This window comes from Carassius auratus, chromosome 45 (assembly GCF_003368295.1).
Source record: "Carassius auratus strain Wakin chromosome 45, ASM336829v1, whole genome shotgun sequence".
NCBI classification, from domain to species: domain Eukaryota; kingdom Metazoa; phylum Chordata; class Actinopteri; order Cypriniformes; family Cyprinidae; genus Carassius; species Carassius auratus.
In genome coordinates this window covers 19,436,153-19,491,775 of record NC_039287.1, presented here as the reverse complement: position 1 = coordinate 19,491,775, position 55,623 = coordinate 19,436,153, and the positions used below count along the sequence as shown (strand labels likewise).

Sequence of the window (55,623 nt, the reverse complement as noted above, 5' to 3'; positions counted from 1 at the left end):
CCCAGTGTTAGTTTACACTGACCACAATCCCCTGACCTTCTTATCTCGAATGTGTAACTCTAATCAACGCCTGATGCTCTGGTCCCTCATTGTACAAGAGTACAATTTGGATATTCGTCATAAAAAGGGTTCCGAAAATGTCATTTCAGATGCACTGTCCAGAACCAATAGTGCAGATAGTTGACTTGTGGATACTTTGCCCCTTTGTACGTGAGAACATGTTTTGTTGAATTATTACAAATTACAGTGGTAATCTGTAAATTTATGGGTGGGGGTGTTACATCCTAAGACGTATGTCATTGTTGCTGTTAATACTGTCTGTTAACTCCGTATGTAACTGTGTAGCTCCCAACAATTCTGTGTCTATGTTGGATGATATTTTTCAGTCTTCATGTGTTTGGGACACATTTGAACCTGTCTCATTACAATAACTTTCTGAAGTCATTAATGCCCTAAAACCTTCACTGTGTCCTTATGACGAGATACATCCTCGCTACCTCAAACTGATCACAGAGTCAGTTTGCCCTACATTACTCATTTTCATAAATAAGTCCTTAGCTACTGGTATGGTTCCTACCGCTCTGAAACGGGCAGTTTTCACCCCTCTCCTCAAAAACCTTCATTGGACACGTCGGTGTTAAATCATTTTCGGCCAATTTCTGTGCTCCCATTTGTTTCTAAGGTGTTAGAAAAGCTGTTCTTAACTCAACTTCAGTTATTTCTCAGCACTAACCACATTTCTGAACGCTTTCAGTCTGGCTTTAAACCTCTCCATAGCACTGAATCAGCTTTATTGAGAGTTTTTAATGATATTTTAGTTATCACTGATTCAAGGGACTCCTTCATTTTAGTTCTCCTAGACTTAACAGTAGACTGTCAGCTCACTCTAGACAAACACATCTCCTCAGTAGTTGCGTCTAATTTTTTCCAGCTCCGTCAGTTATCAAAAATCAAACATGCATTGTCTGTTAGCTCGCTCCAGACAATAGTCCACGCCTTTATTGTTTCACGGTTGGACTACTGTAATTCTTTATATAGCGGTATTTCAAAAATGCAACTAGATCGGCTTCAATTAGTCCAAAATGCTGCTGCTAAATTTCTAAAAAAAATTCTGTAAACCCAGCTAGAATTGTTTTGTTCTAAAAATTTTCTAAGAACATTCCCATTGTTCTAACAATGTTTTTAGCGGGTAGTTTTATTTTTGTTCCCAGAATTTTCTCTCAAAAGATAGGATAACGTTCTCTAAAAACATTCTAAAAATGTTTATTAATAACATTATTAGAACATTATCCCCTAACATTGTAATTAAGATTTAAGCAGAGGTTTAGATGTTGGTGTCTGTTTCAGAGTTTGATTTGATGTCACCATAATGGTGGTAAGTGTTGGCTTTAGTTGTGCAATTTGACACTTGACTTGTCAGTGTTGTTCTTTAGCAGCTGTAATCTTTATTATGGCAAAAAAAAAAAAAAAAAAAAACCAGCAAGAGGACATGTGCGTGATGCTGGTTGCTTGCTGATGAATAAAACTTCACCGCATATGTAGACTGGTTAGATGGTTTCACCAAACCTAATGTATGGTGTTGATTGCATATTATTGATTAAAGTGACGCAATGGGTCAACAGCCTGAGACCCAGCTGAATATAAATCATATAATTTCAAGAATTCGGAAAAAAAATTACTTTTCTTTGTCACACAAAGATCAAGATTCAGTATATGACTCTCCACAATGGTGACATGCTTCATGCAGCAATGTATATTTGGTACGTAATACAAAACTCATCCATGGCACCCAGAATGCATTGCGGCATGAAGCATGTCACCATTGTTGAGATTCATACACTAATACTTGAGCTCTTTGAGTAGCTAAGCATTCGGGGGTACAAATAGGTTCATAAAAAAATAATTTAAAAAGAATAGACAAAATATATATGATTATAAGCTGCAGGATTTGCATTTTTTTTTTCAAACAGAAATTATTTTGCGTTGCAACACATTAGACATACTGTCTACTGGAATGTAAATTTTCACACTTGGTATTTTTAAATATTATGTACCATCAAATGCTCAATGGAAGCTATACATTCTTTTACTTGGACTGGCATGTAACATGTTCTAGTGTTGTCAATTCTATCTGCTTTATTTTATCTCTATATGTCATGCATTTTATTTTGTACAGCACTTTGGTCAGTCGGGTGACTGTGTTAAGTGGTGCTTTATAAATAAACAAACTCGAACTTGAACTTGAACTGTGCTTCATTGATGTCTGACATCCTGTTGGGAGGTGAAGTTTTTGCTGGTTTTCCTCTGTTCCTCTCTGTCCCCTCACAGAAGACCTAATTGATGTCACCTGTTCCTCGTCAGAGCTGTGGAGAGGAGCTTGTATTTAAACAGAAGGAATGGACACTACACTAAAGAGAGTGTGGATTGTCTGTTTTCCCAGTTGGTGGTTTAAGCAGTGGTGCTGCTGCTTTAAGAAAGCCTGTTGTATTGTTGATTGCTATTGTGTGATCAGGGCCTGTAGTGTATCTTCAAGACAGCCTGTTGTACTGGCTGTAGAGATTAGAAATTTGTTTCTTTTTTTTTTTCTTCTGCCTGCAGATGCAGTAAAGAGGTGGGTGCCACTTTTAATTTTGTCAACCTATGCTTTTCTCCTGGTTTTGGTGGAACAGTGAGGAAGTCAGGGAAGAGACATGTTGTTGATTTTGATGTTTTGTTTGTTAGGTAAGTTAGATTACTTTGTTTTCAGTTACCATCCCCTTTTGTTTGTTATTTTGGCCTTAAAGCTGCAGTAGGTAACTGTTCCTCAGGGGGTCTATAGTCCACTGTCTGATGCGATACTTTAGCAGATGGCTGAATGGTTGCAATGTTATCTCTAATAGTATCGATTTTAGAAGTAAAGTAGTTCATAAAGTCATTACTGCTGTGATGTTGGGAAATGTCAACACTTTTTGAGGCTTTATTTTTAGTTAATTTAGCCACTGTATTGAATAAATACCTGGGGTTATGTTTGTTTTCTTCTAAAAGAGAAGAAAAGTAATCGGATCTAGCGGTTTTTAATACTTTCTGTAGGATAGGTTACTTTCCCGCCAAGCAATACAAAATACGTCTAGTTTTGTTTTCCTTAAGATGCGCTCCATTTTTCGGGCTGTTCTCTGCATGGTGCCATACTGGTTTCCTTAACCTTCCTTAAGCGTAAAGGAGCAACTGTATTTAAAGTGCTAGAAAAGAGAGAGTTCATCATATATTTGTTACTATAATCCTATGTTGTTGTTTTAATTTGCCAAAAATATTATTATTATTTTATTTAGAATGAACAAACATATGCTGAAAATGAGAACATCAATGAAGACCTTAGTCTTGATGTCAGCATGCTTTCCCTGCATCCTACAACAGAAAAGGACCTAAGTTTTGTTCCTCTAAGTTCGACCTCAACATCAACTCCAACTACAGGAGAAGAAGAAGCAAATTGTAGATTCAAAGATAAAAATGATGGAGCTGTTTACGAGATGTCATCATTGTGGAGCATCAGTCACTGAAACTAAAAAAACAACTTGTGGAAGCCTCATACGTGTTGCTGGGAATGTTCAAATGGTCATCAAGGAAAATGGAACTCGTGTGATGAAATTAGAGGCATGCCAGCTAACAACCTTCTTGTGGGCAGCATGTACACTTTTCACTGGGGCAACATGCGGACATTGATGACTGGGCTTCATTACTCAACCTCCAAATACCAGAGAAAACCACCTTTTACGCTTCCCAGTCCTCTTATTTAATCCCGGTTGTAGACGTTATGTACAAAGAACAACAGGAGAAATTGCTGGAAGGCTTGCGGACACAAAACATTCTGCAAAAAGGAGTTAATTTGTCAGGAGATGGGAGAAATGACAGGTAAGTTTCAATCTAAACTGCGTGTATAAGTAAAACAAGTTACAAACTATTTTATCCTCGTTAGCCATTTTTAAATTTAAATCATTATTGGTGTTGTTGTTTTTTTGCAGCCCTGGATTCTCAGCAAAGTACTGTACATACAGTATAATGGATGATTCAACTAATCAGGTTGTTCACTACGAGTTGGTGCAAGTCAGTGTACATGCAGATATTGTCACTAATTGATCAACATTTATATGTAATGTGTTTTGTGTTATTATTTTACTTAAATTGTGTATTATTATTAAAGGTGCTCTAAGCGGTCTCACACATTTTTTTGGCACATTTTTTTACATACAACAAACATCTCCTCAGTATCCACTAGCTTTCTGTTTCCTGAACACACTTTTTAAAAAAAAAAACATGTTCTCTGCAGACAGCCTAATCAACACAAACAGAGCGACCCGTAGCACAAAACATAACAAACTGTTCCAGCCAGTAACTGACTAGAATGATGTGGGGTGGGTTTGGGTGGTTAGTACACGGATGAGTTGGAGAGAGGCTCTAGCTAGCCTCTGTTTTGTTTGATAATAATACAAAAATCAACAATTGGTTACACCAACCGAGATTGATTAAAGCACCTTTTAATTTAATGAAGGAATGGCATTTGTTGATATAATTATATAATTTTTAAAATTCAAGGTTAAAGAAGCAGCAAGCTCTGTTGGCATGGAGCCCATAGGCTTTAAAAGAGGTCTAAACTCTCTTTTGAAAATGGGAATTGACATTGACGTGATGACTACGGACAGATCCCCATCTATAAGAATGATCATGAGGGTTGACTATCCACAAATTCATCATGAGTTTGACATTTGGCACGTAGTGAAGGGTATACATCTTTCCATACTAATTCATACATATTTTTTTTTATAACTTTTTTATTTTTTAACTACTGTTGTACATAAAAGCGGCTTTGCATAAACTACAGTTTGACAATAATATAAACACTGTTTGTATGTACTAGGTTTACCCCACAATCTCATAATGTATAATAAATAACTGTCATAATGTTTTGCAGGTTTCTTCAAGAAATTACTGTCAGTTTCTAAAAAGAAAGAAAATGTAGACCTTCAGCCATGGATTAAAAGCATATGTAACCATTTGTGTTGCATACCATTTGCATGTGCATCCTGCAATGGTGACCCAGAGGTTTGTTATCTAATATTTATTTTATACATCTGATGTAGATAAACCCTTATCAGAAATTTCATTGTAAAAATGTTTTAAACAGGTTTAGACAGAAAAGTGGAAATCTCTGCTCCATCACATTTGCTGTGAACACAATGACCTCACCCATGACCAGCAAAGGAGGAAACGATGGCTACGAAAAGAGTCCACAGCCTTCCGCACACTATCAAAACTGGTTTTACATCGCAATCTGTTGAAGGACATGAGGCAAATGGCCCTCTTCAAGCACACAGGCAAGTAAATGCTAAAACAAATGGTTTAAAATTCACATGGATAGGGAAAACCTTTTTTTTTTTTTTTCTCAGGCAGTCTTGAGGTTTACCATTCTGTTCTTCTGAAATACTGCAGAAAGAACCTGCATTTTCACTAATCCTCGATGACAGCTCGTTCTCAACTTGCTGTCATGGATCACAATGAAAATGTAAAACGTCAACAGGCCACAACCAGCTCAGGCAAGTAATCAACTTTCCAAAAGTGGGGTGCTGACAATGCAAAATGCACAATTGAATTATACATACCCACTGACAGAGAGCAAAATAGACAAGGTAGTTTAGTTAGGGCACAAAATAATGCATTACAACTGTATATATTTCACTTTAACAGATGTTCCGCGATACAACATTGTTTTCCCCAAGCAAAATAAAGATTGGTTGGCAAGTAAAATTTATGAACCAACAACACAAAACTTCAGGTATGAACTTCTACAAAGGGTACAGGAATGGCGCAGTGACCCTACTGTACTTTTCAAGGACCCTTCCTCTCAAACCCAAACCGGACAAGGAGGCTGCTATTGCAAAACATGTGTCAAGGTTTTCCCGGTAAAAGACTGTCAACAGAATACTGTAAAACATTTTTTGGTCTTTTCTTATTTTGTTAGATTTTTCTTTTGGTGAAATGCTATCTCATGATGCATATTTACACTTTTTATTTTTTGTTAGAAAAATTTTTTATATAATGTTTGAAACTTTTGATAATAAAAAAATTGTGCATATCTATTGCAGTGATGAAAGCTCTCTGACTAAAATTCTCTTTAACATCTAAAGTAAAACTGTTTGGTAAACCTTAAACCTAAATTACAAACAAAAGACAATATATTTTTATTAACATTTTTATTTAACAAGTATATGAGAAATACACAATGTTAAATGTAAATATAAAAATAAATAAATAAATTAGTATATTGACTTGCTTTTAATTTCTTTACATTAGCATAAAAGCTTCTTCGGCATCCTTGAAACCAACATATACTCCCGAGGATGAGGGATATCTTTCCCGTATGGCTCCCACTACACAAGATGGAAGAACTTTTCTGTTGTGTATTCCAAGTTTTTGAACTTTCAATATCTATTCGAGAACCACACGGTATGCCACCAGTTTGTGCTGACTGCAAACAGACAAAAAAAGAATTAGAAAGTGTTTACACACATAAGGATAGATGATAAAGAAAACACATTGTAAAAAGCTAGGCTGCACGTGTAATTATTCTACAGTCAAAACAAACCTACTTACTCCATAGATAAAGTGCCAGCCGGTCCTTCTTGCCTCAGACGTCTCTTCCAGTTCACTTTAGGCAAATTAAAAAACACTTCTAAAATACTTTGACTTAGCAGGGGTGGAAAACCAGGATCCTCGATTATACAGCTAAATACACTTGTCCCATTGTCTGCGTTATCCAAACTTTTAAGCTGTGGCATGACAATGTCCCAATCGATGCAGCACATGCTCACCTGTGCAGTTGGCATCGCCTGGCACTGATTACATTTACACCACCAGCTCTCCAATGCTCTCTGTCTTTCGGAAGCTTGAGACTGTGGTTGTGTTGCAGTGGTAGCCTCGTCCATCTCTTGCATTTCAATGTCTGTGTATTCAGGTTTGAATAAGTAAGGTTGGTTAAAAAAGTCAAGTCTTCATCTACGTCAAAATCTGCCAAAAAATAATGGTTTTAAATACCGCTCGCGCGTTCACCTGCTTGTAAACAAAGTTTAGCGCTTCCGGCTATGCCAGCACTTCATCTTGAATACTAGGTGGCGGTAATACTCCTAAGGAGTGAGCAGCCAGTAACAAGTAGTAGTAGAAGAAGACCGTCATCAGTTTAGTTCTCGCTCATGCGTCATGGCGTCAGAGGCCTACAGGAGAGAAAATTAATAGTTGAATAAAGTCGTTCTTTTGTTATTTTTTTTCGCATGAAAAGTATTATCGTCGCTTGAGAAATGTACGGTTGAGCCATTGTAGTGGCATGGACTATTTAAAAATTTTCTTCACTGACTTTCTGGACGGACAAGTTTGGGCCCCCTTAAAGCCAATGGAGGAGTATTCCAGCGCTCATATTTAATCATAAAAATATTAATTTGTGATCCGAAGATGAACGAAAGACTTGCATGGTTGGATCAACATGAGGGTGAGTAATTACTGACAGAATTTACATTTTTGGGTGAACTATCCGTTTAAAACTTTATCTGCAGCCAGAACTAACTGGGTTGTAAAATCATCAAACTCTTTTTTATAAAGTCTTTATGGTGCCCTGGTGGCCTGTATACAGTAGCCAATAAAAAACATAACAGCGGATTTATCATTAACAATTGTTTCTCTGGATAATGTTATGTGAAGCACCATTACTTCAAACGAGTTATACTTAAAGCCTGTCCTCTGAGAAATCCTGAAATCATCTTGATATAAATTGAAGCAACACCTCCCCTTTGCCATTTAGACGTGGCTCATGTTTATAACAGTAATCTTCGGGGGTGGACTCATTTAAAATAATGTAATCATCAGGTTTTAGCCAGGTTTCTGTCAAACAGAGCACATCTAGAATATGATTAGTGATCATATTATTTACAAAAAGTGTTTTCGTAGAAAGGGATCTGATATTCAATAAGCCAAGCTTTATAATTTGTTTATCCGTATTGCATCTGTTTATAATTTGTTGAACCTCAATTAAATTGTTAATCTTAACTTGGTTTGGACATTTTTTGTATTTTCTAGTTCGGGGAACAGACACAGTCTCTATAGTATGATATCTAGGTGAAAGGGTCTCTATGTGCTGAGAATTAGCTGACCTCTGTGACGTGAGACAACTAGCAGACGGTCGGTTTAGCCAGTCTGTCTGCTTCCTGACCTGGGCCCCTCGTTAGTCAAGTATAAACACTAAGACTATTTGCCATATTTCTAGAGAGAAAAGTGGCACACCCCAAGAGGGATGAAGACCATCTCTTTTCAACAGGTCAGGTCTGCCCCAAAAGCTCGTCCAATTGTCTATGAAACCTATGTTATTCTATGGGCACCACTTAGGCATCCAGCCATTGAGTGATGACAATCTGCTATGTATCTCTTTACCACGGTAAGCAGGGAGGGGACCAGAGCATATTACAGTGTCTGACATCATGCTTGCAAGTTCACACACCTCTTTAATGTTATTTTTAATGATCTCCGGCTGGCGAAGTCGAACATCATTAGCGCCGGCATGAATAACAATCTTACTGTATTTACGTTTAGCATTAGCCAGCACTTTTAAATTTGCCAAGATGTCAGGCACTCTGGCTCCTGGTAAATATTTGACTATGGTAGCTGGTGTCTCTATATTCATTTTCCGTACAATAGAATCACCAATAACTTGAGCACTTTCATCAGGTTTCTCAGTGGGTGCATCACTGAGTGGGGAGAACCTTTTTAATATTTTGATCGAAACAGAAGAGCGGTGTTTTGACCCACGACTATGCCACCTCACTGTCACCCAGTTGCCCTGCTGCATGGGCTCTGTTGCTGGAACCGAACAATGTACAAGATTCCCTGAGCTAGACGCATCCAAACCCGTATGTAGAGCCCTTACATTCTTACTGCCCTCAATTAAAGTTTGGATGCGTGTCTCTAATTCTGAAATCTTCTCTGTCAGCCTAACTATTTCCTTGCATTTACCGCATGTGAATCCCTCATCTGTGACAGAGATAGATAAACTGTACATGTGACAAGAGGTGCGAATAACAATAGCAGTATCGCTGGAAATTAACTATCCCCAACTAAGCGAGCGAGAGGCGGCAGCGGCAAGGAACCAAAAATCCATTGGTGACAGAATGGAGCCCAAGCCGTGGGAGAAACCAGGTTCATTCGGGGGGCCAGTTCTTCTCCGGCCAGACGACCCAGGAGGTTGATCCATGCTGCAGCAAAGTTAGATTGTCATCTGGTTATGTGGTCTTGTCCCAGTTGCCATCCAGGATACAAGGTCTTCACTGGGGATCTTTCTCTGGGGCTCATCTAGTTGTCCTGGTCCCCCCTGAAATACAGGGCGATAGAGGTCATCTCTAGGTGATGATCCACAATCTGAGCTGGACACGGACTGGATCTGGTGGTTACGGCAACCTGGTAATAAGAAAGAAACAGACTAATGTTAGCGTAGATGCCATTCTTCTTATGATGTAACAAGTACATTGTGTGTTATTGGAAGTGTTCCCAGTTCCGGTCTACCTATTTACTGCAGCCTAACAGTAATTTAATGGATTTGACTGACAGAAATGTGTAAGAATGTTATGTGTAAGCCATCTTGAAGAGATAAACAGCGTTAGGTAGATTATTCCAGAGTTTGGGCGCTAATTAGGAAAAGGATCTGCCTCCCGCAGTCGATTTTGATATTCTAGATATTATCAAATAGCCAGAGTTTTGAGAGTGGAGCGGACGTGGAGGACTATAATACAGTAAGAGTTTGCTCATCTACTGAGGTGCTAAACCATTCAGAGCTTTATAAGTAATTAGCAGGATTTTAAAATCTATACACTGTTTTAATAGGGAGCCAGTGCTGTGTTGACAGAACCGGGCTGATATGGTCATAAATCCTGGTTCTAGTGAGAACTCTTGCTTCTGCATTTTGGACCAGCTGGACATCGTCATTAAGCATGTAGAATAACCACCCAATAAAACATAACAATACTCTTACTTTGAGGTCATGAACTGATGAATTAACATTTCTGCATTTGACATTGAGAACATAGTCAGTCAATTCAAGATTCCAAAAAAAAGTTCATTCTCTCGTCACCACTTTCATAACGTGTGTTGGTCGACCTCAAATTGTGGAACACCACCGTTCGTGACCTGTTTTTTGAAATTTGACATTTCAAACAGAACACTCCACTACATCTTCCCAGAAAAGCTAAGTCTGATTTATTCAACATGCACTCTGCAGAAAATACACTGTTTTCAAAAATCCTCCAATATCAAATCATCTCAACACCACTCAGATCATACTCCTTTCTTCAACATTGCCAAAAGTAATACGAACGCTCATCAATTACAGAACCTGTGATAAAAGTCATAGTTCTATCCTCAATTCACTCTCAGAAAGGAGCATTACAGCTCATCATCGCGGGTTGGGAGACAGACACTTTCAAAACACATTTCCAAGTGAAAAACTATAGAAATGATTCCTGAAAATATAGTCTTAACTTCATATCTCAACTCAAATGGAATTGCATTCTGAAGCACCGCCTCCTCTCAGATGGTTTGCATAGTTGAGTTCTATAAACGCATGAACTAGTGTCCATATGGGCTTTACCTGATCATGGATAATTGACTAATTTTGACGCATTTCAATGACATATTTGAACTATCAAAAAGGAGTTGTAATTATTAGTCTCTTATTGGCCTCATGAATCAAGCTCTGTATAGGTTAGGAATATATATTGTACAGACACTTAATATTTAATGGTATTGTACAATTTGTTAATTGCATTCGATAGATAACACTTCCAACAAACAATAGCCACTGGTTTGCTAAAGGTGGTTTTAGACAAGTTTGAGCTGATTTTTAGTTGCAATTAAATGACCCAATAAAACAAAGCAATACTCTTACTTTGAGGTCACGAACTGATGAATTAACATTTCTGCATTTGACATTGAGAACATAGTCAGTCAATTCAAAATTCCAAAAAAAAGTTCATTCTCTCGTCACCACTATCATAACGTGTGTTGGCCGACCTCAAATTGTGGAACAACACTGTTCGTGACCTGTTTTTTGAAATTTGACATTTCAAACAGAACACTCCACTACATCTTTCCCAAAAAGCTAAATCTGATTTATTCAACATGCACTCTGCAGAAAATACCCTGTTTTCAAAAATCCTCAGATATCATATCATCTCAACACCACTCAGATCATACTCCTTTTTTCAAGATTGCCAAAAGCAATATGAACGCTCATCAATGACGGAACTTGTGATCAAAGTCATAGTTCTACTCTCAATCCGCTCTCAGAAAAGAGTATTACAGCTCATCATCGCGGGTCGGGAGACAAACACTTTCAAAACACATTTCCAAGTGAAAAACTATAGAAACGATCCCTGGAAATATAGTCTTAACTTCATATCTCAACTCAAATGGAATTGCATTCTGAAGCACCGCCTCCTCTCAGATGGTTTGCGTAGTTGAGTTTTATAAACCAGGCTTTACCTGATCACGGATAATTGACTAATTTTGACTCGTTTCAATGACATATTTGAACTATCAAAAAGGAGTTGTAATTATTAGTCTCTTATTGGCCTCGTGAATCAAGATCTGTATAGGTTAGAAATATATATTGTACAGACACTTAATATTTAATGGTATTGTACGATTTGTTAATTGCATTCAATAGATAACACTTCCAACAAAACGTTCGCCACTGGTTTGCTAAAGGTGTTTTTAGACAAGTTTGAGCTGATTTTTAGTTGCAATTAAACCACTCTGACCAGCACACATCAACAGAGTGTGGCCCTTTGGAGCTCTGCGAAACAGCGAACCCTTTTACCAGGCAATTGGTTCAGTCAAGTCACCTCTTTGTATATAGCGCTTTTAACAGTACACATTTGGTCAAAGCAGCTTCTCAGTAACAAAATAGGAAAATAGTGTGTCAATGAAAAAGGACAATAGTAAACATTAAGTTTTCAGTTAAAAGGCAGTTCATCACTGAATTATGCGATGTCATCGTTCAGCTCAGTTCAGTTTAAATAGTATCTGAGAAATCAAGTCGATGATATCGCTGGAAATTATCTGTCCCCAACTAAGCGAGTGAGAGGCGGCAGCGGCAAAGGAACCAAAACTCCATCGGTGACAGAATGGAGCCCAAGCCGTGGGAGAAACCAGGTTCATTCGGGGGGTCAGTTCTTCTCCGGTCAGACAAACCCAGGAGGTTGATCCATGCTGCAGCAAAGTTAGATTGTCATCTGGTTCCGTGTTCTTGTCCCAATTGCCATCCAGGGACAAGGTCTTCACTGGGGATCTGTCTCTGGGGCTCATCTAGTTGTCCTGGTCCCCCCTGAAATTCTGGGCTCTAGGTGCTAATCCACTATCTGAGCTGGATACTGACTGGATCTTGTGGCTACGGTAACCTGGGAATAAGAAAGAAACAGATTAATATTAGTGTAGATGCATTTCTTCTTATGATGTAACAAGTACATTGTGTGTTATTGGAAGTGTTCCCAGTTCCGGTCTAACTATTTACTGCAGTCTAACCGTCATTTAACGGATTTGACTGACAGAAATGTGTATGTTATGTGTAAGCCATCATATAGAGATGGTTCTTTGATATAGGTTTAAAATGACAGAGGGTTTCTGCCTCCTGAACAAGTGTTAGGTAGATTATTCCAGAGTTTGGGCACTAAATAGGAAAAGGATCTGCCTCCCGCAGTTGATTTTGATATGATCAAATAGCCAGAGTTTGGAGAGTGCGTGGAAGACTATAATACAATAAGAGTTTGCTCATGTACTGAGGTGCTAAACCATTCAGAGCTTTATAAGTAATTAGTAGGATTTTAAAATCTATACACTGTTTAAAAGGGAGCCAGTGGTGTGCTGAAATGACCAGGGTGATATGGTCATAAATCCTGGTTCTAGTGAGAACTCTTGCTGCTGCATGTTGGACCAGCTGGACTTTGTTTATTAAGTATGTAGGACAACAATCCAATAAAGCATAACAATAATCTAACTCTGAGGTCATTACATTTACATTTACATTTAATCATTTAGCAGACGCTTTTATCCAAAGCGACTTACAATTGAGAACAATAGAAGCAGTCAGGTCAACAAGAGAACAACAACAGAATACAAGTGCCATGACAAGTCTCAGTTAGTCTAGTATAGAACGCATAGCCAGGTATATATAATTTTTTTTTTTTTTTTTTTTTTTTTTTTTTTTTAATATGAAAAAAGAGACAAGAAAAGGAAAAGTACTGGTGTTAGTAGGTTAAGTGCAGGCGAAAAAGATGAGTTTTTAGATGTTTCTTGAAAATGAGTAAAGACTCAGCTGTACGAATTGAGATTGGGAGGTCATTCCACCAGCTGGGCACAGTCCAGGAAAAGGTCCGTGAGAGTGATTTTGAATTTCTTTGGGATGGCACCACAAGGCGTTGTTCACTTGCAGAACGCAAACTTCTTGAGGGCACATAGGATTTAACCAGTGAGTTTAGGTAAGTTGGTGCCGTGCCAGTGGTCGTCTTGTAGGCAAGCATCAGTACCTTGAATTTGATGCGAGCAGCTACTGGTAGCCAGTGTAACCTGATGAGGAGAGGAGTAACATGAGCTTTTTTTGGCTCATTGAAGACAACCCTCGCTGCTGCATTCTGGATCATTTGCAGAGGCTTGACAGTACATGCAGGAAGGCCCGCCAGGAGAGCATTACAATAGTCCAGTCTAGAGAGAACAAGAGCTTGGACAAGAAGTTGGGTTGCTTGCTCTGACAGGAAGGGTCTAATCTTCCTAATGTTGTATAAGGCAAACCTGCAGGACCGGGTCGTTGTAGCAATGTGGTCAGTGAAGCTTAATTGATGATCCATCACAACTCCTAGGTTTCTGGCTGTCCTCGAAGGAGTTATGGTTGACGAGCCTAGCTGTATAGAGAAGTTGTGATGAATCAATTGGTTAGCTGGAATCACCAGTAGTTCAGTCTTTGTAAGGTTAAGCTGAAGGTGATGGTCATTCATCCAGCTAGAAATGTCACTCAGACAGGCTGAAATGCGAGCAGCTACCGTCGGGTCATCAGGCTGGAATGAGAAGTAGAGTTGGGTGTCATCAGCATAGCAGTGATAAGAAAAGCCATGCTTCTGAATGACAGATCCTAAAGATGTCATGTAGATGGAGAAGAGAAGTGGTCCAAGTACTGAGCCTTGAGGAACCCCAGTAGCAAGGTGGTGTGACTTTGAAACATCACCCCTCCAAGACACACTGAATGATCTGTCAGAGAGGTAGGACTTAACCCACAGGAGAGCAGTTCCAGAGATTCCCATCTTTCTGAGGGTGGACAGGAGAATCTTGTGATTAACAGTGTCAAAAGCAGCAGACAGGTCCAGTAAGATGAGTACCGAGGATTTTGAAGCTGCTCTTGCTAGTCGCAGGGCTTCAGTAACCGAGAGCAGAGCAGTCTCAGTTGAGTGGCCACTTTTGAAGCCAGATTGGTTGCTGTCCAGGAGGTTGTTCTGTCCAAGGAACATAGAAAGCTGGTTGAACACAGCCCGCTCAAGTGTCTTTGCAATGAATGGAAGCAGGGATACCGGTCTGTAGTTTTCAAGAAGCGCTGGATTTAGAGATGGTTTCTTGAGCAGTGGGCTTACCCGAGCCTGCTTGAATGCTAAGGGAAATGTTCCAGATTGAAGAGAAGAGTTGATAATGTGAGTAAGTGAAGGTATGACTGAAGAAGAGATCGCTTGAAGGAGGTGAGTGGGGATAGGATCAAGTGGACAAGTAGTAGGATGACTGGACATGAGAATTTTGGAGACGTCCATCTCTGAGAGTGGGGAGAAGGAGGATAAAGAGTGTGCATCGGTCATTGTGAAGTTTTCCTCAGTCTGCGGTGTGGAGAATTGGTCACTGATGGATCTTGTCTTATTTGTGAAGAAAGCTGCAAAGTCGTCCGCTGTAAGAGTCGATGGAGGAGGTGGAGGCGGTGGATTAAGAAGAGAAGAGAAAGTCTTGAAGAGTGTCCGAGCATCACAGCAGCTGTTAATTTTGTTGTGGTAGTAGGATGTTTTATGTCATGAACGCAAGAATTAACATTTCTGCATTTGACATTGAGAGCAAAGTCAGTCAATTCAAAGTTTTAAAAATAGTTCTCTTCTCCTATCACCACTTGGTCACCGTGATTTTGCCAAGACATGGTCCTGGATCAACATCTTTTGTTGATCCTGGATTAACATTACTTTCCCAAAATATAGATTTGACCCAATATTTACCCCAAACCCTAACACTACTCAAAATGTATTCCTAAAATCAGTGTGAAATGATAGCAGATTAACATTGACTTAAAACTAAATAAACGAATTCGAATTTTGAAATTAAATATTATTAAAATTCAAATTATATTTACATTTAAAATGCATTATTTTGGTAAGGGTGAAGAAAAACTAGGCTTCTCACAAGAGGGCGCAAAATATTACTAATGCACGTTTATTCAAAGCATAAGAAAATATGACTGTGAATAATATTTAAAAAAATGTTTATAAACCAATTATAATTAATTGTTCTCTTCTCCCTAACAAAATTAATCAGTTATGTCTATCTAGAAACAGGAGCACCATGGCAGAGGGAAAGTGCCACAAAAAAAAATAAAACACATTTTACGGCAGACTACACGAAAGTGTACCCGTCTTATAGATGTAAAACATAATGACAGTCTTGCTCAAGCATTGCCCATGGCAGGTTAAATGATTGCAAAAGGCATGTTGAGGTGAGTTGACAAATTTAATTTCATCTGCATATTATTCAAGCTAGTTGCCAAGGCTACATGAAAACAACAAACTCTTTAGACCTGTTTAAAGTTGCAATGGAAAATAAATAAAAGCAGTTTACATAAATTGTATAAGCAGATTATATAAATAGTCAAAGTAATCTACATATTTAAACATAATTAACGAATAATTACATAGGCCTATAGCTTATAGAAATAATATTTTATGCTATATATTTTAAGGACCACAACATGTTAGGGAGGCTAAGCGCAGGGAAGTTCTCCCATTCAGATAGGCAAAGTCTCACTGAGAAGGTGACTACAGCTGATATGTATCCTCTGCACCGTCCTGGTGGGCTTTTGTCTCATCCGCACGGCTGTGGTGGTCCTCTGTGTCGCCCTGGGGGGCATCGGTTCGGTTGGCTCAGCTGTGGTGGGCTCCAGTTCCGCTTGCGCCATCCCGGTGGGTTCCAGTTCCACCTGCTCCACCCTAGATTCCTGCTCTGTCGGCTATGCCCCTGAACTTTCCGTTCTATCCTGGTCTCCTTGTTTTGGTGGTGGTGGCGTTGTTGTTGCTGTTTCAACTTCCTGTCCCGGTTCCCATCTATGGACCAGGCCCTCCGTCCCTCCCCCTGATCCTCCACCAGTCCACCTCCCTCCTGTCCTCTTTGTTCTTTTGTTTGTTCATTTGGTTTGGTTTGGATTGGTTTGAGCATATGGTAGCTGCTCCTTAGAGGGGGGGAGGGTAATGTCACAGTCTCTGTGTCTCCCTTGGTGTCCACTGGTGGTCTCACTTCCCCATAGTCACCCCACTGCAAGCACTACATTACCCACAAGCCTTTGTCCCATTCATCACTGTTAATTGCACACCTGTTAATTGCACTCAGCTGTCCCAATTATCCTCTTTTTCACCTGTCCATATAAACCGGTTTGCTTCTATCTGTTTCATGGAGTCCTTGTTTTCTGTCACCCTGCTTTCTCGTGTTCCCTAGTGTTTTTGGTGGTTCTTGTTTTGGACTGTTTTTCTGTTATTGACCTTTTTGCCTGTTTTGGATTTGGTTTTTGGATTCCCCATTAAAAACTTCAACTGGATCTCTCGTTTTGTGTGTACATTCGTTACATTAAGTTGCTTAAAGAACTATAAACAAAACAGTATCATGTAGGCATGCAAAGTTTAATACAAAGGGTGGAAAGCCTGTCACAAAGAGTACATTTCTTTCATTTAAACATGAGATGCAGTGGGATGGGGATAAACCCAACATAAAGTCTCGAGCTATGTTTTTAAAAAGTTGAACTCACCTTAATTTTACATGGCTTTCTAAACATGCGGCTCTGTTGCGCGAGATGCGAATGCAACGATGATAGAAGATGTCCCTCCCCACTGGGTTATGTCCAGTGGACATTTTTTATGTCTTTGCAGACGTTGAAAAGACGTCCACTGAGGACTTTTTTAAAACATAATATTTGGACCAAATCAAAACATAAAATTTAGACTCTTGTTATTTCAATGTCATTTCCAGACACTGTGTTTGTCCTAAAATCAAGAACATAAAATCTTTATGGGCCAATTGTTCAAAAAGTTTAATTTGGTTAAAAATTATCCGGATCTGGAAATCTCATTTTTCCTATTCAGGATTCAGGACATTCTTCAAAGCAACATTGGACTGGATCACCCTGATCTGGATACACAGTTTTTAAGATTACCAAATCCGGATTACCTGTGCTCTAAATGGGACAACATATCACAACGTGGGCTACCAGCTATGCAAAGAACAGGTAGAAGAGCCTACATGGGGTCACTGTAAGAGTTTTTTTTTTATTTTGAGACAAAACACAAAAGTAACATACACATCCACTTCCATTCATAATTCTTTTATGATCCCTCATCCAAGGCACAAAAAATAAAAAAACATATATACATTAAAAAAATACACTGTGGATACTTTGAAAACATGTTTTAAAAATAAAATGGCTAAATGTCCAATAGTTAAAAAAATAAAGAATTATGTGATCGTTTTCTGGAGGATATACTGGACATTATGGGACTTTGAGGAATTCAGATAAGACTTTTTTCTCTTGCATTATCCATGGATATTGATTGGCCTTGAACTTTATAAACATCGTTTGGTGTTGTGGTTTGGGGTGAATAATTATTATGGAAGGTTGAACTGAATTGATTGGCCTGAATGTGTGTTTTTGCTACTAAATATAAACTAATAAGATTTAGCATTCAACGAAAGTTTTTGGTATGTGTTTACGCTTTGTTAAATGGACTATGTTACTGCAGTAGGTTTCCTATTATATAAAAAAAATGTATTACTGGTTTTGGGTTTTGTTAAATCAAGAACTGTTATAACTGGGAGTTACAACTTTTGTACATTTTAACCCTACACTCTCTTGTATATTAAAACCTCTGTCTGCCAAGATGAAATCACCAAATCTGTAGGCAAGGTCCTGTTCTGTTCTGGCGGAGTCTCATCAGTAACAACAAGTTTTTGAAACTAGGTTAGTGAAGTTTTAATGCTGTCAGTAACAACACAGTCTCACCCCCTCCTCGTCACATATCGACGCTTGGTCATTGCCCCCTGGCGTCAACATCCGAGGCAGAAGGTTTTGCAACGCTTTTCAACGCAGAGGGCCATCCTATACACGTCCATATAAATCCCTCATCTTTGGATTCTGACGCGGGTGGAGGGTCAACCAAGGAGAGATATGGTATGCTAGAAAGTTTAAGTTTTCATGCTCATAATCCGGTGTTTAATGGTAAAATAAGAGGTGGGTAAACTGGTAATTCAGTGATCATCGTATATGGACCGCGCATTGCGTTATTGGATTTACAAAGACTTTCCAAAATGTAGGTGATGCAGTGTGATTTTTGAATGTTAGAAGTTGCATGTTGGTGCATAAACTCTATCTCGAGGTGGATAAACACTTGCTTTAAAGTCCCGATCTAAATCAAATGATTCGCAATACACGCTTCGAAGTCCCGATTTGAATCAAATGATTCGCAATTACACGCTTCGAAGTCCCGATTTGAATCAAATGATTTGTAATACGCGATCCGATCACTTTCTCTATATAATTTTTTTTGTTGTTTGAATAACAGTGGAAAAAAATTATAACAATTAATAAGCCTACCGTACAACGGGTTTATTAAACTGTAATCATGTTAAATTTTTAAAATTATAGATTTTTCCGCACATGCGCAGAATAACTCGGCATCCCAAGCATCCCCGCTTCTCAAATCGGCTGCAAAGAAGTACAGTATTGTATGCAAACTTGAAATTATGTACATCTATGACCTATCAAAAATGATAGAATTATGTCAGAAGTTTGTTGTTGTATTTGTAGCTGCTGTTTTTTGTGCATTGCTCTAGTTACAAAGGATAGAGAAGTAACGTTATCATGATGAATAAAATGTGCAGTATGCTAGACAGTAGATTAGCCTAGGTACACCTTGGGAATAGGGTAAGCTAACTTCAAATCCATCTAAACTATACATTTTCAGAAAGCTTATCTCGTCTATATGTGATTAACGTTAAACACGCAGTGACACGCTGTGTTACCTTCCTCCAGTCTTAGTCAAAGACAGTTCCTGAAATGCATTTCCATTGTATTGAATTTTTTTGGAAACACATTGATTTTCAATGTAATTCCATTCATGGGGCTGTAACAGGTTGTGGGGATTTTAAGGCCTCTAGTTTGCAGTCTATAGTGTTTTCACCAAGTGCAGTAAAACTCTTAGGCTAGTGTGTTCAACACTACAACACTGTTCAATACTTAAGTCAAAAGCTGAATAGGTGTCATTTAACATAACTCTTGTCAAGGAGATTAATTACTGTGTTTGTTAGGATGGTGTAGAATACACTGTAGAGTGTGGCTATTTAAGGGTATTCAATCAAGACATTGAATTAGTCCAGCTAAAATATAGCTTACCTGCTGATGAAGTTTATCATTGGTAATCTGGTAATTATTTTTTTTTTCATACTGTGAAATTTACCTGACTGACATCACCTACCCAATTTTTAGATAACCGGTAGACAACTTGAGACTATCAAGCCATCCTACTGCCTTTAGTATGCCATCGAGTGTTTCATTCAATAATGGTTTTGCTTGTGTGTTAGACAGCTGTCCACACGTATACTTGATGACTGAAACTTTGGACATAGACCTGTGTATTTTTGACAGTAATAAAGACCTTATTGTAGAACAGTCCAAGCCTAATAGTAGGGCAATGGAGAGCCCATTCACAGTTGGGATGGTCTAAATGAATTTAATTTTGACACTGAATGTGCCTTTAGGCAATTTCTGTATGTGTGTTGTGGTTTTATTTGTATGGCAATCTGTGTGCCTTAAAAATGTGCTATGTATTTAAATATCATAATAATGTGTGTGTGTGTGTGTGTGTGTGTGTGTGTGTGTGTGTATTGTACATTTCAGAATGACAAAGCCAAAATTCAGGCCTTGCCCTGCTTGCCATGTCAAGAACCAGGCCAGTAGGAAGTGCTGCAGTGCCTGCTACGCAAGCCTCAGCAATTTTAATAAGATGGAGGCCCTCAAAGACAGGCTGGATAATGAGTGGGGGCAGGGGGTCTGGAAAAACCGCAATGCAGCAAGAGTGGTTTCTTCTGCCCAAGTTGCAGTAAGTTAAAATACTTATGCTTCATGTATTGGATAGTTGTCAATATGAATCTCAAAGCACATTAACATCAATACTATCCTACTGTCAGCTATCAACATTATCGTTTCTTACTTCTGAACAATCCAGTGTAAATCAACCCATATTTCTGTTTCTTGAGTGCTGTCGAAGAATAGGAATGAAGAAAATTGACATTGACCGAACTTGAGAAGTGGCAGCTGACTATAACTGAAAAGAGCATAGAAAAATTGATACTTTCCTTGGCCTCATTACTTAGCGTTAGCTGCCATTTTGCTATTCGGTTTTTGTTGTATCAAATTTTCTTGTTCCTCTACCTATAATAACAGCACTCACTGATTTCGAGGAACAGGGATATGGGTTGATTTACACAGGAGTTTTCCTTTAAGGTTGGTCAAAGATGCTGTCATGTTGTGACTGAACATACAATTTTATAAAAGTTTCCTTTCACTGACATGTTTATGCATGCATCCCACAGACCTCGACTTAATCTAAAGCTGCCACACATACCATTAACGTGATGACATTTGGATGGATGTAAACTGCGTCCAGACTCACTCATGTTCCCTCAATTTGCTTATCAGCGCACCAATACATGTATCATAGACTGCGTTTACATGTGCACAAATAATGTGATTATTTCCAATAATCAAAATAAGGACTTAATCGCATTATGATGTTTACATGTCAAGAGCAAAGCACTTCACTCCCATTTACATGCAATTTCCGTATTCTTATTATTCACTTAAGAATTGTGATAAATTTTTTAGTGCTGTACTCACATACCCCACTATTCTTGATAAATTCAGGACTCAGCAAGAGTGCAGGTGCGTTACTGTTTTAATTTATTTTACATCTAATGCAAAACACTTCCCCGCCATTGTTTCTGATATGCGTATAATTAACAGGTGCGAGTCGCGTCATTCATGTACATCACGCACGCATGCGCACTTTGGTCAAAGCGGCAATACTGTGATTAAGGTGTTTACATGCCTGTATATTGTGAATAAAATCGGCATACGCCACCTATGTTAATGCAATTATTCTTGCTGTGATTATGAGCTTACTCACATTATTTAGATCGAAGTATTGCATTTACATGAGATAAAGCTTAATCGCAATATTGTCAAAATCTCACTATATTCGCATTAAGAGGGTCCATGTAAATGCACTCACTGTCTATCCTATGCAGCTGGTGAGCTTTCTGATAGTGGTGACCAAAAGTTTTCTTGTAAATAAATGGTTTGCTCCAATGTCAGCCTACTTATTTTTTGTTTTTACTTCAACGATTTAATTTCTAGTAAAATTGCACTGCTAAGGACCATTTATAACTCTATTAAGGAACATCCAAAATTAGAGATAATACCTCTGTCTTGACACTGAGAGGCTGTGTAGAAATATCTTCTTTTTTTTTTCAAATTTTTTCTGCCTTTTTTGTCTTTAATCAGATAGGATAGTTGAGAGTGACAGGAAGTGAGTGGGAGAGAGAATTGGGGTGCGATCTGGAAATGACCACTGGTCAGGACTTGAACTCAGGTCACCACGGTACGGTTGATGGTACTCCAGCCAGTTGTATGATGGCCAGGGCCTAGGACTACCTTTTTTAAGTCGTGGCCTAATGGTTAGAGAGTCGGACTCGTAACCCAAAGGTCGCGGGTTACTTTCCACTTTCCACTTAACAGAGCATTCGAAAAGAGAAAGACATTGGCATCAATGTTGACAAAATCTTAGCCAGTTTCTGATTAAATTTCTGTTCCCACTCACAACCTGGTAAAATGTTAAATGGACTGCATTTTTCTAGCGTTTTTTCCATTCCTCCGAGCATCACCCACACACTAATACACCGCCAACCTGCACACTGGGAGCAGTTTGGGGTTCAGTTTTTTGGGTTACACTTCGATGGAGGCAGGCGGAGCTGGACTCGAACCTGCAACCCTTCGGTTGCCAAACTGCAACAATAGAGAAAAGCCCCTTTAGCAACTATGATCCTTGCACAACAAGAGCATTTGATTGTCAATTCTGATTAGGGCCACATCCAAATCTTGTTCTAAATCAGATATTGCTCTGTTTTTTTTGCAATGCAACTTTTATTTTAACAGTCACGTCAGAGCTCATTGCCAGCACAACCATTTTGTTTCACTCTTTAATCTACACTTTTTTTTTTCTATGACAGGGAAGTGAGTCCGCTTATGAATGTCATCAGATCACATTAACACTTGCAAACTGCTCCTCTAAGTATTTAGAAACTCGGGTCCCTAATTACCAGTTACCAGTCATTGAGTGACACTTTGTGAATAATAATTTTATACAAATGTGATGTCACCTCAACAAAAAGTGATGTTGATGTGAATTGTGTATTGTGAATTGTGTTTTGATATTAATGCAATGTGAATTTTCTAAGTACTTTTGTTCATTTCAGGTGCAGAAACTTGCTGCTTTGGGCTATATACCCATTTAATTTATACAATTTGTTGATCGTGGATATATGTGCTGGAATGCCACTAACTGAGGGCACACGACCTTTTGTTGATGCCATGAAGAAGGCTTATGAGTATTTACTTATAAAGCAAGGTTAGGGTTATGCAGAACTCATTACTATTTTTATTATATTTTAAAATCTGTATACAGATTAAAATGAATGTCAACTTGTTACCTCCTTAACAGGACCGCAGATGTCTCAGCCACAGACCCAGTCTGACCATCAGATCCAAACCCAAACCCATCCTGACCAGCAGATCGAGACCCAGCCCGACCAGCAGGTCCAGACTCAGCCCGACCAGCAGATCGAGACCCAGCCTGACCAGCAGATCCAGACCCAGCCTGACCAGCAGATCCAGACCCAGCCTGACCAGCAGATCCAGACCCAGCCTGACCAGCAGGTCCAGACTCAGCCTGACCAGCAGATCCAGACCCAGCCTGACCAGCAGATCGAGACCCAGCCTGACCAGCAGATCCAGACCCAGCCTGACCAGCAGGTCCAGACTCAGCCTGACCAGCAGATCCAGACCCAGCCTGACCAGCAGATCGAGACCCAGCCTGACCAGCAGATCCAGACCCAGCCTGACCAGCAGGTCCAGACCCAGCCTGACCAGCAGATCGAGACCCAGCCTGACCAGCAGATCCACACTAAAGCTCAACAGATTGATGATGGTGTCATCCTCAACCTCTACTTTTTACCCTCTCCACCCCATCCCCAGACTCACCCTGAAGCTCAGCAGCTCCAGATTAAGGCTGAAGTCCATACTCAACCCCAGCCTCATCCTCAGCATAAACCTATCCTACCAAAGCCCCGCAAAAGAAAACAAGGTAAGGTGAATTTTCTTTGCAGCCATTCTCTATATTTATGTAGAATTCATTAAATTTAAGTTTAGTTAGGTTAATGTTAATTTGGGACCTCCACAACAGAGTCCCAACCCCCAGAGTCTCCGGTCCACCATCAGCCCCAGATACAGGACCAGCCCCAGCCTCAGCAAATTCAGCTGATGACTGCCAAGCCAAACCCCAAAAAAATAAAAAAGGGTAAAGTAAACTTTCTTGCAGGCAATCTCTTATGCAGAATTCATTACGGTTTGCATAAACACTATGTACTTTCTGATGTAATACTAGTGAACAGAGCTTTATTGGCACTGCTAGAAAATTGCAATTTGTGTTTGATGACATTACAGTAAGCAATGCCATGCTGTAAAGGTGAAGTGAATTTTCTTATTGGCCAATTTATAATTTATTTATTTATATGTTTGTAATTAGTTGTACTGTTGTCATCAGATGAATTGGTTCTGTTTGATTTAGATAATTTTGATACAACAGTTAGGTCAAGTCAAATTATCTGTTATATTCTGATTGGTCGAGAAATGTTCAGTCATGCTATTTGAATAAAGATGTCTTTGGATTTCCTCACTGATTTTTGCGCTGGTGTTATATATCACTCTGCATTTTGCATTGAATTGACCTACACCAATGTTCCATTAGTGCGAAGATAGATTTATCAAACTCTTGCCTCTTTGCTATTGCCGTACCACAACTGTGTGGTTATCCAACCAACCTCTCTCTTACTTGTGCTATATTGTTTAAATATTTTACAATGGCCAGTGTGATCCACATCTGCCTTTCGCATATCTGTGAAAAAGAACACGCATACACACACATTATAAGAATTGGACCTGGGTTCCCAGACACACTGCACATTGATGGTGCTGGCACTGTAACCTGTTTTAACCCAGCACAAGTTCCGTGATTAATGTTGATTCCATATTCTATGAAACCCTGCTTAGTATAAGTTATGGGTTCATATAAATACACAAGGCCTTAGATCAAATGCAGTACTTCTATTTATTGATTACCATTTGTTTGTCAACAAAACCTTTTTGCCTTTGTCGTCTCAGGATGCCGAAAATGCAGTAGGCAAAAAGTGTGGCAATACGACATGATTGTTGACAAAAGAATGACAGAGGTGAGATGTAGAACCATATTTCTTATTCATGTCTCTGATACCCTCCTCATTGTACAGTATTAATTTATAGCCTACCTACAGATGTTTAGCTCACGTCACCGACCAGTGCATATGGCCAAGCATGAATGTCATTACTGTCCGTATGGTTTTTTGAAATGGTAACAGTAACTACACAAATATAATTAAGTGTGTGTGTGTGTGTGTGTGTTTCTGCAGGATAAGGCTGAAGTAAAGGTGCGCTGGTTGCCTTGTTCTCAGTGGTAAGTATTGGCATATAGTATGGATCCATTCATACTTGACTATAATGTTTCCTGTCAGCCCTTGGGTTTTTTTTTTGTTTTAGGATGATAGAGTAGTATGTACAAACATTGGCCACAAACAGTGGCTGCAAACTGGCTACATACAGTCTTGGTTGAAAGTCTACCTTTGTAAAGCCTGTCCCCTGAACTCTAACACAATGTAACAACAACATGATGCGTACTTGGGTAGCAATGTGCATTGTCCGTTGTGACATGACACAATGATGCATGTAATAACATGGGAGTCAATGAAAGCGATGCATGTTAAGGCTGCACTGAAAGTGCATGCATGATCTTGCATTCACGGCATACTTGCGTTGACTATAAATTGGCTTGTAAATTCCGCATGAAATCAAAATTGACTGTATTTATTTTGGTTCGCAGATATTGCTATTTTTGTTGTGAACAATTCATCCTTAAGTCACTCCAAAAAAAAAAAAAAAAATGGTTGGACTTTGTAATCTTGAATCCAAATCTGAGAACGCTCCTCTCCTCTAAAAAGACGGGCCCTCTCTGATGACGTCAGTTTTACGGCTTGGGCATGAGCCTGACATCCGTAATCACTCCCTTCCAACTGTCAGTGTTCGTTTCTGAATGAAACGCCTACTTTACTACATCCAGTCAGTTTAAAGTAGAAAAAACAAGCCACACCCTGTATTTTCCTCATTCAATATTTTGTTTCTCTAGGAACTACATCAAAATATGGAAGTAAAATCAGTCTCAAACTTGCGCTCCCTGCTGACTTTAATGTTGACTGTATATTTGAAGTCCCTGTTAAGAGATTGCAAAGGGAATTACCAATTAAAAGAAATTAGAAACACAGACTTAGTGAAAATGTACAGTATAAGCTGTGAATGTTGTATTCATTGTGTACAGTTATTCTCCTGATCTAATGTGAGATGTGCAATACTTAATTACAGTGGCAAAACCTGGGAGGACACATGGGAGCCGGCCAGCCAGGTCCCTTCCTGAGCTTAGCACAGGATGACATACCCATCTTTTAATTATATTGACTGTTGTGTGCTGTGATTAAAACATTCATAACACTAATAACGCATCCATATTTTCTGGTGTCTTGATACATTGATGTGTATTTGTGTATTGTGCTGAAATAAGTGCAATGACATAAATGTTCCTAATAGTTTACTATTCTCTTCTTAAAAAGTTTACTTGATACATTGTGTGTTGTCCTGAAATATGTCCAGTTTAGCACATTTGACCTTGTGTGGCAGCAGAGATCCTTGGAAAAATACTATTTTGTGTATGCACATTCCTTAACCCCTTCAAACATGGATCCACTGAAATGGACATCACATGATGTTTTGTTTAAACCAATAAAATTTTGTTTTCATAATATGAGCAATGCCTGGTCACTGATTGGTCCTCGATCACAATGAGGATATGACTCCTAACTTAATCTGATTGAGCTACAGGCATCACAAAAAAGAGACATGACTAACCATCTAGACAGGAAGAGGAAGAAGTCCACATTTTACCTTTTATATAGTATGCAGATTTATGTTTATGATAGCCTCATCAACTTGAACCTATTACAAAATTATGAAATATATATCAAATCATAATGAACTACACATTCAAATGTTAATGTTTTATGAACCATTTTGAATTACGATAATTTATTAAATTTATATTAATATGATTTAATTTATGTCATCAAAGTGACCATGGCCTGTCAATCAACATCAATATTGCGCAATTTTTTTCACACTGAACAACAATTATTACTGTATTTGCATAATTGTAAGGGATAGGTGTAGACGTTAATAAAACACAATCTTAACAGGCAGAAAATTAAATTTGTTGTTAACCGAATCTATCTCTTCCGCCGAATAAAGGTAAGACATCTGGACAAGGACGTGTGACGCCGCTGCTCAGCTGAAATCTTATTGGCTGTGAATTTCTCTTGTCACCCGCAGGACTGTCTGTGGTTGGACTACCTTTTAATTCAAATTAAGCAGCGCATCATGTTACAAAAGCATGTTTTGCTGATATTATCACATTAGTAATATATTAAGTTAACAATGAAGTGTTTCTATGTTGAGAAAAATCACTCCTTTAGCGAGATCCTAACCCTAAGCATAACTTCAATGAACTACAAATAACAGCGCCAGATTTTCCCGTTCTATAGATAGAATGACAGAGACTTATGGGTAATGTAGTTTAAAACTTTGTGTTAATGAAATGAAAGAAATAATATCTCTAATGGAAAACTGGATATCTAAATATGTTCATTGTGTAAAACTCTATGATATGTTTGAGAAGCAGGCTGAAATTTGGTATTTTACAGTGAGCAATATATAAAATGCCTTTATGCCACCTTTCCCTATATTTCTGAAAACTGTGCCCAACATTATTTAATCAACATAGCTTAAGTAGCAATCCTGCCGATTTCTCTTTGATACGTTAGTTGGACTCTGATTTATAGCCATTTCAAATGTGCAGTTTTTGGCTCTTCCAGGGGGTGCTACTCAGCCCCTGGGGGTAAAAGGGCAGTAAAACCTACATATATGTATTCCCTTCATCATGGGCAACAAACTGTGTTGAGTCATATTTATATCTGACAGTTTTCACAGCCCACCCTTTTCTATTTTTTTGTCATGCCTCATTATAGCTTTTGACAGGACATTGTTAGGTCATTTGATGAGAAATGGAAAAATGAGAAAGATATGCTTTAATAATAATAATAATAATAATAATAATAACAACATATTTATTTTATTTATTTTAATTAAACACCAATATAATGATGAACCTGCAACAACTTGCCATGATCTATTCCCCACAGTGTAAGCATTAATCAAGGACAATTTATACACAGTGACTTCACTATTACTAATACAAATTCATGCAGTACTAAGAATCACAATATATTAAAAATAAATCTAATTAGCAAATGTAAAATGTAAAAATGTCCACCTCACCCCCTTATCCTTCTCCTCATGTGCTGGACATCAGTAATGTTTATGCTCTTGGTTTTAATGCAGTACAAAAACCACGTTGATCATTCCTGGCACATTGTCATTTCCAGAGGATGCTACAGAGTCTGTGAACGTATAAGCTGTAATTTCACTTTGCTCACATATGTTGGGTGATACATAGATTTTACATGCCAAATTTTACCGTTTATGATGTATGCAAGCTAATAATGTTAACTGTAGGCCTAAACGTCACAAAGGCCATGGTAGAGTTACTGTCATTATTATAAACAAATATCAGCATGTGACACATATTTTGACATGGTAGATAAAACAAAGACCTCTAGTGTGTTGACAACACAGAAAGATTACAAAGGTTACTTAAGGATCAAAGATGTTTTATTATCATTCCATAAAACAATGAATGAAAATGTAGAAATGAGACAAAATCAGAAAACAATGACCACAATAACACCATAACATAGAGAAAAAAAAAACAGATTACAATTAACACAAATAAGGACAATCTGCGACAGAAAATAAGAAAAATAAGTCAAGTATAAAAACTAAATCATTTTATCATTGAATTGATGGTTATAACAATAAGGGTAAATGTTCAATTTAGCACAGCTTTCAGATTGGTTATGGAACCTTCAGTCCAAGCTATAGCAGAATTGTCATTAGTTTTTTCTGCGCGACACACATCCTCTTTAAATGCTGGGTTTATGAGACCTCCAACCTCGATGATGTGGTTATACAGCTCCTGGACCAATGGCAACAAATATCTATCAACACAGCAAGAAATACCAATCACAGATGCAGGTTAGAGGTACTGTATACTGGGCTTAGAAGAATTTTATTGAGAAGACTTATCTGTGCCAAAGGCCATGTGAGTTCGACCATGAAGAAACTCATGTCAAAATGTATTTTTCTAGAAATCATTGATACTGGACTGAACAAAAGAATGTTATCTAAACAATGATGTAAACACATGTACGGAAATTGGATGTTGCACATTGAACTCTTCTTCTCTTTTTATTTCCAATCTTTTGTTATGACGCAGCACCGCACTAAGCATTTTAAAGCTTGTCGTACTCTGATTCTGTATGTGACAAACTGAATTGTGAATTGCATTTCAACATAAAGAGTCCAGGTGCTACAATGATCTTCTTGCCATTGACAAGACACTTTAAAGCTGGTTATCTTACATCCTCTGTTTAATCTTCTGAAAGTTCAGAGTCACTATGGTATTCATCCGAATCACTTTCAAAGTTCACTTCTGTTCCAGTCAGAACTTGAATATAACAGTTCTTTGTGTGCTTCAGTATTTTGTTGATGGCTTGTGTGCTCTTCATCACTAAGCTCTGCAGACCTTGGATTCCCTCTTTACTCAGGCCCCACATCTCACCTTATATACGGGGAAAAAAAAAAATATTACAGACTTTCAGAAACATACTGGTAAATATAATGCATGTCAAGTATAACTTAAAATACATACTTGATGTCCCACTGCAAAGCTGGGATGACATCTCCTTTAGAGTGTCTGCACGGGTGCAAAGAAATTTCCAGTGTTTTTTCATCTCAGCAATGAGAATCCTCTTCTCCTCCTCAAGTCTCCTTACTGCCATCACTGTGTCAAATGCCTTTCTCTTTGTCCTTAGATCTACAGAGTCTGGAATACATAAATCAGTTGATTTTAAGATTAGTATTTAAAGGTTTTCTGTGATTATCTGTTTGAACATTGCTAAAAAACAAAATTGTGCTACTTTGAGACGTATTTCACATCGTCAATGGACTTGTGTACATACCACCATGTGGAAGCTGCCATGGCCAAAGGGTGTCGTCTGAAAGAATGGTGTCCAAGTCCAGGTTTTCTGCATTAGGGTATTATATTGATCCACCACAGAATTTAAACATTTCTTTTCCTCCCTGATCCTTTGGCGTATCCGGGCACGACCTTTGCAGCCATCATTGTCTTTATAAAGACGTTGGGACCTCCTTTTAATACTGGTGACCAGCTCCTCAATTCGTCTGGCCACAACAGCAACATCAGCATCATTTGGGGATGTTGTTGCTGAGCAGAATAGAAGTAGGAAAAATGCTTCTTAATTCCATGAAATAGTATAATTTCTGGCCAGTGGGCCCAAACAACCTTTTCTGTAACTGAGTGGCAACCCTACTGGATAAGGCTATGTATCCTACAGGTTGAAGGCTATGTGCATTTGCAACAAACAATTAAAAGCTTGACAAGAAATTAAAGTTTTAAAGATGCTAAAATAAGTTATGCGTCTATGACAACACAAAACTAGACAGAAATAACTTTATCCTTGCTTCCCATCAGGTGACAAATTAGTTGACACTGTGTTTATATGCATTAAGCAGTATACCAAACTGCATTTTATACCTTCTGCCCACTCATTGACATCAGTGATCCAGCCCTCCAGTTGATCATCTGTAACTGCCATTTCAGTTTTCATGGCCTCCAAGTTATGCAACTGTCTTTGCAGTGCTATTGTGGCCTTCAAACAGAAATAACAAATGATGAAGCAGAGACAGACAGTAGTAATGCCTTAAACTGTGTTGATAAGGAATGTACAGCATATAACAATAAAAACGCTATGGAATCTATATGATAATGAATACACTAGGGTTTGTGCAAAATATTTCAATTATACTATGCTTGCTCACGTTCTGTCACATCCATAACCTGAAATTGTCCCTATATGGTATGCAATGATGTATGTGTGTGTGTGTGTATGTCTACGTATGGATGTATATGTATTATACATATATATACATATATATATAGAGAGAGAGAGTGAATGTATGCATGTAGTAGTGCTGTCAAAAAGAAAAACCATAATAAAAGTTGCTATGCAATTCTGTCAACCGTACAAAGGCAGTGAGATATGCAGCACTGAATTTAAATAAACCTGATAAAATGTCTTTAAAACTATATGCTCTGGAACATATAATAGTTTATTGAGACCAAAGACTGGCCTTTAGATTTACCAAGCACGAAATATAACTCATGTTTAAGCACTACAGACAAAGAGTATAGAGACATTAGAGCCAGTGGTAAATTCCAGAAGATCTGGCCGCTGTGAGGCACTCTTCGTGGGTGTAATGAAAGCTGAACAGCCACGGGGCTGATGGATCTCCTTCTCCGAAAACGTCAAAGCAATTTTTGAAAGACAATCTTTATTAACAAACCGCATATTTGAAGTCCAAGCAAGCACATTCTCACCTAAAAAACTCTTAAAACTGCATTCCGTGACACAAAACAGTATTATTTATAAAATTATAGTGGATTTAAGTGTCTGCCATGACACTACATTAACAAAACATAGACCCGGCTAGAACAAGCGGAGTAATACACAATGTGAAAGGGCATTCCTGAAGTGATACCAGTAGAATATATCACGGCTCTCAACCAATCAGATTCCAGAACCAGAAAGAACTGTTGTATAAATATATGTATACACACACACACACACACACACACATATATATATATATATATATATATATATATATATATAAATATATACACAAACAGACGTGTACATATAGATATATAGATGTATGTGTGTGTGTGAGAGAAAAAAAAAACACTACATATAAATGTTTAGTGTGATGTAACTATATTTTACAATACGCATGTTGCTATATATGTTGCATAAGTGATTACTGGTGTCTTTACCTTTTGATATCGGCAGGCAAGTGTTGAAGCCAAGTTGTTAAACTTTTGCTGATTCCAGCGCATGGCCATGACTGTGAGCATGTCTGTGCGTCCTGCAAACAGAACAAAAAGTATTTTTTCACTCTTCTTCACAGTAGAGGTAGGAGAAAAACAGTGCAGACTTGTTGGGTACCAAATACTTTTCAGAAACAATAACTTAGTCTAGTACCGTGGTGTCAACCTGCTGTCTTTTGCCATTTGATTACAGTCCAAGGAAAGGGTTAGTCGGTTAGTGGCACAGGACAGTGGGGAAGTAGCATGGAACAATGACACAGGACAACACGCAAATGGCATTGAGCACTGTAGCAGGACAGTAGGTGAGTATGGTAAGGTATGCACAACCAACAACAGTGCAGTATTTGCTCCAACTGACTATCATTATGATTTTCACCTCATATAAAATGAGGATGAAGGTATCGATCTACTCCAAGGGTACAAGACACACTTGAAAAAAAAAAAAACATTCATGAGAATAGTTAGAGGATAGAAGATAAAGACTAACATACACTGCCCTTCAAAAGTTTGGAAACACCCCTGGCAAAGTGTGGTTTTGGATGATATCAACATAAATCCTTAGCAGTTTTTGGTGCAAATACAGTACATTAATGTAACTTTATGTAACAAATACAGTACATTAATGTAATGTCCAAAACCCCACTTTTCTAGGGCATTTCCAAACTTTTGGAGGGCAGTCTATGTCAGCTTTTTAAGACCAAATATTCTTTATGGCTTAATCGTTTGATCAGAAATGATTTAGGTTTTAGTATTTAGTTTTAGATAACTGGAATTAACAAGTCAGAAAAAGTGACTCAAAAACTACAACTTAACACACTGGGTAAGAACCTTCTCCACAAAACATGATATTGGTGGCAAAGGCTGAAAGAAGCCTTCTCTAATTGAGTCCCCTGTTGTGGAAGACTTGAGCCTTGTGGATGTTGATGTCACAACGGGCACAGAGAAAGGCGTGTGGTCGACAGTCACAACAGTGAATCATAGCTGGACTGGAGTCACATTTCTGGCAGACTGGACTGGCCACATGCTGCTTAGCCACCATGTTGTCCACCAACCGGGGCCTCACTTTCGCCCACCACTCAGAAACAAGACTTTTTCTTAATGACCAATCACTGGAGGCTTGTGGTGGTGTTTCGTTGTCATCTAAGTCTTCACCCAGTGAGCAACTTAGCTCTTGAAGGAAAGACTAAACAATGGACAGTATTCCAAAACAGCAGGTTATTAAACAAAAAAGTATATCACCGAACAACAGTCATTCTGAAGTGTGTAATAACAGTGTTACTTATCGTACTTACACAAAAATATGGAATGTGTATTACATTCATATTATTATTTAACATGCAGTTTCACAGTGCAGAGTCAATATAGGACATACCAGCGTTTACGTGAGAAAAGTCACAGGTCATTTCCACACTGGTTTCCGGAGCCCTGAGAAGGGAACCACCAGTCTTTCCAGTTTGTCTGTGGCCAACACCTGCTGTAGAATAAAACTTGTAAATTTACAATTACAAACACATACACTGTCATTATGTTTAAAAGGCATTAATGGTAAAGTTTTAGCATTGCTTTTCCTTAAAGTATATATAGTATGTACGTAATATAATAATAATAATAATCATATATTTTCTAATTCAAACCCATGACTTGTGACATGTTTATATCTCATTCTAAAAGGTAAAAATAGATCTAGAGATAAAATCTAGATCTTAATTAACATGAATGAAAAGAAAGTCTGACCTGCTTGTTTTCTGGAGGATCTTGGGCCCCATAAATAATGTTCCCTTCGCTATCCCTCTTAATCCACTTCACAAATGGCTGGTGGATGGCTGGATTGCTGATGCTGCCTCCTGTTCATTGTTGACGATCTCATGCAGCCTTTGGAGTGCATCCATGTCTTCTGCCTGGCTGACAAGACTGTTGACCTCCTCCAAGAGCCGGTTAGGATCTGACATGATGCACAACAAACAAAAGTGCACTGTAAAACCCGACAAGTAAACTTAACTCAAACCGTTTGAGTAAACAGATTGCCTTGATTTAAACCCTGTAAGTTTTAAAACTTTGCATTCAAGTAATTAAGTGATTAACTAAGTGCTGATTGAGAATAAGTGATGAACAGCTGCTGTTAACAAACAGAATCACTGAAGAAAAGAGAAACACAAGAACTACTACAACTGACTTCAGACACAGATTTAGATGAAATCAACTGAAATAAAATACATGAAATCTCTCAAGATCTGATAAAACAACCCCACAAACAGCATCACCAGCTCCACTTATTAATAACCAGACTGACTTTATTTCTGTCAGACGTCTACAGAAGATCTTATTGAGAATGAACTAAGATTTAGATGTTGATTTATTGTTTCATTTGAAGTAACCATGTTAGAGATCAGTGTTTGCTTTAGTTGGGCTCTTGACCCTTGATTTCTGTCTTAGTCTTTTCTCTGGCTGTTATAACCATGTGTTTCTAAAACACATTTGTTGTAACTCAAAAGCCCAGAAGAAATGCCATCAGGTGTTAACCTGTACCTAGATGTAGGTTGTTATACTTTATATCGGTGATGATAATCATCAATTATTGAACTGCTAGGAGTCTAATCTCTGATGAAATAGGTGTTGTGTAATTTGATTGGTTATAGTGAAAGTGATTCTAAGAGCCAGTGGTTCTGTAATAATCAGTTAATACAAAGACTTTCCAAACAGTGTGGTCTTCTACGGTGTCAAACAGTCACACACAGACATCAATAATCAGAATATGAATCTCAACAATGGTGACCATAAAAAAAAAAAGCTGCAGAGCATGCTGGGAGCCATGGATGAGTTTTGTACTACAATAGTACCCAGCATGCACTGCAGCATGTTTTTTTGTCACCATTGTTGAGGTTCATATTCTGATTATTGATGTCTGTGTCTGACCAACTACTGGGATGGAGTACAAATGTATGTGTACAAAATGTTTATGAAGCCATTTTTATATTAACTGATTATCACAGACTCTTAGGGTCACTTGTATTAGATTCACTTCTACTAATTACACATTTGTTTCCTCAGAGATTAGACTCTGTACAGATCAATATTTGTGAACAATAATGAATAATTATCATCACCTATATGAAGTATAACAACCTACACCTAGGTACAGGTTAACACCTGATGGCTTTTCTTCTGGGCTTTTGAGTTACAACAAATGTGTTTTAGAAACACACAGTTATAACAGCCAGAGAAAAGACTAAGACAGAAGTCAAGGGTCAAGAGCCCAACTAAAGCAAACACTGATCTCTAACATGGTTACTTCAAATGAAACAATAAAATCAACATCTAAACCTTAGTTCATTCTCAATAAGATCTTCTGTAGACGTCTGACAGAAATAAAGTCAGTCTGGTTATTAATAAGTGGAGCTGCTGATGCTGTTTGTGGGGTTGTTTTATCAGATCTTGAGAGATTTCATGTATTTTATTTCAGTTGATTTCATCTAAGTCTGTGTCTGAAGTCAGTTGTAGTAGTTCTTGTGTTTCTCTTTTCTTCAGTGATTCTGTTTGTTAACAGCAGCTGTTCATCACTAATTCTCAATCAGCACTTAGTTAATCACTTAATTACTTGAATGCAAAGTTTTAAAACTTACATGGTTTAAATCAAGGCAATCTGTTTACTCAAACGGTTTGAGTTAAGTTAACTTGTCGGGTTTTACAGTGTGAAGTAGTTGATTGGCCAACTTGAAGTAGTGTACAGATGCAATAACATTTATTATTATTATTATTATTATTATTATTATTATTTTGTACAACTGCTCCGGTCGAACTATAATATGCACATTATAGCCGCTCTTTCTGAACTTCCAAGTCGTAGATTAACTGCTGTGTTGCTTGGCAACGCCAAGCAAAGTTTGGATCTATTTTGGGGGCGGAGGATGAACAAACAGAAATTAAATCTAAACGGAAGAAAATACAAATAGATGTCTTAAAACTTCGTTCGTTGGTAATGGAACTGTTGTATAAAATCAATATAAAAAGTATAACGTGCAAATCGCTTCATTATTAAGAGCGCAAATCGATTTTGACCCTCTGCATGCGTCAAAATCCGACGTTGAGGGTGTGAGCCATTTAAAAAGTCTATCCTCTCTGATCCTCTGCAGACTTAAACCTGATGTATTTTTTTATTGCAAGATAATGCCTACATCTAGCCAAATTATTTGTCATTATGACCATGAAACCTAAACTCTCCAGTCCATGTGAGAGATTCGTTGGTTGACCCTCCACCCGCGTCAGAATCCGAAGATGAGGGATTTATATGGACGTGTATAGGACGGCCCTCTGCGTTGAAAAGTGACGCAAAGGGGGTACCTTCTGCCTCGGATGTTGACGCCAGGGGGCAATGACCAAGCGTCGATATGTGACGAGGAGGGAGTGAGACTGTGTTGTCAGTAAGGGAGCCTTCAATGAAATTATAGAGCCCCATTAATGTAGCAAAACTGTATAAAATCTGACTTTTTTCTCATCATGCCTAAGTGTGTCCATGCTTAACTTTTCTGTGGCTAGCTAACATTTCAGAGTAATATTGTCAGTAAGTAGTCTCTGGTGATCAGCTTGTATTTTGGAGCACACTTCAGATGTGCACACATCTTTCTCAACAGTCTCAAAAGCATCCACAACCTCACTGTTAGCCTCTGTATTGTTCATCCCTGGACTGTCTTGCTCCTGTGCCATACTCCCTGAACTTGATGCCTGTGTTCTTCGCTGCTGCACCCTATTGTACCTCGCCATTACACATCAGGAAACTACACTGCGACCAAAATGGTTGCATATGCAACCTTTTGAAATGCCATTGCGACCCTAATTTTTATGGGGTCGCAAATGTATCACTGATTATTTTTCACCTACTTGTGTTATGCTATGATTTAATATGAGCATTTATTAAAACAGGAAATGTGTATTTTAAGAATATGTTTTATAACATGCTCTGAGCATTCAACACATCAAGCTGGCTAGCCAATTTAAACATTCAAAAGGGTTTAAAGCATTCAAAACACAAGACGCGGGAAGGCTCAAATGAGCAGCTGGTGTCCTCCTGCACCTGAACGAACAAATACAAATCGCTGTTTAAAAAAAAAAAGAGTGAAAAGCGCAAGAGCTCAATTCAGCACCGCGGTGTTCTGGTGTTCAGGGCGCACGCAGACACGTCTCAAAGTCTTCTTGCTTTTGTACCAACAACAGATACATACAAAATATGTCAAAATACCTATCTTGGAAAGTGTGTTAGAAAAAGTCTGTGGTTAAGTCTTAAGTGAAAGAAACCGGATATGTATCATTATAATGGATGCATGTCTCTTAAAGTGACCGCGCCTAATTTACTAGCTCTGCTGGCAGTGTCTTTAATGTATGAAAATGAAAGTAAATCACTCACTGCTCTTGACTGAATTACTTTGTATTTTTAACAAGAATTTATCTAGAGTCATTCCAAAAATCTGAAATAATTGATTATATTGTTTTACTAGTGGGTGCAGGACACAAATTCATTTATGCAGTAAGTGAGTATAGCAAAATACAGTGATCTGTGAAATATTATACCCAAACATTCTTCATACTGTAGACTACCAGTGAAATTGATTTTAAAAAATAAATTAAATTAGGGACCTGACCATGTTTTGCTTTCTTTAATTGATCATGCAACCTTTTCACACCACAGCCTGAACAAAATTAAGCATTGCTTGCTTGGTAACTGTTCAACAATGTATTGATAGTTGTGTATATATTGTCATACTGACAGTTGTTTGATTTTGAGTTTTGGTTGATTCCATTACATATCTTTCTATCAAAGTTATCTGACATTATTAAGAGGAATTTGTTCTGACACAGTTTAACTCTGAGTTCTTGTCATATTTTATTACCATTTTTTTAAAGTATAGCAAATAAACTGTGATAATGTGAGAAATGTTGAAGGTGTCTGAATACATTTTGTTTTGACTGTGTATTTTATTTTACAGTGAAGACATTGCAGTACTATTTTAAATTAACAAATTCAAACTTAAAAAATGTAACCATTGTGTAAATAGCACAAATAAATACATAGAATGAACATACAATACAAATTAAACCATTTCAAACAGGGCCCACTGTACAACCTGCACCAGGGCCTCTCTAACCCCAGCTGTGCCCCTGGGTTAAGGTACCAAGACGGAGCAATGCACTGTGTGTACTGTAAGAAATAAAACCAGAGGGAATGTGGTTTAAAAGATGGCAAGTAAAATAAAAAGCACATCTGTATGCAATACAGTTTCATTATTGTTCATTATTATCCGGAGCGGTTTATTATAAATAATTTGTGCGACTCAACTGAAAAAGTTATTAGCGCAAGTGCCACCAGTGGAAAAGGTTAGTGTAGTTCCCTGCACATCCTTTTCTGGGTCTCTTTTCTGGGAAGTCTGTTGCTCTCTCAGCCTTACCTATCTGACCTGTCTCTCCCGCCAGCTTCAATGAGGGGGCCCAGTCAGGATGAGTGCTGTCATGGAGATATGATGGCTTACCTAAAAGAAATACCCACAAAAGAGACTATTCACCCTCAACCTAATACAAGTCAGGGCTCCAGACTAACTTAACTTAGTATAAACTGTGTTTTGGGGATCTGGCTAACTTAAGCCCACAATGGACATTGTGTTAATAAAAAATTATTAATACCAATATATCGTACAAATTTAATAATTGTCTCAATTTACTGTATAGTAGCTTCCTCTATTTGAAAGAGCAGTTTCAACAACTGCTTACACTTAACGTTACAGCTAACCATAGGTTAACAAATTATGGGGACAGACTTTGCTGTGAGGTAACATTAAGTTATCTAAAAACTGTAACGTTAGCCTAGCTACATGTGATAAAATGATGGGAACAGACCTTGCTGTGAGGCATATTTCCCTAACGTTACCTGTGGCAAAATGATGAGAACAGACTTTGCTGTGGGGAGTTGGCTGAGAGTTTAGTCTATTTATTCTAGCTAGCTACAAGTCTCTCCTGTGCTGGCTCAACTCCTCTGTCTCCTTCCCTTCACATTTTCTTTTCAGTCGGTATTGCATAAAAACTCACTCCGGGATTCTTATTACTGTTGTTAGAACAGCCGTGTATTACACAACACACCATTGCGCTGGTAAAAAATAAATAAATACAGCGATAATACCGACAATGCCTTGATTTTTATTTTTTTTCACAGATTGACAGTTGCCGTGGATGTCAACAAAATAAATAAAAAATAAATAAACCCTATTGGGGTTATGGACTGCACTCATGTACATATCCAAGCACCTCATGAGAGAGATTGGGATTACATCAGCTGTAAGGGGAGGCGCAGGATCAACATCCAACTTTTGGGCGATGCTGACCTCATCATCACAAACTGTGTTGTGAAGTGGCCTGGGTCTTTTCATGATGCACGTATCCTGAGAGAGTGATTTATACAGAGAGCTCCAAACCAACCGATCGGATGGCATAATATTAGGAGACAGTGCCTATCCACTCCTACCATGGCTGATGACTCCTTTTCTTGCAGCAACCACACCTGCGCAGGCATGCTTCAACACTGCTCTTTGCAAAACAAGATGTGCAATTGAGCATTTAAATGGAGTTCTAAAGAGATGCCTTAACTTCTAGCGAGTGGAACCACAGGGTGTCACGGGCCGGCAAAGAAAGAACATGGTCTAAATGCAGGGAAGAATCTTTTAAAGGGTTAGTTCGCCCAAAAATGAAAATTATGTCATTAATAACTCACCCTTATGCTGTTCCAAACTTGTAAGGCCTCATTTTATCTTCGGAACACAGTTTAAGATATTTTAGATTTAGTCCGAGAGCTCTCAGTCCCTCCACTGAAGCTGTGTGTACGGTCTACTGTCCATGTCCAGAAAGGTAAGAAAAACATCATCAAAGTAGTCCATGTGACATCAGAGGGTCCGTTGGAATTTTTTGAAGCAACGAAACACATTTTGTGTTTTACATTTTGGTCCAAAAATAGCAAAAACGACGACTTTATTCAACATTGTCTTCTCTTCCGTGTCTGTGTGAGAGAGAGTTCAAATCAAAGCAGCTGGATTTCCGGTTCGCGAACGAATCATTCAGTTCACCAAATCGAACTGAATTGTTTTAAACGGTTCGCATCTCTAATACGCATTAATCCACAAATGACTTAAGACGTTAACTTTTTTAATGTGTCGGACACTCCCTCTGAGCTCAAACAAACCAATATCCCGGAGTAATTCATGTACTCAAACAGTACATTGACTGAACTGCTGTTATAAACACCGAGCCGAGCCAGATAACGAACAATAGACTGACTCGTTCACGAGTGAAGAACCGATTGCACCGGTAATCTGCTCGCAGGCAATCTTTTACTGTCTATGAGGCAACTGTGGGGACATGGAGGCATGACGTCAAGGGAGAAGCCCATAGAGAGTCCATAAAATTATTCAACAACGTCTCCAAGATTCGGTGGGTGATTCAGATTTCTCTCGGCACAGCGGTTAGAAGACTTACAGGTTGCTCACGTGACATTTACGTCATCAAGTTCATTTTGAGTCTGCGCAGTACGCCCGACCCTCAGGAAGTGCTTGCTTCTAATTGACTTCACTTGTCTCCGTTGAATCCAATGGGGTCGCTGTGTCCATTTCTTTTACTGTCAATGAAAATATCTAAGAAAAATTTGCAGTTTATTCTTAAACCAATCAGCGAGCTCGAATAGTGGAAGCATAGTTACAGTTTAATATTTACTCTTCTTATTTAATTCTATGTATGAAATGATGTTATTATGTTATGACCGAGCGGCAAACTCCCGCTCTCTCTAGTGAAGCCAATAAGGAAGTGACTAAAACTGCAATTTTTAGTCGACTGGCCACTTGAGGCTGGCTGCAAAAGAGAGTCAATCCCATTGACTCCCCATGTTAAAATGCCCAACTTTACAGCAGAAAAAAAAACGTTTTCAGCCTGGTGCAAAAAATTATTTTGGTCTATGTAGCTAATTTTGCCCTTCATGACAACTGTGAGGGAGGTGATTTTTTTTACTTTTAAACTCATCCGTTTAAATTATATTAAGCCTTAAAGTTCTGCATAATTAAGGGCGTGGCCACTTGAGTGACAGGTGAATTGCCACTGCTGTCACAGCAGTCACGCTAGGTGGGCGTGGCTTCAGCAACCAGCTCCCGCCCTTTTGCCCATTTTCGATTGTCCGGGATAGTCGCGCGGTACCGCGCTGCCAAGATGGCGACAGCTCGTTCTGCACACTTTAGGTTTCAAAAACTCTCTTCAGGAGTCTACGGGTGACGTCACGGACACTTTTATACAGTCTATGGTTATGACTTAGACATTTTTACATATATGAACAATATTATTATTTCGGTAACACTTTAGAATAATGGTCCATTAGTTGATGTTAGGTAACTTTTTTAGATAACATGATCTAAGCAAGAACTATCCTTCTACAGCATTTATTAATCTTAGTTGATGTTAATTTCAACATTTACTCATGCATATTCAAATCAAAAGTTGTGCTTGTTAACATTAGTTAATACACTGTGAATAAGCATGAACTAATAATGAACTGTATTTTCATAAAGTAACATTAACAAAGATGAATAAATACATTAATAAATGTTTTGTCCATTGTTTGTTCATCTTAATTAATGAATTAACGAACATTAACTAATGGACCATTATTCTAAAGTGTTACTATTATTTATTTTAATAGTAATTGGCGGCCCACCTGCAATACCATCGCAACCCACAGGTTGAAAACCACTGGCCTATAGGATGCATTTTGAATGTCCGGTAGTCCTCAGATAACATTATAGTATCAGTCTCGTCTAGTTAACAAAGACGTGGCATACATTTTGTCATAATTTCGTCATCAGATATTATTTTTAGCTCGTCAACGTCTCGTCTTAGTCACATAAAAAATGTCCGTTAACGAAATATTTTTTGTTGTCGTCTCCGTTGAATGAGGGACTGACTGGATTTATAAATTGTTAGACATTATTTTTGACAGGCTAAATTAATTATCTCTGATGATTGTTTCTTTGAAATTAATATACGGTGATGAATGACAGAAAAATGCAATATATTAGTTGTTTGTTATTGAAATCTGTTTGGGGGATTAGTTCATATTTCATTATTTTTACTTTACTATACTGAATAGTTTAATTGGTAGCCTATGTCTACTACATCTACTTTATCACTGTTACAACGGTTACACAAGTCAAGTGCAAAATATATAAAAAAGTATATACACTAATTGATACAAATGTAATATCTGATTAATTAAAAAATAATAATAATAATTGGATCAAAGTTATCCAAATCCTACTGACAAGTTTTGAACAACACAAACTGAAGGTATGATCCAGATTAAAACTAGGATTGGATTCCGTGATCTAATCTGATTTCATATTCCTTCTTTCCCTTTTGAACAACCCATTTTCAAGTTTTGATCCAATCCAATAACCAAAATCCGATCAGCTTATCTTTGAACAACTGGCCCTATAAAATAATGAAATAACTGATGATTGTGCATGTGGTAAAATCAACTGCAAATCAAAGACAGCAGAGCAGCAGAGGAGGATCAAACATCTTCACAAACAGCTTCACCAGCTTCACCCATTAGATTGAATTTATTCCTGTCAGCCATCTGAAGCTCTTATTGAGAATTAACAGAGATTTAAAGGTTGATATTTGATTAATTTGTCACAAAGTCACCATGTGGTGGACAGTGTTTGGTTTAGTTGGGATATTGTTCCAGGTACTTCTTGTGTTAGTTTCTCTTTGGCTGCTGTATCTTTGTGTTTGTGAAACACTGTTTTTTTGTGGCAAAGAGAAGCAAAATTGAGAGAGCTCAGATGTTATCAGCTCTTTGTTGATGGTGAAAAAAGTAATCAAATAATTACTATCTAAGTTCATGAAGTTAGTTTTTTAAACATCCTTTACATTCTACAGAACAGGCACCAAGAGCAAAATACTTGCTTATTTTGAAGATGGACAAAATGGATGTGTTTAAAATAATTTGAGAAAAAACATCAAGAACTCACCCAGAAATCTAGATTTTATCATATGCATCACGGCAACGGTAACAAACAAAACCACTTCATAGCACAATCTCTTCCTTATTTTCCAGGCTTTTTTGTTTTGATTGTCAACAATGATTTTATGCATATCCAAAATCTTGATGTCTGTGTGTGACAACATGACGCGTTTCCTAAAAAAAAAAAAAAAAAAAAAAAAAAAAAAAAAAAAAAAAAAATATATATATATATATATATATATATATATATATATATATATATATATATATATATATATAGGTATCATTTTGATTCACACTTCATACCAGTTGGTGGCGGAAATACACTATTTTGTTGTTTGTTAACCGAAGAAGAAGAAGAGCCGGTGTTCTCTTTCTTTTACTGTCTATGGTGTTCTCGCTCGAGACTGGAATACTCCAAAACAATGAACCCCGACACGGTGGTCAGCAAACAGCGTGCCTTTCAAGTTGTCTGTGCACTGATATGCAGCGAAAAACATAAAAAGAAAAACAGACGAATATGGAAGAGAGAACGTGTGGGACGACAACGGGAGCAGCCCGGATTGTCTGTTCTGCAGAGGGAGCTGGAGGTAAAGAAATTAAGTACCGCATATTTTTCGAATCATTGAAAAGTCTATGTGAATTTATTCTGTTAGAAACTACGTGTTTGTGCTTTCCATACAATAGATGACTGATGAGAATGGGTTCAATGAGCTGCTGCGGATGACAACAGAGGAGTTTGAGTTCCTGCTGAGGATGGTCGGACCCCTAATAACCAAACAACACACAAAAATGAGACGAGCGATACCCCCAAGAGATCGCCTGTCTGTGACCTTGCGCTTTTTGGCAACAGGTGGGTCTGCCAGGACAACAGAAAAATAGCCACTGGTTTAGCTGTTGTCTGTTACTGTATATTTTGTAGTTACTCTATTTGTTATGCAGGGGAAACATTCAGTTCCCTCAGTTCTGATCACGGGATTGGGGCCAGCACTATTTCACAGATAGTTATGGAGACTTGTGGCGCTCTGTACCAGCTCATGAAGAAAGACTACCTGAACGTAAGCTCTGATTACCACTATTTACACAAGTAGTTTACATGTATTGCTTGCTAATTTAGAAAAAAAAGTAAACTGAATTCCACCATAAACATCTGCTGCAAAACACGACAAAATAATTGTAGTACAGTGACTGGGAAGGGAGATGTTTGTTGACCTTCGAACTTGTGGGGACATGATAACGAATCATGACCCTGCAATGCGAAGCCATCAAGATCATATGTTGAGGGAACAAATAGTGTAAACAATCATAGAACCTGGGATTATCAGAAATGGGGATTATTAATAAATAAAATTTTACTTTTAATTTAGGATGACAGTAGAGCTGAAACAACGAATCGATTTAATCGATTAAAATCGATTATTAAAATAGTTGTCAACTAATTTAGTAATCGATTCGTCGCTAAATAAATTTTATTTGCCATAAGCGGCTCATTTCGTGCATATTTCAAATCTGCGGTGACCAAAGTGTGGCAGTAATGAGCCACCGGAGGTTTTACTCAGCCAGTACAGCAGGTGAAGTAGCGAATAGCCAATAGCTGGCCTCGTTTTATGTCACGTGCTTCCCGAACAGCGTCTCTGTAGCATTCAGCGGGAAGTGGGAGTACTTTACTTTGAGCCTTCAAAATGAAGAGTAACCTGTAAACTCTGCACTACTGAACTGTTTAAGGGGCCGTTCACATATCGTGTCTTTTGCGTGCTCAAGTTCGTTATTTCCTATGTAGGCGCGCAGTATGCACTCTCATAATGGAAGCGACGCGGTCGCGACACGCACGCGGTGCGATGCGCCCGTTTTTCCAGGCGCGTCCACACCGCATCCATTTATCCTTTGCTGAAATTTCCGGGTCTTCATGGAGAGGGCACGTCATGGAGAGGACACGTCATGGAGAGAGCACGTCATGGTTGCTTAGCAAAGGCAGACGCCTCAGGGGCGCTTCTGCCCGAGCGCTTTGGAAAGAAGGAGAAAGCGGCGCGACTAGCGTTTTCCACGCGTTTTTAGGTGCGATCTGTGAACGGCCCCTAAGAATTTTATTTGTGCAGATTCTCCAGTACAAGGTTGTTTGCAAATGTTTAGTCGTAAAAGCTGATAACATTGCTTTTTAACAGTTAACATTTAAAGCTTTACAAACATGTTATGTGATCAGTTTGTCGTTTACCAGTTCATAATTCAGACTTGCAGCCTAATTATGACTGAATGAGAGAGGTAAATGTTTGAGTATATTTAAAATGCACTTCTTTTCTAAGTATTCACTGCTCTTTTTCACACAGCAGGTTTTTTATGTGTGTCCCAATTTTTTTTTTTTCTGGACAACCTTCTGATCGATTTTACTTTAAATTGTGAGTTCCATTCAGGTTTCATGCCATTGGCACTTTTTTTTCCGAAGGATTGTTTACAATTTCACAGCATAAGCTATAAAGCTTTTTCCCAGTAAATAATAAAATACAATGCACTGCAATTTTATTCTGTTTTATCCTTATACTTCGTGAAAATATGTTCTCAAAGATTCCTTAAGCTTTGTTTGGGATGTTAAACTACTTTAGGAGCTCTAAGGACTGCCATGGTGAAAACAATATTTGAAATCTCCTTGTGAATTTTGCTGGAGTATGGGTCAGTGTTTTGATTGCAGAAGAGTTCGACAAAGGATTACTAACATAATAAAACAACTCCAGGTATATTTTTGATGAGGATATGACCATGCAAAATGGTTAAAATCTCTTAAAAATCTATGCTGAATGATAAAGACGCTTTATTAATAATTTACTTGGGGAAAAAATGGAAAAAACTAAAATATAAGTACATAAACCGATTAATCGATTAATCGTAAAAATAATCGACAGATTAATCGATTATCAAAATAATCGTTAGTTGCAGCCCTAGATGACAGTGTGGCATTAACCCATTTAACGTAATCCCAAATTTGTCCCAGACATAAAATGATGTGTCGTTAAATAATGTGTCATTAGTAACCCTTTGAAATAATAAATTATTTTGTATAGATTGTTTTGGAAAAGTGTGTGAAAAATTGTGTTTTAAGTTAATATGTGTACAGGATAATATGTGTACCGAAATATTTTTGCAGTCACAAAAAAGGTTAGATATCTTAGCCCAGCTATTTTAAACCGTTTGTTCAAATTCTGTGGTTACTATTATGCATAAAAAAATGCAACATTGATAGGAATACAGAGATAAAAAAAAAAAAAAACAGCATTTCAAAATGTTAATTTTCATTGTAGATTTTTTGTAATATTTGAATTTTATATGTAGTACAATATTTTGTCATTGCAAGATTTTATTGTCATGTGCATGTATTTAATTGAGACCCTTTATTTTTTCCATATTTGCAGGAAGTACACTAAAACATCAGTCAGTTAGGTTTTTAGAGCTTTTAAATGAAAACCTTTTTATGGTCACTGTTGTGACCGGTGGGATTAAATTGGCTAAGATATGGCTATATTACATTACATATGCACAGCATTCAAATGAGGTTTGAATTATTATTTTTTTTGTATTATAAATATATGGTAAAATAATATGTTTAAACATCAAATAATGCTATAATATTTAAATCCGCAGAAATACTGTAAATGCTGAACTGTCATGCCAGTAAATCTTTGCCTGACTATTCCTGAAGCTTACATTGACCTTCTTTTTTATGTTGTTAGTGACTCATTTAATCCTTCACTCAAATGATTGGTGAAAAATAGTGAATCTTTCACAAAATGAAAAAAATAGACATGAATGGAACTATAGGTTCACTTATTTGTTCACAAATGCTTAGTTTGATTAGTTTCTCAATAAAACACAACTAATTATATCTTTATATGAATCCTTAAAAAACTATTAATGATAAGTGTGAAGTGAAATATTATAGCCTAAAACAAATGTTACATTACCGTAAAGAGCAGTTGTGATAATTTATTTTCGCTCACTGTCGTAGGCTTACAGAAAAAGTCAAAATCAAAGCTTTTTGGCATGAATTTCAGACATTTACAGTATTTACAAAACATATACTTGCGTATTCAAATATATAATGTAGAACATTAATTAGGTAAAAAGAAACAAGAATTGAAGGGGAAATAATATTAAGATATCACAAATATTAAGCCATATATTAAATATTAAAAACATTATTTCTTAATTTGTACAGATTCTATGTGCTGCCCACAAGCGCTTGAGTCTATGAAAACTGAACAATAACCTACAATTATTAGTATGTATGTATGCTAGAAAGAGTTGACTTTTTTCAAAGAAACAGTATTTCAACATTGTTTTTTGTTGGATGCCGGCCATATGGCAGATAAAATGGCTAAGAAAGATCTTCAGCTGGAAATAACAGAATGCAATATTCCAGGATCTGATGTTAAACCTATATCGAATCTGTACATTAATAAAAAATCGTGAATGGAATGAATGCATATACAACAAACTATATGATGTGAATCCAGTAGTAAATTATGTAATTACTGTTTTGAAAATATATACGACTAGGTTAATAGATATGACACAAGACGTCAAATTGAACACTTGAGACTGACTCGTTCATATTTATACAAAGGACAAGAGGAACCAGTCTGTGACTTGTGTGAGATTTTTTTGAGTGTAAAACATATTTTAATAGAATGCCCAAATGATTAAGATAACAATATTGTTCAGAAAATATACTAAAATACTTTTTTTTTCTCTCCTGGAAGAATTTTAGAATTTTTATCACTGATTAAACAAAGATTGTTCTTTGCATGTTTTTGTATAATTATTGTTTCTTTAGAAAATTTTATATTATTGTAAACTATGTATTTAAATGATATTGTTAATGTTGCCATGAATATAGCAATTATTGCTGATATGGGGTTAAACATTAATATTAAACCATAAAAAGAAATGATCAGTAAATGGATTTAATAGACTTTGAAATAATAATAAAAAAAGAAGAATATGCATTGTGTAACATATATTAATACATTCAAACTCTAAAATGCAAGGTATCTATAGATGTGCACAATATAACACATATGCGCAATATAACATCTTAACTGACTTTGTAATTCTTAATTCAAAATAAAACGGATGTCATTTCCTCAACACAATAACACATACCGGGAAGTTAATTTGTTGTGGCCACACAACACTGAACATGTCCCTTCCTGGTCACCGTTTTTAGATAAGGATCTGAAGACATCTTTCACTATTGATTTCCATTATTAGACATGACAATAATATGCTTAAATCTCATCTCACAGTATCTGCATAGTAACAGGGTCCTGCTTTAGATTATATTTTTATGTAATTATATTGCAATATAAGTCAATAATGTCTCAAGTCATGAATTCATATTTAACTAGCTGTAGGTTTTTTTTTTTTTTCATGTAAGAAATACAAGAATTAGGGTGCTTTCACACTTGGCTCGCTTGCCTGGTCCAAACCTAAGTTCGATTGCTCCCCACTGCCGTATTATTTTATATCGGTCCGAACCGCGGTTCACTTGCGTCGTCAAGCCAGCAGCTGTTTACTCCGTTGCTTAGTAATGACGGCACAGGAGGTGGTGGCAAATGCAACATTACTCTCTGCACTTTTATGTATTTGCGTTTTTCGTGTACTGTTAGTTTTGTTTACAAAGCTTCGGTATCTAACGGTACTTGCGTCTGTCTTACGATGGTACTGCAGTTGCTCTAAAGAACGCTGAAGGTGAACAGAAATGAGATGTACAGCTCTATATGTTTACAGCGCGTCAGTCATGCTTGTCAGGAATATGAGTGAAACACACACACAAACACACATTTTCATCAAATAATACGTCATTATTAGCAGTACACTTCCCCTATTTGGTATGACTGCGTTCACATCAGCAGCAAACCGTACCGGAGTTCACATGAACCGTACTCCAGACCACCGTTTTTAATCCGACTCAGGTACGGTTCGCTCGGTGTGCACCCAAGTTCAGAAGACAGCGTTCACAATCATCCAAACAAACCGAACTCTGACGTCAATCGAATCTGGGATCGCACCAAAAGTGCTAGTGTGAAAGCACCCTTAGTGTACAAACTTAACTGTTTTTCTGTTCTGTTGCTAGACACCATCAACAGAGGCAGAATGGCGGGCAATAGCCCAGGACTTTGAATCGAAGTGGCAGTTTCCACATTGCTTAGGTGCGCTTGGTGGGAAACAGATTCATATACAGCCTCCAGCAAAAAGTGGCTGCTTTGACAATAATAACAAGGGGAGATTTTCTGTGACAGTAATGGCTGCAGTGGATGCAAATTACAAGTTCATTTATGCCAGCGTGCAAACCCAGGATAAGGTCTCTGATGCTGGACTATTCACTCACTCAGACTTGTGTAAAGCGATGAATCAGGGTCTGCTGAACTTTCCTCCACCTGAACTATTGCCCAACAGTGACATAACAATGCCGTACATGTTTGTGGGTGATGAGGAGTGTCCTTTAAGGCCTGATCTCATGACGCCATATCCAAATGAGCAGATGGACCACAGTCAGTGGGTGCTGAACTATCGTCTTTCAAGGGCACGGAGAGTTGCAGAAAATGCATTCAGCATTCTAGCAAACAGGTTAAGGGTTTTCAGGAGGACCATATTCTTGGAGCCTGAAAAAGTGGTAAAGATCACTATAGCCTCTCTATGCATCCATAACTTCCTCCACAAGAGCAGGTCTGTGGCACATACACCTCCAGACTTTGCAGATGGTGACCAAAGCATAATTGAAACAACCTGCAGGAATTACGGGAATGGGTCTTGTCAGACGGTGGAGCAAAGAAGGAAACCCAATGTGTCTGTCACGGCAGAAATGCAACGAAACCTTCTGTGTGAATATTTTGTCTCGCCGGCAGGTTTTATTCCTTCACAAGAGGAACACATTTAGCATTTTAGGATGTTACAGTAGTTTTTTTGTAGTGGAGAACACTATCAAATATCAAGAATCAAATGTTTTTGTAAAGCACTCTTCACAACACACATTGTTTCTAAGTTGCTTTACAGAAATGTATGTGTGTGTGTGTGTGTGTGTGTGTTGCTCACTTTTTTACTGCATTAACTGCATTTTATTTTAATTTATTTATTGACAAAAAAGTGCATTTACAAAAAAAAAAAAATCATTTTCTTTTTTCTTTTTTTATGTGCTTTTTGTACAGAATGACTTGTATTATACTGTATCTTCAGACCATGCAAATTGCTAATATTTTGATGTCATTAATTCAATTACATGTAACTACAAAGACTATTTTTTTTGTAACCTTAACATTGTACAATAATTTAAAGTGTATAAAATAATTGTTTAAAGTTTTACGTATATTAGTGTACAGATTCAAAAAAAAGTTTTTAACCTGTAAGGTCAACATTGCTTTTGTATTTTACATCCGTTAAATAAATGTAACCCTGTTTACACAATCAAACCGACAATGTAACCATTTTGCTAACAATCCAGACACACACACACACAAAAGTACTGTGTAGAAAAGTTTCCTCTGGCTTTCAGTAAGATCAAAGGGTGGCAGTGTTTGGAAAAAACTCCTCCAGATCTCTGGTGCTGTGTGTGTATGCCCTGCATAAGTACCCTGTGAATCTGAACGCAGCTTCTTTTCTCTCTGTTCTTCCCTCCATCCATAGCAAGAGAGGGAGAGGGAGGCAGGGCATTTCGGGGCTTTCTGCAGTAGCAAGATCTACACAGCAAAATCCCCAGTGTTAATTTAACAGTCTTGAGTGTGGACTCATATAAACACTGAAGTAGAGTTGAAGTTAATGAGGTAATTAAGAAATTAATTGAGTTATGATTGACCATTATAGAAGACACCTGATGTTAACAAGCAGAATCACCACCCGAGAAAATCACCATTATAGTCACCATTATAGTGGTCAGTGTTTGCTTTAGTTGGATCTTGGCTTGTAACCTTTTAACTTTCAAATTTGTGTGTCAAGCCAAGGGCAAAATTGGCAATAATTATGTTTTTGCAATCATTGCTTGACCTTAATTACTGAACTCATTTACAGTTTTTTCTCTTCTTATTGCTCATTATCAATTGAAACAGCTTTGATTCTGCAAAGAAAGTCTGTATTTTCTATACATTTTGAAGGCATCTCTTGTGATTCTGTGATTATGATTTTTTTTCTTTTATTAAAGCGTTCTAATTTTAGGCACACACAGATAACAAGAATCAGCGTATGAATCTCAACAATGGTGACAAACAGCATATTCAGATAAACAGATCTACTCTGAACATCACAAAACTAGATACAAAAAATTCACATAAAAACAGCAAAAATAAAATATATTTAGAACAAAAAGTTAAAAAGACCGTTCAGCTCATAATCTATTCATGCCACAATGCATGATGGGAGCCATGGATGAGTTTTTATTGGCTATAACATGCTTTATTGATGGTCACCTTTGTTGTGATGCTCGCGCTGATTCTTGATGTCTGTGTGTCTAAACTAAAGAATCTTTATGTAGAGCTAATTTTTAAAAAACATGTCATATTATGGCAAAAATGCTGGATCACTTCATCCACCTAATTTATGTACCCAATAAAGAAACCTGAGCTAAGGGATTCAGGTTACTCCATGACAATAAGCCCAAACCATAATCAGATCCATAAGAATGCATTGGTTCTGGTCTGTATGATATAACTCAGTCACCACAGCCACACAAAATCTAAACTTAATAACTGAAGGGTCAAGATCCCAACTAAATCAAACATTGACCACTATAATGGTGACACACAAATTGTGATTTTTCTCAGTTGGTGATTCTGCTTGTTAACATCAGGTGTCTTTATTAATGATCAATCATAAATCAATTAACTTCTTAATTATTTCATTACCTTCAACTCTGCTTCAGTGTTACTTTTAACACTGCTTCAGTGTTTATATGAGTCCACACTCAAGAGTGTTAAATTAACACTGGAGATTTTGCTGTGTAATAAAGAACAGATCACACACAAACACACTGATGTGTGTCCTATTGTAGCGCAGTGTGTGTGGGGTGTGCTCTAGGGGAAGTCGTGGCCTAATGGTTAGAGAGTCGGACTCGCAATTGAAAGGTTGTGAGTTCTAGTCTCGGGCCGGCAGGAATTGTGGGTGGGGGAGTGAATGTACAGTGCTCTCTCCACCCTCAATAACATGACTTAGGGTGTACTCACACTAGCCAGTTTGAACCGTGCCCGAGTGCGTTTGACCACCAAAGCGCGGTTCGTTTGACTAGTGTGAGTGCTCCAAACCGTGCCCGGGCGCGGCTCGATTAGCCGGCCCTGGCCCGCTTGGAAGAGGTGAAACCCTTGCTGCACATCAGCTGGTACCTTGCAAACATCCTCATACGAGCAGCACGATTTTCACGCCACTAAGGCGACACATCTGTTTAACAACAGGCTGTGAGAGGGCTGTTGACAACCATGGAACAAACGACACAAAATTATCCACAAAGAAAACAGAGCGATGGACTCCATTGTGTTCAGAGAGCCCCGCTCTTCCTGTTTATCCCGAAACCATCGCACCATAATGACATAAGCATGCTCCGGCATGAATGCTGAAACCCTATATGTGAGTGCTAGCCAGAGGGGGAGTGGGGAGGGGGGACAATCCTACTCGGGCCCGGTTCTAGCAACCGTGCCTAGTGTGAGTACACCCTTAGGTGCCCTTGAGCAAGGTATCGAACCCCCAACTGCTCCCCGGGTGCCGCAGCATAAATGGCTGCCCACTGCTCCGGGTGTGTGTGCACTTCGGATGGGTTAAATGCAGAGCACGAATTCTGAGTATGGGTCACCATAATTGGCTGAATGTCACGTCACTTTCCACTTATTTCACTATCTTGTTTTTGTGACATATCAGGACACAACTCTGTATAATGACATGGGTATGACACAGGTATTACAAGGAAAGGGTGACTTAAAAGGACATAACCCATGTCCTCATTTTTCAAAACGCTTATAAATCATACAGAATTAGTTTTTTTGAGAAAGTAAAAATGCACAAAGTTTCCTGTGAGGGTTAGGGTTAGGTGTAGGGCCATAGAATATACAGTTTGTACAGTATAAAAACCATTACACCTATGGGATAAACACACTTTACACAAAAACAAACTTGTGTGTGTTGGTCTGAGTGCAGAGACTCTGAATTCAGAGGGACACTTGTCTGTCTACTTAATTCAGTTACAGTGAAGCACATAAACTCATTACACGTGCCACTTTAATTGACTGAAGTAGAAAAGAGACAGAGCGAGTGCATTGTGCCTCCGTTTTGTTCTGTCATCTCTGCAAAGTTTGTGTGATAAAGATCATCCATCCATCGATTCTTCTGCTCACCAAAGATGAGAAGAGAAAGACAAACACACGTAGACAGCAGACCACTGATCAAAGCGCTGATGCTTTCTGATGCTGCAGAAGAGATTCCCTCTCCTTCCTCCTCAGCTTCTCTTTTATCATACTGTAGGGAAAATTATCCCAGATAATACCACGGTGTGGGTGGGACGGTACTCGTGCTTCTGTGGAGGTGCTTCTGTTTTTTTCTTTCTTTCTTGAATATCATTAATCATGGTTGTGATGTTCATTTTCCATCTGGTTATGTTGTCTTGTAATAACCCTAATTCAGATCTTACTCATTTTTTTATATATATATATATATATATATATATATATATATATACATAATCTTCCTTAAATTAATCACATTTTGTTGCTTTGCAGCCTAAGATTAAGATGTACACAGTTTTTGTTTTATCCAGCTGTATTCCAAGTGATTATTAAACCAACATGTCAGAAAACTTGGAAAAAGGATCTCGCCCCTACTAAAAATAAATTGTAAACTATGTGGCTAATCACCCTTTCAGTGGCATACAAAGCCATTTGACTTTTAACTTTAGCTGTGGTAATTTTACATACCTATAAAGTCCTTAATGGTTAAGCTCCTGCGTACCTAACTAGTCTTCTACCACGCTACGATCCATCACGCTCCCTAAGATCACAAAACTCTGGGCTTTTAGTTGTACCTAAAATAGCAAAGTCCATTCAAGGAGGTAGAGCTTTTTCGCATTTGCCTCCCAAACTCTGGAATAGCCTTCTTGATAACATTTGGGGTACAGACAAACTCTCTCTGATTAAATCTAAATTAAAAACACATCTTTTTGGCCATCCCATGGTAACTGGGATTTACACAAGCTCCAGTCTGGATCTAGAACACCTGAGAAGAGATGATGTCACCCCCTCAGATGAAGCCAACCCTGAAAAAACATACAGAACTACAAGCCATCAATTTGAACTGAACTCTAGCAGTTCTGCAAAGAAAAGTGTGCAGATATTTCAAAGTTAGTAGACAAATCCCAACAGGCTGTAATTAAAGCAAAAGTTGTTCAACAAAATACCGATACAAATCAGTGGAGTGGTGAAACAGGAGTGGTGCCAGTGAACATCAGAGTTCAACAGAAATAGCAAATTATGGTCAGCATTGACCACTTCAATATTAGAGAAGAACAGATTTCCAACATTTAAGCATTATTAAAGGGTTATTTATTATTAAGGGTTTTTCCACCCACAAATGAAAATTAGGCTGCATTTTACTCACCCCCAAGGTATCCTTGGTGTATATGACTTTCTTCTTTCAGAAGAATCCAGTCGGAGTTAAATAGAAATTTCTCTACAATCTTTCAAGCTCTATCATTTCAGTCAGCGGGTGCTACAGTGCATCAGTCCAAAAGATGTGAAATAAAAAGTGCCCTTCCATTAAAAAAAAAAGTGTCTCACACGGCTCTGGGGGTTTAACAAAGGCCTCCTGCAGCATTTTTGTAAGATATATTTTCATATTCAAAACTTAAAGGTAAAAATCACTTTAATAGCTTGTGCCAACAGAAGTGACGAAGGTGGAAACGCAGCGGAGAGATCAAAACAAAACAATGGTCACTAATTGGAAGTACAAAACGAGGATTTGTAAAGAAGATCGTCAAAGGATTTAAATATAAGCCATGAGGAGACTGGTTTTCCTTTGCTAAAGTAAGGAAACTTTGCTTCCTTTCCTCATGTTAACAAATGTTGGTTTTCATGAGACTCACTGGTGCATGAGCAAAGCTGACCTCATACGTGCTTCTGTGTACAACTGTTGGCACAAGCTAGATTAAAATAATTTTTACATTTTGAATATGGATATTTTTCTCACAAAAACACATAAAGTCGCTACAGGAGGCTTTTATGCACTCCCTGGAGCCGTGTAAGACATGGACATCCAGTTTTTTATGGAAGGCTGCTTTTTATTTCACTTCTTTTGAACTGATGCACCTCAGCACCTGCTGACTGCAATGATAGAGCTTGAAAGATCAAAGACAATTTTTAATATAACTCCGACTGGATTCTTCTGAAAGAAGAAAGTCATGTACACCTAGGATGAGTAAAACGCAGCCTTATTTTAATTTTGGGTGAATTAACCCTTTAAGTAGGCTATTACAGTACATCTTTTTTGGATGGGATTCAAACCTTTGATTTGGTCTAGGTTGGATTAGTATGTCTTTATAGGAAGTGACATTAATACTTGCTTCTTGTTATTAAAACTTGCCTGTTGGCAAACTAAAATATTATTTGGAGAAGAACTAGCAAATGGCAAAAAGAGACAGAAGTTCAGAAAGTCACAATTTCAGAACTCCAAAGCTTG

At 37.9% G+C, this 55,623-nt stretch overlaps 2 protein-coding genes and 2 non-coding genes across 5 annotated transcripts; 2 read left to right on the top strand and 2 right to left on the bottom strand.

Moving 5' to 3' along the window:
* Window positions 1-10,331: 10,331 nt before the first annotated feature.
* LOC113063521 (small nucleolar RNA U3) lies at window positions 10,332-10,542 on the bottom strand. Its single transcript, XR_003278707.1, has one exon. It is a non-coding gene; the product is annotated as a small nucleolar RNA U3 (small nucleolar RNA).
* A 701-nt stretch (window positions 10,543-11,243) lies between these two features.
* Window positions 11,244-11,454, bottom strand: LOC113063523 (small nucleolar RNA U3). The gene has a single exon (XR_003278709.1). It is a non-coding gene; the product is annotated as a small nucleolar RNA U3 (small nucleolar RNA).
* An 8,785-nt stretch (window positions 11,455-20,239) lies between these two features.
* LOC113062767 (mediator of RNA polymerase II transcription subunit 15) lies at window positions 20,240-26,555 on the top strand. Of its 2 annotated transcripts, XM_026232728.1 has the most exons (7): window positions 20,240-20,435; window positions 22,870-23,021; window positions 23,115-23,756; window positions 23,856-23,969; window positions 24,833-24,900; window positions 25,117-25,160; window positions 26,120-26,555. In XM_026232728.1, exons 1-7 carry the CDS (start codon window positions 20,272-20,274, stop codon window positions 26,169-26,171), a joined length of 1,236 nt encoding a protein of 411 aa, XP_026088513.1. In that variant the 5' UTR covers window positions 20,240-20,271; the 3' UTR covers window positions 26,172-26,555. The 2 variants fall into 2 exon arrangements, with proteins under 2 accessions (XP_026088513.1, XP_026088514.1); XM_026232729.1 differs by lacking the exon at window positions 23,856-23,969.
* Window positions 26,556-43,285: 16,730 nt separating this feature from the next.
* On the top strand, window positions 43,286-50,692 carry LOC113063505 (protein ALP1-like). The gene is made up of 4 exons (XM_026233956.1): window positions 43,286-43,523; window positions 43,621-43,786; window positions 43,876-43,991; window positions 49,058-50,692. The coding sequence occupies exons 1-4, from the start codon at window positions 43,359-43,361 to the stop codon at window positions 49,859-49,861; spliced, it is 1,251 nt and encodes a 416-aa protein (XP_026089741.1). The 5' UTR covers window positions 43,286-43,358; the 3' UTR covers window positions 49,862-50,692.
* Window positions 50,693-55,623: the final 4,931 nt, after the last annotated feature.

Excerpts from the sequence above, each read along its gene's own strand:
- LOC113062767 (XM_026232728.1), top strand. The coding sequence starts at position 20,272 with ATGTCAAGAACCAGGCCAGTAGGAAGTGCTGCAGTGCCTGCTACGCAA. Across the intron at positions 23,022-23,114 it reads GTATTTACTTATAAAGCAAG|GACCGCAGATGTCTCAGCCA; the intron begins GTTAGGGTTATG and ends CCTCCTTAACAG. Across the intron at positions 24,901-25,116 it reads TTGACAAAAGAATGACAGAG|GATAAGGCTGAAGTAAAGGT; the intron begins GTGAGATGTAGA and ends GTGTTTCTGCAG.
- LOC113063505 (XM_026233956.1), top strand. The coding sequence starts at position 43,359 with ATGAACCCCGACACGGTGGTCAGCAAACAGCGTGCCTTTCAAGTTGTC. Across the intron at positions 43,524-43,620 it reads TTCTGCAGAGGGAGCTGGAG|ATGACTGATGAGAATGGGTT; the intron begins GTAAAGAAATTA and ends TCCATACAATAG. Across the intron at positions 43,787-43,875 it reads CTTGCGCTTTTTGGCAACAG|GGGAAACATTCAGTTCCCTC; the intron begins GTGGGTCTGCCA and ends TTTGTTATGCAG.